This window comes from Lepidochelys kempii, chromosome 20, assembly GCF_965140265.1.
Source record: "Lepidochelys kempii isolate rLepKem1 chromosome 20, rLepKem1.hap2, whole genome shotgun sequence".
NCBI lineage: Eukaryota > Metazoa > Chordata > Testudines > Cheloniidae > Lepidochelys > Lepidochelys kempii.
The window spans coordinates 16,994,914-17,066,571 of NC_133275.1; the positions used below are offsets into that span (position 1 = coordinate 16,994,914).

The window sequence follows — 71,658 nt, forward strand, 5'->3', positions numbered from 1 at the left end:
TCCTGTCACAGACTGTCCCCTGAGAAAGCTCTATCTACTGCACGGACAAGCCTCATCCTTAGAGTAGAACACTTCATGGTGCCTGAGAAATAGGCCCTGTCAGCCACACCCCTAATCCCAGGGATTTACCTGATATTTTAGATATACTGGGCCCTGGCCACTGAGCCCCTGGAAGAGAAGGACTGCGACCTGGAACCTGACTTGATGTGTTCACGTTGCAGAAGTATGTACACAGTGTCGGAAGGCAAACAACAAACAACACTTCAATGGTCACTGAATGAGGGGCCTGTGGAAAAAAATACTACCATTGTGCAATTCAAGACTGTGTCAAAATGCACGTGCACAGTACTCAGACTCCCTGAATCCTGGCATTTCCGAACTTTCCATTGCTCAGTTTTGCAAACTTACTAATTGTTATTTTCATGCAGATTTTTATGTATTTGATGGGCGTCTAAAGATAATAATAATAATAATAAACAATAATCACAACGGGGTGGAGAAGCAGAAAAGTTTATTTGCAGCTGCAAAAAGGTACAGGGAGAATAGAATCTCCAATCCTGCACCGAGAGCAGGAAGTTACACAGGCTTTTATACATCCTTTTTCCCAGCATACCTATCCAATAGCAAGCTGCCCTTAGTATCCATATAGCCAGCCAATCCAGTTCCCAGCTAGTGCCCTTGTTCTCTGTATCATTTGTTAAACTATACATAAAGCTGCTTTAGTCAGCATTGTTCTTCCATATCTGCCCTGTTTGGCCTTGTTTAGTTTCAGGCAGTCTGACTCTGCAACATATTGTTGCAGATCCTCAGCATAACTGCTGCGAGTGCCTCCAGGCGCGGGGGCCAAGGACACTTGGGCCTAGTATGCAGAGCTGCTGCGAGTGCTTCCAGGCGGGCGGGGGGGAGGGGGGGAAGGACACCTGGACCTAGTGCGAGGGGGCCTCATCGACACTCGTGGTCTTCCATCCCCTCGAGTTACCTAGTGGCCATGCCCCAGTGTCCCCACTGAACTCCCACATCTGAACTCCCAGCCAGAGCCCGTACGTGCTCCACCACTAGAGGCCCTGATGCAGCAAGCCACCCCATACAGCAAAACAAAACCACTTCCCACATGGCATTAGGATGGCAAACGCTAATAGAGAAAGATAAGAACTTGCTATAACAGGGGTTCTCAAACTTCATTGCACCACGACCCCCTTCTGACAACAAAAATTACTTCGCGACCCCAGGAGGGAGAACCAAACCCTGAGCCCGCCCAAGCCCTAGCTCCCCCGGGCCAGAAGGGGCCAAAGTCAAAACCCAAGGGCTTCAGGCCCAGGCAGGGGGCGGGGGGAGCTGTAACCTGATCCCAGGGCTGAAGCCCAAGTCTCAGCCCTGCTGCCCAGGGCTCAGGCTTGGGCTTCAGCCCTGGGCCCAGGCAAGTCTAACTCCAGCCCTGGCGACCCTATTAAAAAGTCCACGCTACCTCTACCACTACCCGACCGCAGAAAACGTCTCATTGAAAAGCGGCTCTCTGACAAGGCCCCCTTTGTGCACCGGAAAGTGATCTCAGCAGGATTCGAATTAAATCCCATTTCCTTTACCCTTTTTAGGAACACTAGTACAGCTGCTTCAGTCTCCAGAGTGCTTTAGAAGCATTCCCAAGAGCACCGGTGTGAGACAAGTCATCCCGTCGTACTCGTGGGGGAAAAGGCGGGCACACACAGCCTGACCCATTTCAGGCAAGTCACTTAATACTGAGAAAACTCTCTGGAGTCCTGCTAGAAGCTGCCGTTACGCAATAATGCTGAATTTACTCCATTTGCTTTTCCATGACAATCGTGTGATGCCACAAACCCAGGATAATGACACCATAGCAGGCTCAAATTCAAGGAGAGGAAGAACTGGGTTACAGTCTATGCATATATTTTATTCTCATGCAGAGACCCAATAACAACAATTGTATCTAACTCACTGATCCCCACTCCTCCAGCATCTGGACATCCCCTCACAGTCAGACCCCCCTGCTGAGCTCAATCTCCCCGCAACTCAACCCCCTCCCCCCACTGAGCCCCAACTACCTTCACCTGGACCCCCAATGCAGAATCCCATTACCTTTGCAGCCAGAACCCCCAACAAGCTCCTGGGCATCCAGATCACCCACTGAGCCGCCAGCTCCCAGATTGCCCCACACAGAACTCCCTCACCCCACATTTGGATTCGTTCCAACTCGGATCCCGCCTTGTGAGCCTCCCTGTCCACACCTGGTGCACCTGGCATGGTGGGGTGTTTCTGGGGCAGACCCAATCCTTGCATTGTGTCAGGGTTGGGTACAGCCTCACCGGTGAGTCCGTGTCCCCTGGGGGCGGGGGGGGGAGGAGGCGGCGGCTGCACAATGATCTCCCACCTCTGTGCAGCCAGTGGCTTGTGCTCTCCAATGCCATGCTGGAGCCTCCACATTTAATTAACAAATAAAATTTGCAGAATTTTAAAATATTGTGCGCAGAATTTTTCATTTTTGGGTGTAGAATGCCCTTAGCAGTACTGGGCGCACACCTACAAGGCAGTACCATGGCTGAAACAGAGCACTCCAACTAAAGGTACAGCAGCCATGATGCAGGTCCACTTCTGCTATTACAGATTCACACGCTGTCAAATTGCTGTGTTCAGCTGTACAACAAAAGGATTTCACCAGAGCTGACGTGATACCCCTACTCATGGTGATTTCCACAGCCACACAGGAGAACAAAACTTGTTTTCTAACCTCCTTCTATATGACACTAAGTCCCAGTTATCACTAGGCCCCTTCTCTACAAATCCCTTTAAATGCGTCGACCTCAAAATGCATACAATTGTTTCAAGAGCTCTAGTTCTCAATTACTGATATAAATTAAGCAACCTCATTTTCCTTTCTACAGTATGCAGAAGATTGTTTCCCCCCACCCCTTCCAAAACTTAGACATTTATTTCCGAATCAGCATGAATGAGATCTAGCATAAAGCACATTCCGGTTTCTGAGAGCTTGCCTAAATACCCATTTCTGTTCCCACTCTTTTGTCATTGACTTTAATGGAAGTGGATTGGGCCCTAAACTAATAATCTACATTGAATGCTCATCACTTAATCTCATAATTTAAAACCAAATTAAGCCCTCCCAACCTGATCACCATTGATTGAGGAAACAATTTAGATGCCGACTTGAAAAATCCCTTTCTAGAATACTAAAGAAAATAAATGCAAAGCCTAACTTTCCAGCTGAACCACTAGGAACTTTTATCCCATAAGGAATATTGGTTGTGAGCCAATTTTCAGTCTATTTTGCAAACCATTTTCATGAACTCTAGCCTAACCTACAATGAACAATGTATTACATATTTAGTGAAGATTAATTGTAAAGAGGTTCCTTGATCAATTTTACACTTATTCCATACAGACATTCAGTTTTAAATAATTTTAGCAGACAACTATATGGGTAAAGGACTTTTCAAGAAAAAAACTTTTTTGAAAAAAAATCAGTCTTCATAAAAATGTCAGAACAAGATATCAAAGTGTCAAAACATTTCTAGAGACAAAAATATACCCAGGCCATCTTACAAAACCTCAGACAGCAATACGTTCGTCAGTCTCTCATAGCTTTACGTGAACAAATATTACAGTCAAATTATACGTCTCCTCCTGGCCCAGGTGAACCAAAATATGCTGATAACTGTCCAATACCTTCACTTTACGTAAGCTTAAGCTTCCAATGAGAAGGTCAATTACTTGCTGGGATAATAAATGCCAAGGTTTTGCCTGATCCAGTCTTTGCAGCTCCAAGTACATCTTTACCTTGCAATGATAAGCCTATGGTCTGCCTCTGTATCTCAGTAACCATGCGATACTGTGCTTCTTGCAAACCTAGTATTTGGGAGAGAAAAAAAAAAGATTCTTACTTTTTGCCTTGGATAATGATACATTTTCCCATAAGGAAAAATACTGCAGGTGGCAACATTATCTTGGAACTCTGATATTTAAAAACAAAAACTCCTGAAACAGCCAATGAAGAAGACTGAGGAAAATTGGTCTTTGATTCAAATACTTTCCGAAGAACTGTTGGTGTACTTACCTTTCAGTGTTTTGTTTGACAATGGGAAATCTGAAAATCTTTCAATTTCATTTGGGCTGATCTGAAACAAAAGGATTTAATCAATGCTAGAATATAAGAATACCATGGGATTGAAATGATATCCTTTTCGTTTGCTGGTAACGTTGGTAGAATTTTTAGTGGGTTAATTCTAGGAGTACCTGGCAATCAACCGCAACCAGCTCACTGGAGGTAAAAGGTCCACACATAGGCATAGTTTGACTTCTACATTTGGGGGGCCAGCTTCAGTCAGGCCAACAGGACTCTGCATGGGGGGAGGGGGATGCGCAAATTCTACAACTGTCAAGGCCTGCAGTTTGGGGAGGAGGGGCAACCCTCCCACCCCACAAACTACACCCTTGCATCTACATGAGGTTTACCTAACCCTGACAATTTTTCCTAATCTAGACACATTTTAAAATGTGGAAAGTGGAGCAAAAGATGCACTTATCATGGCTCTCTTATGTACAGTAGCAGTTCAATCTAAGGTCTTCAGAGACATCCAATTGTAAGGATAATCTAAGATACATAATCAAGGTTTAAGCATTCCATATGCTGCTTGCCAAAAAGCCCAAGCCATGCCATGCAATTAAATGTTCATACTAAATAGATGATAAAACGATATCAAACCTAGGAGCAGAATTTCTCTAGATTTTTCTGAAGCTGTCCCACCACTGGGGACTCTCTGCTTCTCTCCCTCCCCCATCCCCAGGGCCCCTGTGCTTCCCCACTCCCACCCCTCGACTGACCTCTTCCTTGCCTGCCCACCCCCAGACACCCTAGTGCAGTGGAGGAAATAGACCGCAGGAGCTGGAGGAGGGCACCTGCATGGCGCAGCAGGTAAGAGCTCCAACTATGTGCCACGAACAGACCTCTGGTATGGAACTCGAGATGGGGGTGCCCCTCCACCCTCCCTAAATGGCAGTCCTGGCCAAGGCTCCCACGGCTTCCCCACAGCTGTTTGTGTCATCCCCACACCTTTGCAGGGCGGGTGCAGCAACAGGGGCAAGAGTCGTGCACTGGCTGTATGGAGGTGGGAGATCACCCTGAAGCCCCCCGCCTCCCCTGAGACATGGACTCAGAGGTGAGGCTGCACCTGACCCTGACACAGTGCCAGGGCTGAGCCTCTCCAGAAACATGCAGGGACTCTGCCCATCTGCACTGAGCTGTAATGTATCTATAGCCTGAAAAAGAAAACTCAGAGAGAAGGGAAGAAGCAGCTGATAGGGATGGGAGAGAATGGGGATGGACGGATGGAGAGAATGGTATTGGTTCCCTCTAACTAGACAGCAGGGATGGGTTTGTGTCTTGGAGAGAAGATGGTTTCCATTTTTCTCAGCAGACTGGGAAACCATCAAATTAAAGAGGCACTTTGTAGCCAAGTCTAACAGAAAAATGTGTGAGTCTCAAATAACATTCAGGGACAACACCTGAGCAGGAAGCCCTTCTCCTCCACCAGTAGTGAAGTAAAAGGGGTGGGATTTGGCGTTCCCACCATAGCACAGCCCTTGGACTCCACTGAGTAGGAAAGGAATCATTTGAAGCAAAGTCTGGTTAGTAGGTTTAGTCCTCTGGTTATTAGATGTGTGGTTGTGACTCTTGATAACACTTTATGATCATCTGGTGCCTTTTATCCAGAAGGATTTCAGTGCTTTACACATGGTATTATTTTATCCTTTGCTGAATTGCAGCCAGGCCTTGGATGGAACATGTCTGGCAACCTTCACTACATGTGGGGTGAAGCGCAGAGTAATCTATCTATTTGAGACTGCTGTGTGGGCATGAGTGTATGCTTTCCTCGATTAGGCTTGTTTCACTCTTGTGAGCAAAACCCATAATTGGTGGTGTATTCTTGTATTGGGTTTTGTCACGTTTGCGATGGAGCACACTATGAGACTGAGTACAGCAGCGATAAACTTTCTGTTATTACTAGGGCCCTACCAAAATTCACAGTCCATTCTGGTCAATTTCATGGCCATAGGATTTGAAAATAAGACAATTTCACATTTTCGGAAGTTTCCCCTGAAATTTCAGGCTGTTGTAATAGTGGGGGCCCCAACCCAAAAGGGGATGGGGGAGTGTTGCAAGGCTGCATTGCAGGATTGACACCCTCACTTCTCTGCTGCCTTCAGCAGGGATGGAGACCCCCTGCATCCAGACCTACCCCCACAGAGTCCCCCCTGCATCTGGATCTGTGCTGAGCTCCCCCTCCCTGCATCCAGACCCATGCTCTGACTAGCCCCCTGCACCTGGACCATCCCAAATGAGCCCCCCATCCCACTGAACCCCCCAGCACCTGGACCCTCATGCTGAGTCCTCAGCACCCAGCCTCCCCTGCTGACCCCCAACCACCTTCATCTGGACCCCCTGCACAGTCCCATTCCCCCTGCACCCGGAACCCTCACTTCTGAGTCCCGGCCTGCGACCAACACGCGCAAATTAGGGCCCGCCGGACCGGCCTGTCCGGCCCGCCTGAGCTCCCGGCCAAGGAGGCGAGCCCCGGCCCCTCCCCCGACTGCCCTCCCCCCATCTCCGCCCCATCCAATGCCCCCGGCTCCCTGACTCTGTCCACAAACCCCTGCCCCTCATCCAATCCCGCCCCCGCTCGCCGGAGCCGGTCCCGCCGCTGCAACGCTCCATGGCAGGAGCAGCGGGCAGAGGGCGAGCGGCTGCGGGGGAGGGGCCGGGGTTCGCTCCCCGGCTGGGAGCTCAGGCGGCCGGACAGGACGTGGGCAAACGACGTCTGGCCCGCAGGACCGTCCTGTCGAATCCCCGGCCCCTCCCCCGCTGCCTCCCCTCCCCCGGGGTGTGGATAGGGGACAGGGAGTGGGGGGTGTTGGGGTCCCGGGGGCAGTTAGGGTGCGGGGGTCTCTGGAGGGGGCGGTCAGGGGACAGGGAGCAGGGGGTTGGATGGTTTGGGGATTCTGAGGGGGGCAGTCAGGGGGCGGGAAGTGGGAGGGGGTGGATAAGGGTGGGGGCCATGCTATTTGGGGAGGCCCAGCCTTCCCTACCCGGCCCTCCATACCATTTTACAACCCCATGTGGCCCTCGGGCCAAAAAGTTTTCCCACTCCTGCCTTAGTGACACAGTGGGCCTGGCTCATGGCTCTGAGAGTGAAGGCGCAGCCTGGCCAGTTGGAAACTGGTCCATGAGATCTCTGTGCTTCTCTGAGCCATGTGGCTCCTGATCATCGTCAGCTCTCAGACACGCCAGCATGACCTCCGGTCTGAGTCCTGTAGGCCTAGAGAGCGCTAAGCCCCTGCTGTGCCCTGTGATTCTGCTGCAGAGAACGACAACCTCCGGCCTTCTCAGTGCAGCTCTCCCCTCTCCTGCCTGGGAGCTGACCCTTAAAGCACGCTTCCCCGGATTTGTATTAGGCGTGTTTTGTAGGTTGTGAAAATGAGGCACAGAGAGGCCAAATGACTCTCCCAAAGTCACAGAGGGAGTTGGTGGCAGAGCTGAGCATGACAACCTGGAGTCCTGGTCCCCTGCCCACCAGGGGAGATGGTGCTCCACAACCCCCCGTGTCTTATCTGGTTAGACCTACATGGTTCCAGAGAAGGCCTGGCTGTTCATCTGCCTTTGTCAGGGCAATGTGCATGAAAGGCCAGGATTCCCTGAGCCTGGGAGGGAATCTGTTACCCTGAGTAATGGTGGGGCAGAAGGGGATTGAAGGCCAGAGCCTGAGAGGTGAGAGTCGAGAGGCTGCTCCCCTGTGTCCACTGCTAACTCTCCCCCTTGAGCGTGTTGCTTTGGGCCAGGTCTGGCAGAGCTGCACCCAGTAGCGGGTTTGCGGTGGCCGTGGCGTCTCCGATGAAAGGCCGAGTATTAATAACAGGTGCCCACCATACCGGCGAGCTGCCTGACTGCCAGCGTCACACCAGTGCTGCTGCCGAGCTCTGCTGTGGGTCCAGGGCCAGGAAACGTGCTCGGGAACGGGCATTCGTGCAGCCCGCGGAGCTAACCTAGGGGCGGCTGTGTGTGAGGAGCCCAGCTTGGCTGTGCCAGGCCCCCTGTGTCCTAGTGCATGGGCAGCAATGCGGACGCACTGACGGCCAGGCGAGAGCAGAGCCTGGGTATTCGGGCTGCTGCTCACAGCTGGTGTGGACACGCTGCCTCCTTTGCTATGCGAGAGACATGCCTGGCACTTCCCATGCCAGACGCCCTGCGCAGCTCTCAGCAGGAGCCCGGCCTTTACACCCTGCTGCAGCTGCATTGCCTGCTCCTGCTGCTGCTGGAAGGGCAGATGCTGGTTCCTGATGGGGAGCATCTGGCAGTGCCCGTTCTACTGGGGCCAGTCACCAGGGCAAAGTGTACTTGGCAACGAATTGAAAAGAGAAAATGGCAGAATGAATGCCAAGCCGGATACCAGTGCTTCTGGGAATGCCAGCTTGGGCCCCCAACTCCAGCTAAGGAGGGTGGCAGATCTCCTGCCTTCAGAAGCCTGTCTGTGGCCAACTCCCCCTTCTGTCTGAACAGTGGCATGCAATGCTGTCAGCCCCTCTGGGGGTGCAGTCAGCGTCCATCTCACAGTTGTCTTGTGGCTGATCTGCCCAGTGTGGGGGCTGCTTTATTGGGGCGTTGAGTTCCCTCCTTTGCCCGGCACCAGCTCTCACTAAGGCTGTTGGCTTTCTGGAGCATCCTCCTTTGCATCTAGCTTGCAGCCGAAGGCACAAACCTCGTGCACAGGAGCAAGTTAACACCTCACTGCCTCCCACCGGGCATTGCCATCCTGTGCAGGGGTGAGGTCACTCCCTGAGCAGTTCTCTTCACAGGTCGCTGCTCCCCACTTGGAGTCTCTTTTTCGCATTGCCCTTCTCAGCTAATGTGTTGTGTGTGGACACAGCCGCTAATGTGAACAAAGACCTGGACCCTGCAGCTCCAGGCCAGGCCATGATTGTAGAGATGCCATCAGCGTGGGGCTCGCACCAGCTGCTGGGCAAGAGGGACCCTGGCTTTGATTCCACCTGGCAGTTCCTGTGGTCCTAGACAGCAGCAGGTTCAGGAGAGTGGGTGTTCTGCACTTGTTAGACTCTGTACTGAGCTCTGGGAGCGGGCGGGGAGAGTGGGTGGGGGGGGGCTATGTCTACACTGCAGTGAACCCCACAGCTGGCCTGGGTCAGCTGACTTGGGCTGAGGGGCTATAAAACTGCTGGCTGGGGGACCTGTGCTCTGCTTCCGTGCAGAGAGGTGGGGGAAATCTCCTCCTCGGTTGCTAGGTGTGACTGCCCTGGCTTTTGGGCCTCCCCTTGTCTTTTCAGATCCTCCACTGACACGGGTCAGTTTCAACCAGTCCTTAATGACCCATTCATTCAACTTCAGACAGCGTGACCCAACACCTCTTAAGAACGGCCATACAGGGTCAGACCAAAGGTCCATCCAGCCCGTATCCTGTCTTCCAGCAGTGCCAAGGTGCTGGAACTAGGAGTGCTGGGGGTGTGGCAGAACCCTCTTGCTTGAAGTGGTTTCCCTCATATAGTGCATTTAGTTTTGTTCAGTGGCTTTGAGCACCTCCACTATAAAAATGGTGCCAATGCCTCTACAGCAGTGGCCAGTGCCAGACGCTTCAGAGAGAATGACCAGAAGAAGGCAATTTCGAGTGATCCGTCCCCATCATCCAGTCCCAGGTTCTGGTGTTCAGTGGTTTAGGGACACCCAGAGCACGGGGTTGCATCCCTGACCATCTTGGCTAATAGTCATGGATGGACCTGTCCTCCAGGAACTTCTCTCATTCTTTTTGAACCCAGCTGTATTTCTGGCCTTCACAACATCCCCTGCCAATGAGTTCAACAGCTTGTCTGTGCACTGTGAAGAAGTACTTCCTTATGGTAATTTTAACCCACTGCCGATAAATTTCATTGGGTGACCCCCTGGTTCTTCTGACACGTGAAGAGAGAACGAACATTTCCTTCTTCATTCTTTTCACACCACTCGTGATTTTATAGACCTCCCGTCATTGTCAATTTTTCCAAGCTTGTGAAAAGTCCCAGTCTTTTTAATTTCCCCTCCTACGGGAAGCTGTTCTACCCCTTGTGTGCTCCTTTCTCCCCAATATCACACTTGTGACAGAGTGCTCCTAAGCAGGGCACAGCTGGGCACCTGGGAACAGAGCTGAGCCTCCCCTGAGCACAGCCAAGGTCACTGACTCTCAGGAGAACTGGTGGCTTTCTTAAAGTCCCAGCTCCTGGAGTCATGTGAATTTGTGAGAATTCCAGTTTTTGCTTAGCCAATGAAGTCAGTGTCTAGCGCTCATGGCTGGGGAGCACAGTCCAGAAGCTCCATGGAGGGATGAATAAAGAATCCAAACTGATCAGTTTTGTAATCCCATGATTTTGGGGGCCTCACTTCTGAGCTCTGAAGCTGGTGACGCTGCATAGATGGTGGGCTCTGTGTGCCTATTTGCTCCAAAGTACGCTAGCAACAACCAGCACAGAGATGTCCTCTGAAGTAGCTGACAGTGTTAATGAGGGGAGCTGCAAGGCTTAGCTGAGCCACTGGGTGGGAAAGGGTGGGTTGTGGGGTGGGATGCTGGGTGGGGCAGGGCAGGCTGGAGAGAGTGAGGTGGCAAGTGGGGAAGACTGATTGGGCGACGGAGGGAAGGCTGGCTGAGGGTGTCAGGGAAGGCTTGTGGGGAAGGGGGTGGGGCGGTGGCAGCAGCAGGTGCTGGAAGGAGGGTGGCAGGCACTGGGTGGGAAGTTGACGGGGTGTTGGTTGCGGGAGGCTGGGTTGGGGGAAGCAGGTGCTGGGTGGGAAAAATTGGGGGGCTGAGACATGGGGGGCATGGGCGGTGGGCTAGGAGGCGCAAAGGCTAGGCTGGGATTGGCAGATGCCTGGCAGGGAAGGCTGGGCTGGTGGGGTGGGGAAGGCCACGGGCACTTTGCTTGGCCTTTCCACACAGCATCTGTCTGTCCAGCCCTGTTATCAGGGCGTGGCCTCGCTTGCTGATCAGTCTTCAGAGGCTGTTGCTGCAGTGCAAAGGCAATCAAGAGCTGGATTAACCTGACTGCTTCTGCTCCATGCCTCAGTGGGCATCCTGCATGAGAGCCGGCACAGGGACCCTTGCATCCTTCGCAAAGCTCCCTGCCAAGGGGTTCTCCCAGGCAGCCTTTCCTTCTGTGCCAGAGCTTTGGGGTGAGAGGAGATGGCTGCCCTGGCAGGAATCTGGAGTGAGAGGAGATGGCTGCCCTGGCACGAATCTGGGTCCCATTGATCCAACACCCTTTGTCCCTTGGGTGGCTGTTAACATCATCACGGGCTCGTCTGTGAGCCTGTGTGGGATAGAGGGCGGCTGCAGTTCATTGATCCCTCACCCTCGTTATCTGTAGCCTCTTCCTGGCCGATAAGGGGGCTCGAGGGTGAGGGCAGGGCGGGGCCTGGAGCCTGAGCTTTGGCAACCTGCCACCGACTGCCATGCCGGTGTTACGGTAACACGAGGACTCTGATTTGAACGCTGCTTCATGCTGTCACCTTGGGCCTGGAGCTTCGCCACCTGGCGTTCGCCTGAAGGTGGCGAGTGGTTTTCTTCTAATGTCTGAGCCAAATCGGTGCAGCTGTTTGAGTCCCACAAGGTGGGTCTCTACGCTGTGATGTGGAGAATGAACTCTGCGGGTGGGGCAAGGGCTCTGCTGCTGGGGCGGCGGGGGCCTGCTCGCCAGGCCAGTTCTCTAAAGTCAGCCTTTGTATCTTAAGAACATAAGTGTAACCTTTCTGCCTGTCAGAGTTGGCAGCAACAAGGGCCGGGTTCAGTATCTAGGGGTTCCATTCCAATAACACAATGGAAAACCGGCTCGAGCCCCCACCCAGTGACCTGGGACAAATATATACCACCCCCACTGGGCACCTCCATGAGGCAATATTTCCCCTCTCGCAAGCACAGAGTCTGAGTGTAGCAAAAAGCCTTTTAATAACAGAGAGAAACAATGTGGCATTATGTTGGAGAAACACCACCAACAGGATTCATAACACAACCCATGAGCAAAAAACCCACCCCAAGCAAATTGGGGCATGTCCTTTCCCTTTGGTTCTTGAGTTCAGCAACTCAAAATCACCCAAAGTCCCGAAAGTCCAACGACCCAAAAGTCTCTGTCCCTGGTCAGGGCAGCCCCAGAGTTCAAAAGTTTATCTGCAGAGTTTTACCTCCCAACCTGGGTGGAGACTGGGGTTAAGGGGCACCTTACATGGTCCAAAGCTGATGGCCCCACCTCTCCATGGGGCTCTGCTTTGCCAGCCACCCCATGAGTTGCTCTCGGCATCCAACAAACTGCTCTGCTCCCCGAGCCGCTCTGCTCCGCTCGCCATCCCGCAACTGCTCCACCATATATCTTCAGCCTCCCCCACTACTTAACACAACACTCAGTGATTTCAGCTCTTAGTAAGTTTAGCTCTTTCATGATTTCAGCTTCTAGTAGGGGAGCCTCAGTGTGGGTGCACCATTAGCCCAAAGTGAACTCAGCTCAGCAGCCTGTAACTAGACTCCTAATGGAATCAAAATTATAGTGGAAAGAGGAAGAAGTGCAATTAGCATGTAAGGCCCTCACGAAAGGCGGGGCGGGGGCATACCACCAAGTATTAATACCTGTCCCCAGCCTCTCTCCCTTCACAGAGTTTTGGAACCCATGTTCCTTGCCTAGCGAGTGAAACTTAGTTGATGGAGAGTCCCTCCATCATAACAAAAGGCCAAGTACAGTTCCATTGTCCTTGATTCCCATAATCAGGGTAATAACAATTTATTCTTCCTGCCCCAATAACAGAGACAATGGGGATCCCACAGCAGCCAAAGTGACCATTTGGGCAGCTATGGCCTCATTCTAGGCGGGCTGGGTGTGCCTATGCAAATGAGATCGGCCCCTGAAGTTCTTTTCCACAACTTGCCACACCTCACCACCAGATGTCAGGGTGGAGCTCATCCCGATTCTGCTTACGAGAGGAAAGTGATCAGGAACAGTCAGCATGGATTCACCAAGGGCAAGTCATGCCTGACTAAACTAATTGCCTTCTATGATGAGATAACTGGCTCTGTGGATGAGGGGAAAGCAGCGGATGTGTTATTCCTTGACTTTAGCAAAGCTTTTGACACGGTGTCCCACAGTATTCTTGCCAGCAACTTAAAGAAGTATGGGCTGGATGAACGGACTATAAGGTGGATAGAAAGCTGGCTAGATTGTTGGGCTCAGTGGGTAGTGATCAATGGCTCCATGTCTAGTTGGCAGCCAGTATCAAGTGGAGTGCCCCAAGGGTCGGTCCTGGGGCCGGTTTTGTTCAGTATCTTCATTAATGATCTGGAGGATGGCATGGATTCGTGTTTGCAAGTTTGCAGATGACACTAAACTGGGAGGAGAAGTAGATAGGCTGGAGGGTAGGGATAGGATACAGAGGGACCTAGACAAGTTGGAGGATTGTGCCAAAAGAAATCTGACGAGGTTCAACAAGGACAAGTGCAGAGTCCTGCACTTCGGAGGGAAGAATCCCATGCACCGCTGCAGACTAGGGACAGAAAGGCTCGGCAGCAGTTCTGCAGAAAGGACCTATGGGTTACAGTGGACGAGAAGCTGGATATGAGTCAGCAGTGTGCCCTTGTTGCCAAGAAGGCCAATGGCATTTTGGGATGTATAAGTAGGGGCATTGCCAGCAGATCGAGGGACGTGATCGTTCCCCTCTACTCGACATTGGTGAGGCCTCATCTGGAGTACTGTGTCCAGTTTTGGGCCCCACACTACAAGAAAGATGTGAAAAAATTGGAAAATGTCCAGCGGAGGGCAACAAGAATGATTAGGGAACTGGAACATGTGACTTATGAGGAGAGGCTAAGGGAACTGGGATTGTTTAGTCTGCAGAAGAGAAGAAGGAGGGGGGGATTTGATAGCTGCTTTCAACTACCTGAAAGGGGGTTCCAAAGAGGATGGCTCTAGACTGTTCTCAGTGGTAGCTGATGACAGAACAAGGAGTAATGGTCTCCAGTTGCAGTGGGCGAGGTTTAGGTTGGATATTAAGAAAAACTTTTTCACTAGGAGGGTGGTGAAGCACTGGAATGGGTTACCTAGGGAGGTGGTGGAATCTCCTTCCTTAGAGGTTTTTAAGGTCAGGCTTGACAAAGCCCTGGCTGGGATGATTTAGTTGGGGATTGGTCCTGCTTTGAGCAGGGGGTTGGACTAAATGACCTCCTGAGGTCCCTTCCAACCCCGATATTCTATGGTAAGTCTCTGCCTGCGCTAGAGCTTAAGTCTTTGCAGTTAATTTAACCCTTCTGAAACAGGAGGGAAGTTACTCAATGTTCCAGCTGAGGCCACGTCTATATTGGGAGCATTTTGCCAGTACAGGTAAACTAGTGTGGACATAGAAGAGCACTACTGTCCCCCACTGAATGAAGAGCCTTTACCCTTAGAAAAGAGCAAGAATACAAAGAGGATGAACCCACTGCTCAGGCTTGCTCTGCATGGCTTTTCTATCACTATAGCGATGTTGGCTAGGGGTGTGATTCCTAACCAATACAATCATACCAGGACATCATCTTAACACGTGGATGTGCTTATACCAGTACAACTAATATACACTAGCACTGGAGAGCTTAAAATAAGATACTAGACTGAGAGGACAAAAGAAAGGAGCAGATTCTCCTCTTAAATATACAGCATTCTCGCCCAGGATAGAAGACTGAGAAGAGGGACTTGCAGACAGATGTACACTGAATAGAGTTATTAGCAATATAAAAAAAGATGTCTTAGCAGCTCTCCTGCTCTGATTGCAAAGTAAAGAATTAACTGCAACATCAGATCACTTCTGCTTTGGCCAGCCAGAAGGCATCCATCTAACACTGGCTGCATTTGCTCCATGGCCTGTATTGGGAAGTAAATACCCTGGTCCCATGAGTGAACTGTTGGAAGAGAATAGGATCCCATCACTGAGCTAGGTATTCTGAAGAACCTGTTTCGCCTTTCTTCAGGGTAAATGCACTGATCTGAAGGGCATGACTAAATATGAACAGGATGCTTTTATGAAGTGGTAAATGGATGAGCGATATAAATATGAAATAAAGACGGCTTCTTCCAGCCTAATAGCAAGTGAATGCATCCTTCTAGCAAAAGGCAGCACAGCGTACTGAGCTCACCATGCATTAGCATTTACAAAAATATGATTTCCCAAGTGCATTAGAGACCTTAACATCCCATCCTACCTTCCTGCACTTTATAAGATGATAGGGAAACCAACAGGCCCTGATTTGATGATAGTTATCATAGGGACATTGTATTAACCTCTCCGGATCCAAAGCATCAACTGGAAGAGAAGGAATAAAAAGACAAAAGAAAACATTCTGTAAAACAAGATCTAAGTTCATCATCAACACAATTAACAAGAGTGGAAACATACTAGCTACTGGAGCTGCCCTCTAACGGGGTGAAGCCATCAATTTTTAATAGCCGAGACAAAAATGCTAAACTGCTAAGTTGGCACTCACTGTGTGTACCCAACCAAATTCACTTCGGATTTTGGGTGAGTGGAATGTTCAATTAAAAATGAGGAAAGCGCAATCAGTAGGGCAGAGTAGCCAGTACATATTAATGACTATACTTATGCAGAACAGTGAGCTGGAAATAAACATTACTATAAAAACCCTTGAAGCTACCAAATTAGCTAGTTGTTCAGCAGTGAAATGCTAAGGATTGGCAGAAGCACGGTATTCTGAAGTAAATCCTTTTGCATTTACCTTCAGACTCCAAGGCCATCTCTGCTGGATTAAGAAAAAAATCAAACTCAAACAAACATGTCTGGAGTTAAGGATGCAATTTGCACTACAGTGCACTTGGCCCTGTAAAGTGCAGAGGTTGGCAGGTGCTTAAGAGCCCAACACTCACTGAACATAGTGAGGGGCTAAGTCACAGGCACTTTTTGAAAATGTTCCCTCCTAGTCCATACTATGACCCAGAGACAGGCACGAATCACTTTAATCACTAACAGTTACACAGAAGGGACAAGGTAGGGGAGGACCAACTTCTGATAGTGAGAGACACAAACTTTCAAGCATACATAGACCGCTTCTTCAGGATTCAGTTTGTGTCCGTGCAGCAGCTTTCTTGCCATCACAAATGTGTCTCCCCTCACACCTTCCATGCTATTTATCCACGTTTGTATCAATGTACAGAGGGCATGCACAGAAGGAACATGGGCCAACGGACTGTGGGAGGTTTTCTAGATAGCTGGAAGTAAGGAGGACGGGCCAGATTGATTACATAAATCAGTGTTTTTCAACCTTTTTGATACCAGGGACCAGCTTAGAATCATAGAATATCAGGGTTGGAAGGGACCTCAGGAGGTCATCTAGTCCAACCCCCTGCTCAGTACAAGACCAACACCAACTAAATCATCCAAGCCAAGGCTTTGTCAAGCCGGGCCTTAAAAACCTCTAAGGATGGAGTTTCCACCATCTCCCTAGGTAACCCATTCCAGTGTTTCACCACCCTCCTAGTGAAATAGTGTTTCCTAATATCCAACCTAGACCTCCCCCACTGCAACTTGAGACCATTGCTTCTTGTTCTGTCATCTGCCACCACTTTGAACAGCCTAGCTCCATCCTCTTTGGAACCCCCTTTCAGGTAGTTAAAGGCTGCTATCAAATTCCCCCTCACTCTTCTCTTCTGCAGACTAAATAACCCCAGTTCCCTCAGCCTCTCCTCATAAGTCATGTGCCCCAGCTCCTTAATAATTTCCGTTGCCCTCCGCTGGACTCCCTCCAATTTGTCCACATCCTTTCTCTAGTGGGGGGACCGAAACTGGACGCAACACTCCAGGTGTGGCCTCACCAGTGCCAAATGGAGGGGAATAACCACTTCCCTCAATCTGCTGGCAATGCTCCTACTAATACAGCTCAATATACCATTGGCCTTCTTGGCAACAAGGGCACACTGCTGACTCCTATCCAGCTTCTTATCCACTGTAATCCCCAGGTCCTTTTCTGCAGAACTGCTGCTTAGCCAGTCGGTCCCCTGTCTGTAGCAGTGCATGGGATTTCCTTCCTTCCTTCCTTCCTTCCTTCCTTCCTTCCTTCCTTCCTTCCTTCCTTCCTAAGTGCAGAACTCTGCACTTGTCCTTGTTGAACCTTATCAGATTTCTCTTGGCCCAATCCTCCAATTTGTCTAGGTCACTCTGGACCTTTCCCTACCCTCCAGTGTATCTACTTCTCCTCCCAGTTTAGTGTCACAAATGGCTACTTGTGATGAAGTGGAAAGTGTCTTAGTGTTTGTATGAATACTGTGCACACCTCAGTTTTCCCTATGTGTTGCACAAGTATCTAGGTGGTGGGATAAGGGTGTGTGACCTTTGCAGATACCCCGAGAGGGAAGGTGCAAGTGCCTTCTAGCTCCCTGGGCCCAGACAATAGATGTATCTTGGCAACTGATTGCCGGGCCGCATCCTCTGCAAGAGCCAGCTGGAGGAATTGGAGAACAAAGGGAGGTGGAGGCCAGGTGACCGGTTTGCCTGGGGAACAGCATACAGGATGGAGGAGGGGCAACTGGGTGTGACTGAAGGTGGGCTGCTGGAGGCTGGTCAGACTCCTGGTTTGGGACTCAGGAGGACAGCCCATGGCTCTGGGTCTCCTCAAGATGAACTTTGCTGTAACTTCCTGCTTTCTGTGCTAACAAGATTCCGCTCTATGCTGTGTTCCAGACGACTAATAAACCCTTCTGTTTTACACCGCTGGCTGAAAGTCACTCCTGACTGCTGAAGTCGGGGGTGCATGGCCCCTTTGGAGGGCGTGTAAGGTTTCCCCAGGTATCCTATTCAGGTGGCTCACTGCAGGGAGCTTATGGCGTGAGACAGGGATGCTGAATGCTCCGAGGTCAGACCAAGGAGAAGCTGAAGCCCAGGAGGCTTGTCCTAGTGAGAGTGTGCCCCGAGGGATAGTCACACTGCAAGAGGGTCCTGGTCCGGGGGCTAGTCTTCACCAGACTCACTGCAGCTGCGCTAATGTAGGGCAGTAGTGTAAACGCACTATGAAGACCAGAGAGCGCTTTCCTGTCAGCATAATTACTCCACCTCAGCGAAAGGTGGAAGCTATGACAGAATGAGAGTGTGTCCCACTGACTTAGCGCCGGTGCGGACAGCTCGGGGGGTGGCTTTTTCATATCCGTGACCGACATAAGTTACATCAACTTAAGCGGAAGCATAGACAAGCCCTGAACTTCATTCAGTGGTTCCAGAGCACCAAGCCCGTGCATCCATGAACTACTATGGGGGGAAAAAGTCCCCAATGCCTCAAACCAACACCGTATATCTGGCTATGCCTCTGGAGAGGGCAGCACCCTTACCTGACCATGGTACTAATTAGGGCTGTCAATTAATCACAGTTAACTCACGCGATTAACTCAAAAAAAATTATTAAAAAAATGAATCGCACAGTTACATTTCAATTGGTATTCTATTGCGTATTACACATTTGTGGATGTTTTCTACATTTTCAAATATATTGATTTCAGTTACAACACAGAATACAAAAGGTACAGTGCTCACTCTATTCTATTTATTGCAAATATTTGCACTGTAAAAATGATAAACAAAAGAAATCCCATTTTTCAATTCACCTCATACAAGTACTGAAGTGCAATCTCTTTATCGTGAAAGTGCAACTTACAAATGTAGATTTTTTTGTTACATAACTGCACTCAAAAACAAAACAATGTAAAACTTTAGACCTTACAAGTCTACTCACTCCTACTTCTCGTTCAGTCAATCACAGAGAGAAACAAGTCTGTTGACATTTATGGGAGATATGCTGCCCACTTCTTATTCACAATGTCACCTGAAAGTGAGAACAGGCGTTTGTATGGCACTTTTGTAGCCGGCATTGCAAGGTATTTACATGCCAGAGATGCTGAACATTCGTATGCCCCTTCCTGCCTCGGCCACTGTTCCAGAGGACGTGCTTCCATGCGGATGGCACTTGTTAAAAAAATTATGGGTTAAATAACGTGTGACTGAACTCCTTGGGGGAGAGCGGTGCCCCCCCTGCACTGTTTCACCGCATGCTGCCACAGATTTCCTGTTATAGCAGTCGCGGATGATGACCCAGCAAATGATGTTCATTTGAAGAACACTTTCACTGCAGATCTGACCAAACACAAAGAAGGTACCAATCTGAGATTTCTAAAGATAGCTCCAGTACTCGACCCAAGGTTTAAGAATCTGAAGTGCCTTCCAAAATCTGAGAGGGTCGAGGTGTGGAGCATGCTTTCAGAAGTCTTAAAAGAGCAATACTCCAATGTGGAAATTACAGATCCAAACCACCAAAAGAGAAAATCAACCTTCTGCTGGTGGTATCCAACTCAGATGATGAAAGTGAACACGTGTTGGGCCACACTGCTTTGGATCGTTATTGAGCAGAACTCATCATCAGCATGGATACATTATCTCCTGCAAATGTAAACAAACTTGTTTGTCTTAGCAATTGGCTGAACAAGAAGTAAGACTGAGTGTACTTGTAGGCTCTAAAGTTTTACATTGTTTTGTCTGAGAATGCAATTTTTTTGTACATAATTCTACATTTGTGAGTTCTACTTTCATGATAAAGAGATTGCACTATATTGCTTGTATTAGGTCAAGTGAAAAACACTATTTCTTTTGTTTTTTTGTACTGTAAAAATATTTGTAATAAAAAATAAATATAAGTGAGCACAGTACACTTTGTATTCTGTGTTGTAATTGAAATAAATATGTTTGAAAATGTAGAAAACATCCACAAATATTTAAATGGTATTCTATTATTTTTAAGTGCGTGATTACATTTTTTAATTGCTTGACAGCCCTAGTACTAACAGGATATTAACCATGTTGCGTCTGTAGCAAAACGCATTTTGGAGCCAGCCACTGGTAATAAAGTCAATTATGAATTATGGCAAGGACAGGGCCTTAATAAGAACAGTCACTTCACTGGGATGATCCCCAGGAAACTGATTTAGGCCCTGGATGCACAAGACATGACTGTAGCTTTATAACCAGTTTGTACCCCACACAGCAAATTTGATCTGCTAGTTGGATCCTCCATTTCTCCAGACCACAGACATGCTGCAGCTGGGGGACATAGTCCACTAGGTCAATGTGGGAACCCACAAACCATGATGCACACTGTGGAGGACTGCAAAATGGCAACTTCCTGGAGGTCTTCATGCCTTGAACATGACTGATAAGAAGGCTGCGGCACCTTAGAGACTAACCAATTTATTTGAGCATAAGCAGAATTAATATCATATTTCCTCTATATAAATCCACACTACATTCCTATCTTGAATACTGTGTGCAGATGTGGTCGCCCCATCTCAAAAAGATATCTTGGAAATGGAAAAGATACAGAAAGGGGCAACAAATATTATTAGGGGTATGGAACAGCTTCCTTATAAGAAGAGAGAAGACTGGGACTTTTCAGCTTGGAAAAGAGATGACTAAGGGGGTGAAAGTAACTAAGGAAGTGTTATTTCTGCTTCTCATAACACAAGAACTAGAGGTCATCAAATGAAATTAATAGACAACAGGTTTAAAACAAACAAAAGGAAGTATTTCTTCACACAATGCACAGTCAACCTGTGGAACTCCTTGCCAGAGGAAGTTGTGAAAACCAAGACTATAACAGGGTTTAAAAAAGAACTAGATAAGTTCATGAATTAGTCAGGATGAGCAGGGATTCAAAACCAAGCTCTGAAGTGTACCTAGGCTCTATTTGCCAGAAGCTGGGAATGGGCCAACACTAGGTAAGGAGGAATTCTAGGCTACCCTGAGCTGTATGGTTATGACACTATCTGACCCCCCTGCTGGATCCCAAGGCCACAGAGCCATTCAGCCAAATGGATGGTATTGAGATGGGGGACTATGACCTGTTCAAACAGGCTTTGCTGCTGAAGTTTGAACTGACCCCCGAGGCGTACAGGAAACAATTCCGGGGTGTACGCAAGACCCCAGGTGTCACTTACAAGGAGGTCACCAATCTGCTGGGGGAATATCTCCATAGGTAGGGGAAGGGCACAGGGGCCACGACCACAGCGGAGGTGTGTAACCCGGTGGGGTTGGGGCAGCTGTATGACATCTGCCCTCCAGACCTGAAGATGTGGTTAGTGGACCGGAAGGCTAAAGATCTGCGCAGTGCAGGGGCACTAGTGGATGAGTTTGTGAACAGCAGATAGGGGGCAGGAGGGAGACTGGATGGAGCTGCAGGAGGATCCCTCCTTAGAGAAGCTGAGGGCCCTTGCTGGCCACAATGGTGCAGGATCCCAGGGGGAGGACCGCCGGGAGAGATTCCTGTGGGAGAAGGGATTCCTGTACCAGGAATGGGCTGGTTCAGGGCCAACTGAACCTTGGAAAGCCAGGAGGCAATTGGTGGTCCCCCAGAGGTACCACCACAACATTCCCCTTTCAGGGCATCTGACGCACCAGGCAGAGGCTGCTGCAGAACTTTTAGTGGCCCGGGGCCTTTGACGCCGTCCAACAGTATTGCAGGGTCTGGGACTCCTGCCAGAGGGTGGGGAAGGGCCAGGATAAGTGTAAAGCAGCCCTGAGACCTCTGCCCATCATAGAGGAGCCTTTCCAGAGGGTGGCCATGGACATAGTGGGGCCCCTCAGCAGGGCAACCCGGTCGGGGAAGAAATACATTCTGGTGGTGGTAGATTTCGCTATGCGCTACCCCGAGGCAGTGGCCATGTCGTCTATGGAGGCAGACACCATGGCAGATGCGCTGCTCACCATTTTCAGCAGAGTGGGGTTCCCCCAGGAGGTCCTTACAGACCAGAGGTCCAACTTCATGTCAGTCAACCCTGCTCCAGTGCTTGTGGGAGAAGTGTGGGGTCCGACACACCTGGGCCTCGGCGTGTCACCCTCAGTCCAACGGGCTGGGGGAGAGGTTCAACGGGACCCTAAAGATGATGCTGAAAACCTTTATGGACCAGCACCCACAGGACTGGGAGAAGTATTTAACCCACCTGCTGCTCACATACAGGGAAGTGCCCCAGGAATCCACAGGGTTTTCCCCTTTCAAGTTGTTGAGGAGGGTGAGGAGACCCTTCGACTTGATGAGGGACGAGTGCGGGGGGAAGGCCTCCCCCGATGGAGTATGTACTGAGCTTTCTGGAAAAGCTCGCGGAGCTCATGGGCTTGGCCAGGGGAAACCTAGCCAGGGCACAGAGGAAGCAGAAGGTCTGGTACGACCGCTCAGCACGTGCCTGCTTCTAGGCTACCAGGGACCAGGAGATACTTCTCATCCCCATGAGGAAGCACAAGCTGCAAGCTGCCTGGGACGGCCCCTTCAAGGTCATCAGATAGGTAAATGAAGTGAAATATGTAGTGGAACTGTCCATCCGGGCACACCGCCACTGGGTGCACCATGTCAACATGATGAAGCCATACTGGGACAGGGAGAAGTTGGGGCTGGCTGGGTGTGGGCAGTATGAGGAGAAGGGAGAGGATCCCCTGGTGGGGGCTGACCCCTCGCTGGAATCAATTCTCCTCTCAGACCAGCTAACCCCTGCCCCACAGGCAGAGATCAGAGAGGTGCTGCCTTCACACCGGCAGCTGTTCTCCAGCCGGCCTGGGCTCACTAACCTGGCTGTTCACTGGGCGGAAACAGGAGCCAATCTTCCCATCAGGTGTTCCCCATTCAGGGTCACTAGGAAAACAGCCCAGGACCTGGAGAGAGAGGTTGGAGACATGCTGGCTTTAGGGGTGATCCAGCCGTCCTCCAGCCCCTGGGCCTCTCCCATGGTGCTGGTCCCCAAGAAGGACGGATCGATCCGGTTCTGTGTGGATATGGGAAGTTCAGTGCCATCACCGTGTCCGATGCCTACCACCGATAAAATCTCTAGACAAGTTGGGGGGGCGCTGATGTGATGAGGTGGGACTGTTCTTAATGGTTCCTCTGAATAGTGTGGGGGTGCCTCAGTTTCCCTATGCAGTTCTTAAGTATCTAGGTGGTGGGATAAGGGTGTATGATCACTGCAGAGCCCTAGAGGGCAGGTGTGTGCAGGAGTCTGGACACAGAGAATGGCTGACACCCTGTTTCCTGGCCACTGATGGCCTGGGCCCTTCCCCCCTGCAGGGTGAGAGCTAAAGGGTTGGAGAACAAGGGAATCAGGTGACCTCCTGGCCCGGGAAAGGAACAAAGCCCAGAAGAGGAGGGGCTGGAGGGAGTTTTAGTTTGGGGCTGGCTGGGACATGGAGTGAAGGGCAGACGTGGTTGTCTGGCTCACTGCCCCCCAAAATGGACCCAGCTGAGGGGTCCTGTTCTCTGCACCTACAAGCTCTGTTTTAGAGCATGTTCCTGTCGTTTAATAAACCTCTGTTTTACTGGCTGGCTGAGAGTCACATCTGACTGCAAAGTTGGGGTGGAGGACCCTCTGGCTTCCCCAGGAGCCCCGCCTGAGCGAACTCACTGTGGGAAGCGCACGGAGGGGCAGAGGATGCTGAATGCTCCGAGGTCAGACCCAGGAAGCTGTGTGAGCTGTGTGTCCTGCAGACAGTCTGCTCACAGACAGGAGACTTCCCCAGAGTCCTGACTGGCTTCATGGGGAGCAGTTCCAGAGCATCGTCCGGGGACTCCATGACAGCTATCAAATCCCCCCTCACTCTTCTCTTCTGCAGACAAAATAACCACAGTTCCCTCAGCCTCTCCCCATAAGTCACATGCCCCAGCTCCCTACTCATTTTCATTTCCCTCCACTGGACTCGCTCCAATTTGTCCGCATCCTTTCTGTAGTGGGGGCCCAAAACTGGACGCAATACTCCAGATGAGGCCCTCACCAGTGCTGAATAGAGGGGAATAATCACTTCCCTCGATCTGTGGGCAATGCTCCTACTAATGCAGCCCAATATGCTGTTAGCCTTCTTGGCAACACGGGCACACTGCTGACTCATATCCAGCTTCTCATCTGCTGTAACCCCAGGTCCTTTTCTGCAGGTCCTTTTCACCAGTTCCTTATCCACCTTTCAATTCTCATAGTAGACCCCATCTTCTCCAATTGAACTAATAATTTCCCAATTGTATCAAATGCCTCACTGACATCCAGGTAGATTAGATCATTGGTTCTCAAACTGGGGGTCACAACCCGGTTAAGTGGGAGGGTCACGAGCCCCGACCCCAGCGCGCGGCTGTAAGTTGCGAGCCCCGACTCCTGCGCCAGGCTGTCAGCTCCGACCCCTGTGTGGAGCTGCGGGGCTACGAGCCCCAACCCGGGCACACGGCTGTGGGTCCCGACCCCTGTGCTAGGCTGTGAGCCCTGACCCCGGTGTGCGGCTGTGAGTCCCGACCCCGACCCCTGCGCCGGGCTGTGAGCCACGACCCAGGTGTGCAGCTGTGAGTCCTGACCCCAACCCCTGGGCCGGGTTGTGAGCCCCGACCCCGACAAGGAATCGTGGTTGTGAGCACCGACTCCAACCCCCATACAGGGCTGCAAGCCCAGACCCCAACCCTGGCCAGGAGCGGGGCTGTGATCCCTGAGTCCAACTGCCACATGGGGTTGCAAGTCCTGACCCCAACCAGGAGTGGGGCTATGAACCCTGAGCTGGGGCATCCAGGAGGCTGTGAGCCCCGATCCCTGTAATGGGGTTTCAGGCGGAGCCCGGCCATGCTGAGGGTTATCAGCCGGGAGCACACACAGGGTTGTCAGCCCCGAGCCCCGCCACCCTCTGTGTTTTAGTCTTAATTTAAAAGCAGTGAGTAAAGGTAAATTCATTTTAAGCCATAGGGTTTAAATTTAGTATTTAACATAGTGTTAAATATCAAAAATGCGTTTTTAATTTTTAAGGGGGGGGTCGCACTCAGAGGCTTGGTGTTCGAAAGGGGTCACCAACACAAAAAGTTTGAGAACCACTGGATTAGATCTACTGCATTTCCTTTGTCTAAAACCTCAGTTATCTTCGCAGAGAAACAGATCAGGTTGGCCTGGCAGGACCCACCGATTGTAAAACCAGGTGATATTTTATCCCAGTTACCGTTCACCTCTTTGTCCTTCATTACTTTCTCTCTCAAAATTTGTCCCAAGACCTGGCAGACAGTTGAGGTCAAATTAAAAGGCCTGTAGATACCTGGACCACGTTTTTTTCCATTTCTTAAAAATAGGAACTATATTAGCAATTCTCCACTCCCCCGCCCCGAGTTTACAGAGTCATCAGAAATCCTTGCTATTGGGCTTGCAATTCCATGTGCCAGTCCCCTTACTCTGCATGGATGGAGCTTATGGGGTGCTAGGGGCTGCAGTGAGTGGGGTGGGAGGACCCAGTAGGGGGCACTCGCCCCTTCTAGTCTGTGCCGGCCCCAGCATAGTGCTCAATTTGTGCTATTTTGGGGGTTGTAAATCTAAGCTCCTGAGCGCTTGTCACTAAGGAGCCCATGTGCAGTGCAGCCTGGTCATAGAATCATAGAATATCAGGGTTGGAAGGGAGCTCAGGAGGTCATCTAGTCCAACCCCCTGCTCAAAGCAGGGCCAATCCCCAATTTTTGCCCCAGATCCCTTAATGGCCCCCTCAAGGACTGAACTCACAACCCTGGGTTTAGCAGGCCAATGCTCAAACCACTGAGCTATCCCTCCCCCCTGGCTCCCTGGCCGAGATCCCCACGCTCTGTGCAGCACAGTGCAACTAGATGTGGGATTCTTCACTTGTTCTAATCTACTGTGCTGTGTGGCTGTTAAACAGCTGCTCCGTCCCACCCCAGAGGTGCCTGCATCTCAGTGCTGGGCAAAGGATCCCTGTATAAATAGCCCCTGTGCCCCACCCCAGAAGTGGCTACATCTCAACCCCAGGGATGAACTGAGTGACTGGAATACAAGTGACTCTAGTCCTGGGAGTGACCAGGGCTGCTGGGCCTCTTGCCAGGGAGGTGGGCAAGAGACTGGGGCCCTGAGGTGGTGCAAAGCCGGGGCCGAGATTCTTCTGGCCGTGGGAGCCCAGTGACTCAATCAGTGCCCTGCTCCCAGCCAGCCCTCCCCATTCACCGAGCCCTTCGTGCCAGCCATGTCACTCTGAGGCGCAGTAGGTGCCTCTCGATAGGTCACCTACAATCACACGGTTTCTTTTCGCTACCTCGACTGGGCAGCGGGTAATGAGAGGTGGATAACGGATTCTCCAGGCCAGGACTACAGACCTGCTCCCCGGCTGCGCCAGGGATGCCCCACTGGTCCCATCTCTGCCCCAAGAGCCTCCCCCTGCAGTCCCTGGCAGGGAAGGGATTGCCCCACTGCCAGCGCCCAGCAGGCCTATGTGTGACATGAGTTTGGGGGTCTCAACCCCGTCCCTAGGGGGATGGGTCCATGCTCTGACGGGGATTAGCTGACAGCCAAGGACTGGCCAAGAGTGCCCTCCCCGCCTTCTCGGGCAGGGCAAGGGGTGGAGTCCAGAGTGATCTGCTGTGGGGCCCAGGCCCTCAGTCTCTGGGGCTGGTAGCACTGCCCCAGCAATGAACTTCCCCCAGGGGCAGGGAGCAGCTGCCGGGTCCAAAGCATCCCAGCAAACACTGGCCATTCGGCACCAGCCAGGGGAAGGTCTCGCACCCAGGCCATTCTGGATCAGAAGCGTGTGTGGGGAGATGGGAGCTGAACACGGACCCCTCTCCAAACTCCCAGCAGCCCCCAGGGCCTCGTCCCTGCGATCCCTCTACCGCCATATGCACAGGGACCCTCAGCCACCCCCCCATAGGGCCCAACAGTGGGGAACCCAGCCCCTTACCTGGCTGGTCCCTCCCATGGCCTTGATGTTGGCCCCAGTTCAGCCCCGTTCCCCCACTCTGCAGGGCTCTGGAGAAGCCTCCACTGGCAGCTTTGCCGCTGGCGCTCTGTGGCAGCTCCTGCCGAGGCCCCAGGGCCCAGGCCGGGCAGCGCTGCCCTCCCAGGGGGCTCGTTAGCCAGGGCCATGCAGAAGCCTGGGGCCCAAAAGCCAACCATGGCTCCCCAGCCGGGAGCGGGTTTCCTTGACACCTGGGTACCCCAGGGGGCGAGATCCCAAAGAGCAGGAGGGAAAGATGCAGAAAGAGGAGAGCTGTGCCCGGGGCCGTGGAGCGGGGGGATGGGACAGAGCGACGTTTAAACCAGAGGGGCGGAGGGCGCACCCCCATCTTCCTCAGAGCCCTGGGCTGGTCTGTGCCCCCTGGCCCCAGGGGTGGGGGCTGGAAAGTGACTTGCCTTGCCCCAGAGTGCCAAGGCCACTGGCTGTACCGGAGAGACAGGGCAGCTGCAGGAAACCGCCCCCCTCCCCCCCCCCCCCCCCGAGCTGGGCTCCGTGGGGCCAGGATTCAGGCCTGGGGAGCTTTGGGCCTTGTGGAAGGGACTCCAGCACTGGGGAAAGGGCCAGCTCGACTGCCCCAGAGCCCAAGGCTTGCGTCACACCCCCATCCCCCACGCCAACGGCCCTGCCCTGAAGGGACCCATCTAGGGGCAGAGCAGAGCTCAGGCTCTAGTCCCAGCGTGCCAGTCCCACAGCCGGCAGGCAACGCGGGTGCTGTCCCAACAGGAACTGGACTGAGCCCCTCTCCACAGCCACCACCCACTGTCAGACACTGCTCCCCTGGGACAGATTCGAACCCGTGCCCCAGAGAGGAGAGACGCCCCCTACCCCCGCCAGCCCAGAATATTATTATTCATCTTACATAGCACTGTCCAGCAAAGCACTTCCCAAAGGAGGTCAGTGTCATCATCCCCACTGCACACGTGGGGAAACTGAGGCAGAGGGTAGGGAAGGGATTTGCTCAAGGTCACCCAGTGGCAGAGCCAGACATAGACCTCCAGTCTGCTGCATCCCAGTTCAGTGCTTTACCCACTAGGCCACACTGCCTCCCTTGAATCATAGAATCATAGAATATCAGGGTTGGAAGGGACCTCAGGAGGTCATTTAGTCCAACCCCCTGCTCAAAGCAGGACCAATCCCCACTTAAATCATCCCAGCCAGGGCTTTGTCAAGCCTGATCTTAAAAACTTCTAAGGAAGGAGATTCTACCACCTCCCTAGGTAACGCATTCCACTGTTTCACCACCCTCCTAGTGAAAAAGTTTTTCCTAATATCCAACTTAAACCTCCGCCACTGCAACTTGAGACCATTACTCCTTGTCCTGTCATCTTCTAAAAGAAGACTCTGTGGCCATAGCTCGGGAGCGGCTTTCCCTCCACGCACTGCCAGGGGAAGCCATGAGATGTTTAGTATTGTCTGTCCCAAGTGTGGGGAGGCACGAGCCACCCTGGGTCCCACACAGGTGCCTCTGTCCAGATGGCACGAAGGCCGAGTGGGCCCATCAGCTTTGGTGCCCCTCTTGCGCCCCAACATTCAGAAGTCACTAGTCAGGCCTCAAAATCATGAGATTTGCTTAAAAAATCACAAGATTTTAATATTTGTTTGCATTCTGGCGTGGCTGTGTTTGGGAGGTGCGAGGTCTGGGGCTTCTCCTCCACGCCGAGGGTGGGCACTTTATATAACGAAAACGAAGATTCTTCGTTACTGATCCCATTCCAACTCACCCACTGCTGAGCTCACCATGCAATGATGGGCGTTGGCAACGCTGGCCATTTAAGGGTTAAAGTGTGACAGGGTGTTGGTCTACCCTGGCACTAGAAGGGCAGCAGGAAGAGCAGCAGCCCCACAATTGAGCTGCCTTGGAAATTTGGGGGTGTGTGTGGAACCCTTATGTTTTCACCCCTTGCAAAAAATTTTCGAAAGCCAAAAATGTCTATGTGTGTGTGTGTGTGTGTGGTTTTTTTCATCCCGCTCCCTGGGCCCTCAGCCACCTGCCCCGCCCTGTGCCCTCCCTTCCCCTGCCTGTGAACAGCAGCAGAGACCTCGGCCAGCCTCTGGCAATGCACTTCATTGGCCCAGGCACATGCCCAGCAGGGCAGTAGCCGGGGGCAGGGCCAGCACTGACTTTGTGATAATGGGTGGGGGAGGGGCAGGGGCTCAGAGCTGCGAACAAACAAACTCTCCCCCTGCGCCCCCCACCCCCTGGAGGTCACTCCCAGTAAAGGAGGTCACTGCCTTTACCTGGGATCACTCCTGCCAGCGCTTGCCCCAGCACAGCCCGCCTGGCAGGCAAGAGGGAGAGGATCTCTAGGGCCCATGGGATTCAGGGGGTGAGGCTTGGCTCAGGGCTTGATCAGACCCAAGGGGGCTGGAGCTGGCTGCCTCAGATGGAGCTGGGGCTCCAGGTGCCCAGGGCGTGGCTCTGATACCCAGGGAAAGGCAGTGGGGAGGTGTCTGCACTGGGCAGGGGCATTTGATCCAGGCCCATCAGGTGGCGAGCCCGCTCTGCCCTGCTGCTAGGGTGACCAGACAGCAAGTGTGAAAAATAGGGACAAGGGGTGGGGGGTAATAAGAGCCTAGATAAGAAAAAGCTCCGAATATCAGGACTCTCCCTATAAAATCGGGACATCTGGTCACTCTACCTGCTCCTGACCAACCCTGGATGCGCCTCCTACGCAGTCCTGGCTCCACCCCCACTTACTTGGGCACTCTGACTGCAACTCCTGCTAGGACCCCTCCCCCCTTCGGGAGCCGAGGTCCCCACTGGGGGACAGGGCCAAGAGGCCAGGGTGCCAGGCTGTGATGAGAGGGGTGCAGGGACCAGGGCTGGGCCAGCACCCCAAGGCGGTGAATGGGGATGATATGGGGGCAGAAGGGGGGTTCTCTTTAATCCTTTGCAGACTGGACAGACACAGCTTGGGGCTCAGTGGCTGGGTCACAACCGCCCCAAAGCCAGATGGTGGTAGCAGCCTCTGCGTGCCCCGCATCACTAGCGGAGGGCTGACAGGAGTGGGAGCGGGAGGTGCTGTGCTTTGGGTCCCAGGCAGGGGAGGTAGGAATGGCTGAAGCTGGTAGATAATGGAGCCAGACTCTGCCCCTACCCCATCGGGAGCAGGGTGGCCACAGGGCACAAAGGGTGACAGCCCTAGAGGCTGTGCCAGAGGGAGGGAGCCTGGCCTGCCCTCTGCCCTAACAGCCAAGGAGTCATTCCCCCCACCCCCCCCAAGAACTGACACCGCAGCCAGGAGTAGGGGGGAAGGTGCCTTGTTGAGAAGAGGAGGTGGAGCTGGGGACAGCGAGCTGGAGCTGTGGGGGGCAGAGTCTCTGGGGGGAGGGGGCTGCCTCTAGGCCTCCTCGGGGTCCAGCTGGTTGAGGGTTTGGATGTCATCCAGGAAGCGCTTGGGGGTCAGGATGTGACTGGAACCTGGGGGAGAGAGAGGTGGTTGGCAGCGGTCGGCACAGTGGCGCGGGTATGAGGCTGGCATCACCATCACCCCCATTTTTGCAGCTGGACCCTGCTCTAGTGCAGGAGGGGAGGGACTCTCTCCTACCCCCTGTTGTTATACCAATAAAATAAAAACCAGCAGGATCTTATTAAAGGGAAAAGGCAAAATGCCACATTTATTGTAAATATAATAAAGAAATATAAAACTCACACTGTCCTATCGTTACTTATTCCTTACTTAATTATATATATATCTATATATTCATTCATTCATTCATTCATACCAGTTCTGCATAGGGGTTTATAGTTACCAGCCTAGAGGTTGCTCGTGACAGGGTACTGGCCAGGTAACCTGTACACGAGAGTGGAGCCGAGTCCATGTCAGATGCGCATCCGATGCTCCTGAAGGGTAGTGGCAGAACTGGAGACTCAAAGTTCTCAGTCCTTAGTGTCCATTTTTATAGGAATTTCTTCCTATGCCAGTCCGTGGAATTTGCTTTGTCATATTGTTAGTCATGACTGCTCCAGGACGGCTGTCAGGTGCTCATCAGCTTTCTTCATCCTTTGAATTGGTCGGGTGGATCCCAGTTTGCCCTCCGGTGGGGTTCTCTGGTTGTCTCCACCTGGCGTCTTCTTCGGCCAATCGATGTTAAATTCCTAGGCTGGCACTTCCCTGTTTATTCAAAACCCACCATTCATTCACATACATTCCTTACTTTAATAAAAAAAACACATTTCTCATTTCACCGAGTATTGTTATTTTATTTGAGACTCCCTGTCTCTTGACATTCCTTCGGTATTGCCTTTCTTTTATTATACAAAGGTGTTATTTATTTGAGACTCCCCGTTTTTTTAACATTCCTGATCCAAACTATAGAAGGTGGGAGTCTCTATGTGACATTTCTATGAGCGCCGCTCCAATTCGCGGTTCTTCATGGGTGTTACAAACAAGCATGTCAATCTCCATTACAAAGTATCCGTTTGCAAAGTAGAGCCAATTGAACATAAAGTGAAGGTAGTTAAAAAGCATGTCAATCTCCATTACAATCAATGGAAAGCGCCAATACAGAGAAAGCAGAGTCAATTAAGCCGTTTAGTTTTACAAGCGTCCATCTTAATAACAAGTGAGAAAGTATCAATTCAGAGTCAATATGAGCGGTTGGGTTTTCCAAGCGTCCATCTTAATAACAAGTGAGAGAAAGTATCAATTTAGAGAAAGCAAAGCCAATTGAGCGGTTTGCAAGGTACGGTTTGCAAGCTTTAATACAGAATTGTAAATCAATATTGCAGATTTACAATTATGTCAAAAAGAAGAATTATAAATGCAGATTTAATAAATATTATAAATCAATATTGCAGGTTTACAATTTCTTATGAACAGAATCACAAATATTGGAATATGCCTACACTGTGGCCTGGCACCGCACCCCTCGTGCCGCTGTACCCTGCACAGCCAGGCAAGAATCCACGTGCTGACAGTGTTCCTCACCCTTGGGTCTTCGAGGGGTGTGTGCAGGGGGTGAGCCATATCCCTATGGGAGTTACTGGGGGTGTCTGACTGGGCCCCCACACATGGTCCCTGGGCAATGAGAGGCCTGGGGAGCCAGCGGCCAGGAGATCAGGTGGCTAGATACAGGCCTTGTGGGACAAGCACATCTGTTCCCAGACCCCTGGGTGCGGGAGGACAGAGGGTAGCATGGGCCCCCTGTGGGTGCTGGGCAGGCAGTTTTAGGGTCTCCCCCACCCTGGGGGTCCCAACTGTCCCTGACCTGGGCATTCCAGCCACCCTTCCCCCCAGGACTCGCCCTACTCACCGATCACCACCTCCCACTTGCCCCTGGTGGCCGGGGTCAATTCGTAGGCGCAGCGCATCTCAGACATGGACACCCCACCCAGCACGTAGATGATGAGGCGCGGGCCCATCTGGTACTCAGTCGCTGGCTTGTTCTTGTGCCAATGCCTGAAGCGGGAGCTGGGGGAGAGAGGGGCAGTGTGGATACCAGGGGCTCGCTGAGGGAATGCCAGGTGTAGGGGTGGGCACTGCCCAAAGCGGGGGCTGGGGGGAGAGAGGGGCAGTGTGGATACTAGGGGCTCGCTGAGGGAATGCCGCATGGAAGGGCAGGGCCTGGAGGAGGATGGGAGGCAGAAGGGAGTAGGGGAGGGTGGCACCTGCCCTGGGCTGGGGGTGCTGTCTAAAGCTCGTCCAGTCCCTTTCCTCTATCCTGGACCCTGGTGTGTTGAGGGACTGCTGGGGCGTGGGGGACACGGTAAGAGGGGTCCAGGGCTCCAGGCTCTTGGGCACCCCCTCCCCTGCAGAGGACAGGGCCCTGGCCATGCACTCCCAGGCACAGAGGCTCCCACACCCTGGGGTGTGTGTGTCAGGGCTCTGCTGTCCACAGCCCAGCCAGGCTCAGCCTTACCTGACAGCAGCCTGGGAGCTGGTGGTAGGGACCGGGTCTGACACGAAGGGCCACAGACTCTTGTCCAGTTTGTCCTCAAGGATGTCCTGGCAGGGGAGGACAGATCAGCAGGGGCCAAGCAGCAGGAACCTCTGACCTGGTGGCCAAGCCAGGCCCCATTGGGGCGGAGGGGCTGAGATGGCTCCTCACTCAATGATTGACAGTCCCTGGGGGGGAGCAGCCTGGGGCCCACTTTCCAGGGTGGGGCATGGGGAGCCAGCAAAGAGCACGCTGACTCCTCCAGTGATGCCCCCAACTCTCCACATCCCCCTCAGCTGCTCAGTGCCCTGCTGTGACCTGCCTACCCATCCACCGTTATGGGGAGGGCAGAGACCTCCTGCAGCCGGATCCAGGGCCCCTCACTTGGGGTGGGGGAGGCAGGGGGCTGCCCTCAGTGCCCCTTCCCTGCTGCGGGCAGATCCAGGCCCTGCCTCTTGCTCCATGAGGTGTGTCCCAGCCACGCAGGGGGCCCAGGCTATGATACATCCTAATGCCACATAATAGGGGCTTTTACATTAGTCCGCTGCTTTGACTTGTACAGGGAAGCTTAAGGCCTGCCAAGCTGTGGCTGGCGCAGAAGGGGGCGCCCCTGATTGGATTATGCATGGGACTGAGGTTACTGCAACTACCTGCCCCAAAATCCCACAGGAGGAACCATCACAATGCTGGAACAGGGGCCTGGGAGCCTCCCACCTCTGATCTGCCAGGGACAGGAGCTCTGGTCGGGGGGTTAATTCTTGGCCTGGAGGAGCCCCAAGCCAGTAGGTTGAAGGCAACTAAGTGTGCCCCCCACCCCCTTGAGGAGTGCCCCACAGGACTGGGTGATGAGGGGCTCAGCCCCCAGTAAGGGTGGGGGGAAGGAGTGACCATGTCACCTTTCACAAGCTAAGCAGGTTTGGGCCCAGGCAGTGCTTGGATAGGAGACCTCTAAGGAAAAGCCACTGGGTGCTGGGAGGTGCGAGTGAGTCAGCAGAGGGTGCTCTATGACCCCAGGGAGTGGGCGGGGGGCTCTGCAGGGGGTGCTCTCCCCGGTCAGTCAGTGACCAGTACTGTGCTGCAGGAGTTCATCCTTTAGATGAACGTCACACAGCTGCTCCTCACTGGAGGTTAGACCAAGGACCCTGCCAGCCATTCAGATTCCAGTGCCAGTCACGACAGTGTGTTGCCTGGATCCTCTGCACTTCCAGCCCCACACACTGATCACCTCCTGCCCTAGACTCTTGGGCAGCGCTGCTGGGCGGCTGTTAACAGCTGCCTGCCACTCCTTAGGAAGAATTCAGCCCTGGTGAGGAACCCCTGTATATACTGCCCATACCCCACCCCAGAGCTGGCAGCATCTCAGCACCGGGTAAGACAACTCCCCTGCACTCGTGTCTATGATTTAAGACCCCTAAGGATGGCAGCAGGAGAGGACTCGCTGATGAGCCCCTCACATGGCTAGAGCCCTGCGCAGATACAAAAATGTGGATGTGCATCAGCCTGCGATCCACAAGCCGCCTTTTACCTGTATCCGCATCCACACCGGCAGCAGCTAGCGAGGGTGGGGAAGGGGTCTTGCAGGGAAGAGGCAGTGTGGAGGGGGCAGGGTCTCTAGGAGAAGGGGCAGCTTGGAGGGGGCGGGGTCTCGAGAAGGGGCAGTGTGGGGGCGGGGTCTTGAGGAGAAGGGGCAGTGTGGAGGGGGTGGGGGCTGGGGGGGGAAGGGGTTTCTCATCACGTGCCGCTCCTGGGGGGTCACGAGTGTACACGGCAGCAGCAGAGCATGTTGCATCACAGTGGGGTGGAGGGGTGGGGTGCCGGGGCCTCACCCTCTCCAATCCCAAATCCTGCTGCTCAGGAGCTGGTGGGGACACTGGTGCTGCTCGAGCTGCTGGACAGGAAGCCGCGCGGTGGGGCGAGTGGGTGCCGGACAGCCCCAACTCCGACGTGTTGCCTAGCCACTGGCTGTGGGCCGGCGGCCCCGAGTGCCCTGCGTCCCCCGGGCTGCCTGAGCCAGATGCCGCGGGCCAGGCGCTGCTGGGGAGTACAGCCCTGCACGGTTGTATCTGCAGCCAATCCACTATCCGCAGAAATGGGGCGCGGATATGCAGGGCTCTACACATGGCTGCCCCCAAACCACCCCCTTGGGCCCAGCCTGCCAGTTGTGACCCCAGTTCCCAAGGCCAGGAAGCAGATGGCCCGGTACCTCCATGATGTCCTTGAGCATGGGGATCCAGTGGGAGAGCTGGTAGCTGGACTCCAGCCGCGCTTTCCTCTTCGGTCGCAGCTGCCCGCTCTGGGGGAGGAAGGGAGAGGGGGTGAGAGGCAGCAGGGAGGAGGTGCGGGCTGGGAACGGGGGCAGACAGGGAGAGCGTGGCCTACCTGAGTCGCGCCAGCCAGGCTGGCAGGGGAGAGGCAGAGAAAACAGAATGGATCACTGAGTGAGAGAGAGAGAGAGAGAGAGAGACTGATGGGAGAACAGAGCTGCTTCCCCTCATTCGCCGCATGGCCACCCCAAGCAGTGGTCACCAGCTCCAGCTCGCTGGCGATCTGAGGTCCTGACTCCCAGTATCCTCTGCCAGGGCAGAAGAAGTCACCCCAGATGGGGAGTAACTCGGGGTCACCCTCCTATGGGGAGGGCGTCACCCCACTGTACAGGGACAGAGGCCACCTCTGTGCTGGGAGTAGGTCACTGCCATAGGGCGGCACCTCCAGGATGGCCTGGGCTCCCCTGTGCAGCACAGATCTGCCCCCTGGCATGAGTACAGCTGCTGGCCCCTGGCTCCAGTCCCTTACCCCAGGCGTGAGAGAGATGCCCAGGAACAGCATGTTGTGGATGATGTCTCTCTGCTGCTGGATGTTGGCATGCTGGATCAGCTTGGTGAGGTTCTCCTTGTCCACACCTGCACGGGGACAGACAGGTCAGCCCTAGCACCCCTGGGACGCACCCACAGCCCAGGCACACGAGTCCGTGGCCCCAGGAGTCCTAGTTCCCCGATCAAATCCTGAGATCCTGCTCTTCCCACCCCTCTCAGAGCTGGGGGTAAACCCAGGAGTCCTGGCTCCCAGGCCCCCTCTATCCCACTAGACCCCACTGCCCTCCCAGAGCTGAGCATAAAACCCAGGAGTCCTGGCTCCCAGAACCATCCGCTCTAACCCACTGAACCCCACACAGTTAATGATCGAATTTAGGTTCTTGCTGCTCCTCCCTCAACAGGTTCTCTCGGGCGCTGGGGTCAGGGGTCTCTCTAGTTCCCCCTGGCAGTGCAATGGGAGCCCCCGTCCCCCTGATCTGGGCTATTCCTATTCCTGCCTCTGCCACCTACTCCTGGCATGCTGCTCCATGCCTCAGTTTCCCCCGTGTAACATGGGGATAGTGCTTTCACCTGTGACAGGGAGGCTTGGCAAGAGCCTCAGGAATATCCCTGGGGGGACTCAACGGGAGTCACAGCAGCAGGGTGTGCACAGAGCAGGATTTTCCCTCCCCAGCGCCGCTATCAGCTCCTGAGAATAGCCCAGATCAGACTGGGGCTGCAGGCTGGAGCCAGCTCTGCTGCAGCAAGTAGCTCCGGTGGTTAACAAGCATGCTGTCAGTCTCTTCCCTGGGTAGATGGTTTGGGCAGCCAGGTGTGTGCCAGGCTCCCCTCTGGAGGCAGGCCTGTACTGCCAGCTGTGAGTTACAGAGCATCTGTGCCATGGGAGCCAGCTATCCCAGAGGGGGCCCCCCTGCCCGAGATTGGTAGCATTATCTCCCTTTTACAGATGTGGAAACTGAGGGGTAAATAGGGGAGGTGACTTGCCCAGAAGGGCTGTGGCCATTAATCCAGCCACACAGGGAATGCTATTGTTCTGCCAACCCCTCAGGATCTCCAAGGGGGTCTAGACCCCACCCCTCCCCCCGCCAGGATCTCCGAGCAGGTTCTAAATCACTCCTCCCTCCTTCTACTTCTCATGTGCTCCCCCGCGGCTCTGTCCCATGGCAAGGGCGTGGCCAGCACAGCTCGCTCACCTCTCCCATGCTGGGCTCGTATGCCTTGAACGCCTTGAGTTTGGCCAGCACAGCGTGCACCAAGTGGAAGTTATCTTCATGGTCCCTGCAGCAAAGACAAACCCTGTGGGTCAGAAACAGCTCCTCCCCCAGGGGCACATGCACTTCCTGTAGGAGGTAACCAGGTACCCTCGCCCTTTGGGCACACTCACTTCCTGTAGAGGATGGCTGGGTACTTCTCCATGGCACACTCACTTCCTATAGGGGATACCTGGGTACCCTTTCCCCTGGGCACACTCACTTCCTGTAGTGGATGGCTGGATACTCCTCCAGGGTTTCACACAATGTGGCAATCTGCTCTGCCAGATTCTCCATCTGCTTGTTCTTTTCGAAAAAGCGGTAGGGGCTGAACCAGTTGTGGAAGCTCTATGGCCTGTCCAGGGAGTACACCTTGGGGACAGGGGAGAGCAGAGATCAGACCCCAGTGCCAACTGCTTGCAGCCAGGCCAGCTGTGCCCCATAGACGCGCTGTTGGATCAGGCCAGCCTGGTGGAGCTGTAGCGAGCCCCTAGTGAGGAAGAGATCCCTTTGCCAGTGCCACTCCTGTTGTGGTAGAGGGATAGCGAGCCAGAGATTCATGTACCAGCCTGGGATGAAGATGCCCCAGGTTCAGGTCCTTACTTGGCTGCAGACTCCCAGGTGTCCTCAATGTTGGGGGAAGGGGCTTGGCGACGCTTCTCGTCTGGCGAAAGCCCCAGCATAGCCACGGGCAAACCCGGCATCAAGGCGCGTCTGCCGCTGTCGCTTATTTCACTGGCCGAACAGAACGAGCCATGGGGACAAACGTGCTTGGACACCAATAAATAGTATCGGCCCATGAAGGGTTTGCTGGCGCAACGGGACGGGTGAGCCAGCATAGCCTCCTGACGGACACTCAGCTTCTACCAGCCAAAGCTTCTCTTGGCACAGCTGGCACCGGTACCCCAGATGAAATCAGCTAGAGTGGCGAAAGGACTGCTTTGCCAGCGTAACGGCACCTACCCAGGGGCTCTGCCACCACAGCTGCATCAGTTACAGGGGGATTTTTTCTCTCATGTCCCCGTAACAAACCCATACCAACAAAGCTTTTGTATGTAGACCAGGCTCATGTCTCTCTGTGCCTCAGTTTCCCCATCAATGCAATGGGGCTGACACCCCAGTCCTGCCCCTCAGGGGCAGGAGGGGGGAAATCCACTGATGACACAAGGAGGGGATGGGGTGGTTGGGTAAAGGGCAGGCGTGTAGAGTATCGGGCTGTCTTGCAGGCCTAGTATAAACCACCAGTAAGAGCTGGTAAAGCCAGGGAGGCAGGGCCCTCCTCCCCCATACATCTACCATCCCCACCAGGTGCAAGCCAGCGATTCCAGGTCTCACAGGGTGTGAGCAGCCAGCTAGTCCCTGCTGCCCTGTGCTGGCGTCAAACCCGGGGCCCTAGAAGGGAAAGGTTCCCCCGCCAAGCCACATGAACCACTAAGGGTGGGGTGTCGTACGTCACCATCCGCCGCGCGGACCTGCTCCTCCAAAGCCCGGCCACCCCTCACCCGGCTCTCGTAAGGCAGGAAGGCCATGTTGATCTCCTTGAGGGTTTTGATGACCTTGGTGATCCGTGACTTCCTCAGCTCCTTGAACAGAGGCTCAGGACAGGCTGCAAGGCAGAGGCAGTGGGTGGGAGTGACAGGCACAGGGCTCAGGACCCCCAGCACAGCACCAGCCCCCACGGACGGGGCCAGACCGGGCACAGCAGGGGCAGTAGTGCTGCACGCCTGTGGGGAACCTGGGCGAGCCAGCAGGGCCACACAGGAGTCAACGATGAGTCCAGCCCCCCCCCCGAACCGGAGTCATGCCGGGTTCTTGCCTTCTGCAGCATCAGCAGCGAGGGGGAGCCACAATCTCTCCTACGCAGCCCCTGTCTCACACCCTGCCCTCAGCCCCCCGGCAGGGCTGAGTGACCAGAGTGTACAACATAGGATGATGCACAAGGAGGAACAGGGACTTGGGCTCCCCCTGCCGCTGTAATGGGGAGAAGCAGATCTGACCCTGACACACTGGGTATTCTGGTGCTGTCCCATCCCCCCACCGAGTTGGGACTGATGGAGCAATGCATGCTGGGAATGGTAGCCAGAGGCCGCCTTTCTGGGCACATGCTGCAGGTGTCTGTGAGCCGTGCTGGCTGGAGGCAGGCCCGTGGGGGAGAAGGGGGGGAAGGGATAGGTGGCGTCATAGAATCATAGAATATCAGGGTTGGAAGGGACCCCAGAAGGTCATCTAGTCCAACCCCCTGCTCGAAGCAGGACCAATTCCCAGTTAAATCATCTCAGCCAGGGCTTTGTCAAGCCTGACCTCATTCGGTCTGGCCTGCTGGGGCTGCATCCCCCTGCAGGAGGGCAGAGCATAATCAGGGTGCTGCGCACTGGCCTGCCGGCAGAGAGAGTCTCCCCCACCCCCAGGCTCCAGTGTGCCGCTGTCCAGGCTCCCAGCTGGGGGATCCCCCGACCCCCGATACTCACGGCTGAGGAAGAAGACGTGAACTGCCTTGTAGTTGAAGGTGGGGGTGCCCTGGGAGTCATTGATCAAAGCCTGCACCGACTGCAAAGGGGGAAGAAAGGGTGTGTCAGCACCTGCCGAGGCCCCTCCCTGCTGCTCAAATGGCCCAGCCCATGCCCAGCCCCTGGGGACTCAGGGCCTAGCATGATGCCATCAGGAGATGGGCTGGTTTTTACCCCCCTGGCTCTGGGCTCCCTCCCCACCTGGAGCAGGGCTTGTCCCCATGTGCCCGGGACATCCTTAGGGCCCAGTCATATCTCTCGCTGCCACAGAAGTGTCCATGCCCGGCCACAGATGGGGCCTGGCATTGCCTTGCTGCTGAACTAAGTGGGCTCTGAGCAGTGCCCAGGGAACAGCTGGCCGAGCAGCAATCCCAGGCAACTACCATCAGGGCCCCCTCCCTCCCCGGGCGCCATGCTGGGCACCTGCAGCTTCGCCACGCCAGCTAGCCTGGCAGGGTGTTTGGAACCTGTTCAGACCCCTCGACCAGCCATTGTGACAGGTGAGAACCTGGCTGCCCTGTCCCAAGCCCCAGGCCCCAGCTCGCAGTCCTCTCCTACAGCGCTCCCTCCGCGGGCAGCCCCTGCGGGTTCTGGGCTTCACCCTGCTCTGCCAGCGCCCCCTGCCCCTGGTCTCCCTCCACTCACCTTGCTGCTGCAGATGCAGGAGCCTCCTCCCCAACAGCCCCTGCTCCCTGAGCCTCTGCCTCATCGAGTCTCCTTCGCTTTGAGTCTCAGCTGAGGTCGCCTCTCTCCGCCTGCTGCACCTGCCCATCCAATCCCCACAGGATTGCACTGCGGAGAGGTCTGGGGGACAGTCTGTGCCTCACGTGGCAAAGAACATGAAGCCCAGCTCCGGGGAAGCAGCCTCCTAGGGAGCCCCTACTGGCCCCATTCCCATCCTGACGTTGTGCTGCGCACAGAGAAATGGAACGAGGGGAGTCTCCGTGTTCCCCTAGGAAAGCCCTGTAGGCCATTGGCCCAACATCTCCACCACCTTCCTGCCGTGCCGAATGCTCCCTCTGCCGCACCGGCCTAACCCGCTGCTCCACATCCCCCAGCCCAGTCCATGCCGGGGGCTCAATAACCTGCCTGGCCAATGGTGCATACTGCCCCATGCTTGACACTCTCCTGCTCCTCCTCCCACCCAGGCTGATTCACTGGTCCCAGTGGTCTGATCCGGTGTGTGTGTGGGGGGGAGATATGGGGCTAGCTGGACAAGCTGGGTCTGATCCAGCGCGGTGGGAAGGCAGACATACCCAAGCCTAGCTGGGGACGGATGATGGGCTAGACAGAGCAGGGATCTGATCCAGCCTGGAAAAGCTCAGGTTCCTAATGAATCTCAAGAGGCTGGAGGGGGAGGAGCATGATATATGGATACAGCATATCCCCAGGGGGACACCAGGGCAACAGGTTCGGCCTGCTTACCTTCCATTCTCTTTCCTTCTTCACGAGGACAACGCTGAGGATCTCTGCGAGGGAAAGAGACGGGGATTAGTGGTGGGGCTCAGACGGGACGGCTGTGCCCTGAGCCAAGACCCACTGGCTGGTGGAAGGACGCCTCGGGGAAGTGGCTCAGAGGCTGCTTTCAGGCCAGATAGTGTTGTGCTCCTAGCAGAGCCCCCAGTCAGCGATCGTGGTGGGGTGACAGGCTAGATGGGCCATGGGTCTGATCCCCCTTCCTTTCTGCCAGGCTGGATACGAGCACAGCTGAACTAAGGATCTGGCCCCGTGCAGGAAGAAAACAGATCCTGTCCAGCACCTCTTGACTGGAGGGGATCCAGGGACCCTCACTGTGTATGGGGGACAGCAACACAACAAAGACTTCAAATTCTGAGTCCTGCACATAGAACCCCTCCAAGGCATGCCCCACTCAGGGAACTGCTGGCCTGTCTCTTGGGCACCTTCCACAGCCCAGCTAAGCAATTAGATAGTCAGCTCTTCGGGCCAAGCACCATCTTTTTGTTGGTGATGACTGGCGCTCCTGGGAACCCTGTAATACACCTAATGAATAATGTACAACGCCTTGCAAAATGGGGCCTTGGTCCATGACTGGGACTCCTGGGTGCTACCATAATACATCTGTTTGTTTTACCCCTACGAAGCACCTGATTCTGGCTGGCCCCGTAGGGCAATAGCCCCGAGACCCTGACCTGTGCTCTCACTCTCACTCCCACTCCCGGTAGCTGGTGTGCGTGAGTGCACTGCCCAACACACTATGTTTCCCCCATAACTCAAGCAATGCCTCTCCCTACCCCACCTCTAGCCCATCAGGACTTGGCTGCTTGGTCCTAATGAGGCTCCAGGGGCTATTCTGCACCAGGACGCGCTGGCCTCCCTGCTGCTTTCCTGCAGTCCTTTACACCTGCGGCATGCGGACGCCCCGTTCACTGGGGCACGTGGGGCTCGAGTGCACGGTAAGGGGCTGGCAGCACAGACTGGATCTAGACATGGCGAAGGCAGACACAAACCTGCTTTCTCCACGCATTTCGACCCTGAACTGCAGCTACACCCCCCCCTCCCCACGCCAGCCCTGGACTGCCCCCACCAGCTGTGCCAGTGCCCCTCACTACTGACTGGAGCCCTTGCTATCCCAGCCCTGGCTCCCACCCACTCCCAGCTCCGCCAGTGCCCCTCACTCCTGTCCACAGCCCCCTGCTATGCCAGCCCTGGTCTGTCCCCCACCAGCTCTGCCTCACTCCTGACCTGCAGCTATTCCAGTCCTGGGATCCCTGCCTCACGGCTCTGCAGATGCCCCTCACTCCTGACTGCAGCCCCCTGCTATCCCAGCCCTTTGCTTACCCCCCCCCATTCCCAGCTCCACCAGTGCCCCTCACTCCTGACCCGCAGCTATTCCAGTCCTGGGTTCCCCCCCTCACAGCTCTCAGATGCCCTTCACTCCTGACCCGCAGCCCCCTGCTATTCCTGTTCAGAGACCCCTCTTGAACCAGGGCAGTATGGCCCACCCCAAGTATTCAGAAGTCACATGTCAGGCCCTCCTAATTGTGCGATTTAGTGAGGAAAAGCTAAGAGAAGAGCTAAGGGTTATTAGCACCACCGGCCGTCCTGAGCTGTGGGCCACTTTTGCTCTGTCCCAGTTCTGGGGGCAACCATGGAACATCAGAACTGAATCCACTTTGCAAGGGTCTTTTAAACCCCAGGTCTGTGGTCTGGATTTAGCCACAGGCCCCGTCCACTGCAGCCTGGGCTGGAGATTCAGCAGTGGGTTGGGCTTCTGAAGTAACAGAAGTGGGTTGGGCTTCTGAAGTGTAAGGCTTTACCTTGATCTCTCCTACATTACAGCTATAGCCTACGCCAGCTCTGTGTTGGGGCCGGGCAGAAGTGTACTGCTTTACTATGTTACGAAGTGGCTATGACGTCATTTTTCTCCTTGCGCACAGCCGTTACCCGTTCTGACAGGCTGTTTATAATGCTAACTTTACTAGTTTTCAGAGGTTGTCGGGGGGGGTGGGGAGTGTGCAAGGTGGAAGTTTCGCCTAGTGCACAAAATATCCTTGCACTGGCCCTGGTGGGAGTCATCCTGATGGAAAGAGATGACGACGATGACGCCCCCACAAAATGCAGCTCCTATGGGAGGGGGCAGCCCTTGGGGGTGGGGCAGACAGCCTCCTCCCCTTCCTGGTGTGTGACAGGCAGGCGGGGGGGAGCTCTCTGCTCCGACTGACTCCTAATCCTCCCCGAGGGTGAGACACACCCAGGAGCACCCCTCCCAGGGCTCCCCAACTGGGCCCTGCCCCCCCAGACCCACACCCAACCAGACCCTGCCCCCGACCGGCTCCACACTCAGACCCCCCGGCTCCGCACTCACTCTTGCGCACCACCGCCTTCAGTCCGGACGGGGCCATCTCCGCCTCTTGCCACGTCCCCTCGAGCCCTGTGGGTAGAAGTAGGACTCAGCTGTGTGCGGGGTGGGGCTGGAGTCAGGACTCCTGGGTCCTGCCCCGGCTCTGCTCCTGTCCTTGGGCACGCCCTGGCCTCTCCCTGCCATGCTCTGGGGAGTGTCTGTGACGCTGGACGACGGCCCCTAGTGACGCTGAAATCAGTCACTGGTGGATGGGCCCGGCCCCCCCTTGTGTCACTGATGGACGGGCCCAGCCCCCCCAGTGACTGATTTCAGTATAAAGCAACTGGGGTGCTGGCGGGTCGATGTCTGCAAGGCTGAAGACGGCCGAACGCCGCAGCCCCCCACTTCTGGCGCTGCGAGGGCTGGGCCTGGGCACCAAGGGGCGGGCGCCCAGTGACAGGGCCACGCAGGTCCCCACTGAACCCCCACCTGGTCATGTGGGGCGCAGAGGGAGGCGGGGGCCTCGGGCAGGGTTAAAGCGAGGACTGGGTTGGGGTAGTGGGGCCTCAGCCCACTCCAGTCAGGGCCCCCCAGTGAGCTGCAAGTCCCCCCTCCAACCAGTGTCCCCCCCTCAGCAGTGCCCCTCGCCCCCCCCTCCACGCACCTCCCCCCTCGGTCAGGCCCCTCGCCCACCTGCACCCAGCCCCCCTCAGCCAGGCCCCGTGTTGTACCCAGGAACAGGAGCAGGTCGAATGGACCTGGCTTTGCTAAAACTTTTTGTGTAGCCTGTTGGTGTACCCCCGGAAGACCTCTGCGTACCCCCAGGGGCACCCGTAACCCTGGTTGAGAACCACTGGGTTAGAGAAACGTGTGTGTGTGTGTGTGTGTCTAGGAATCAGGACTCCTGGGGTCTATCCTGACTGCGAGCGGAGTGGGGTCTAATGGTTAGAGCAGAGAGCTGGCAGGTAGGATTCCTGGGTTCTAGTCCAGGCGATGCAACTGATTCATTCTGTGACATGGTTTGTTCTGCCTTGTCCTCCTGTGACATGTGGAGCGCAAAGACCTGCCCCAGCCCTTCCCTTCCGGCTGGGTGGTGCAGGAATTAATGTCCATAGAGCCTGGGCTCTAAGATCCTGGAGCAAAGCATCCTGGAGAAGGAATTAGTTCCCCAAGCTTGACTGGCTCCCTGCCCCATCCCTCCCTCCATTAATCAGAACGAATCCCTCATGGCAGAGCTGTTGTCTGGTTACCCGCAGTGCAGACCCAATTTATTGTGTCCTGGCTGCTGTTCAGCTCAGGTTAACAGCATGGTCTGTTTCTGTGAACTCCCCCAGAGCTTTCGAATGGAAGTGAGAGTCTTCTTCACATCCTGCTCTAAACTGTGAGTAGTGTCGCTCTGTGGCTGTTGAACAGCTGCTGCATTCCTACCCCAGAGGTGGCATCATTTCAGTGCTGGGTGGGTGATCCCTGTGTAGTGTTGTTGAGTGCTGTTGCACATCAGCTATGCTCCATCCAGAGCTGTCTGCATTTCAATGCCAGGTGAGTGATCCCTGTATTGTGATGTGGGGGGGGGAGGGATAGCTCAGTGGTTTGAGCATTGACCTGCTAAACCTAGGGTTGTGAGTTCAATCCTTGAGGGGGAGCCATTTAGGGATCTGGGGCAAAAACTGGGGATTGTCCCTGCTTTGAGCAGGGGGTTGGACTAGATGATCTCCTGAGGTCCCTTCCAACCCTCATGTTCTATGATACGCTGCTGCGCTCCACCCCAGAGGTATTTGTATTTCAGTGCTGGGCGAGCAATCCATGTGTTGTTATGCAGCTACTACGCTCCACTCCAGAAGTGGATGCAATTCAGTGCAGGGTGAATGAAAGTCCATGTCTCATTTTGCAAAGCATGGGTTCTCCAAGCAAGGGTGCTGTCTGTCCCATGTTCCTGCTCAATAGACTCTGGATTCTTAGCATCAGCGGAGCTACATTTTGAGCCGTGGTGGAACCAGGAGGCGGCTGGGTCATTGGTGGTTCCACCTTCAGTTATACCTATTGGCTTGAAAAGGCGCCACACGTATACCTAATGGCTGGTGAGGGGGGCAGTTGCCCCCCAGCCCACTATTAGCTCTGCCACTGATTCTTTTTAAATGTTCATTGCGCTGCTTCCACCAGCCACTTTGATTTCATTTCGTTTTACAGACCCAAGCAAAATGCAAGCGGCAACCTGGCCAGAAGCAGATCCGTGTAATTGAACAGACTCATCCAATTACTGAGCCTTCCCAGAGCCAGGTGCTGCCCTCACGATACATCAAACCTAGAGGACCTGCTAGGCTCCCAGTAGATGTAGCCTAGAGCCAAACGCAGGCCAGGCAATGTGGCTTCGCCCATGGAGTTCAGGTCCAGGGATTCAGTAGGGAGTAAATGGCCAGCACTGGATGCTTCAGGTTTTGGTGCCCACCCAGAGACGGCTGGGGCTGATTTTCAATTACACACCTGTGGCTGGCCCAGGCCAGCTGACTCCAGCTCCCGGGGCTCGGGCTAAGGGGCTGTTTAGCTGCGGTGTAGCCTTTGGGGCTCAGGCTGGAGCTTCGACTCTAGGACGATGCGAGGTGGGAGGTTCCCAGAGCTCGGGCTCCAGCCCAAGCCAGAACGTCTGCACCACAAATAAACAGCTGCTCAGCTCGAGCCCTGTGAGCCGGAGTCAGGTGGCCCGGGCCAGCCGTGGGCATGTAACTGCAGTGTAGACACACCCTAAGTGCCCACAAGCCCCCTGGGAGCTGCGGGTATTTAGCACCTCTGAAATCTAGGCCCCCGGTGTCTCAAAGTTAGGGGCCATTCAAAATCTTCTTGCCAGTGTCTTCCTCCACCCCCCACTGCTCCTCGAACGTTCCTGTTAACTGCTGGAAATGGCCCACCTTGATTATCACTACAAAAGGTTTTCTCCCCGCCCCGCTCTCCTGCTGGTAATAGCTCATCTTAAGTGATCCCTCTCCTTACAGTGTATATGATATCACCCATTTTTTCATGTTCTGGGTGTATATAAATCTCCTCACTGTATTTTCCACTGAATGCATCCGATAAAGTGAGCTGTAGCTCACGAAAGCTTATGCTCAGATAAATTGGTTAGTCTCTAAGGGTATGTCTACACTACGAAATTAGGTCGAATTTATAGAAGTCGGTTTTGTGGAAAGCGTTTTTATATAGTTGATTGTGTGTGTCCCCACACAAATGCTCTAAGTGCATGTAGTCGGTGGAATGTGTCCACAGTACCGAGGCAACCGTCGACTTCCGGAGCATTGCACTGTGGGTGGCTATCCCACAGTTCCCGCAGTCTCTGCCGCCCATTTGAATTCTGGGTAGAAATCCCAGTGCCTGATGGGGCTAAAACATTGTCGCGGGTGGTTCTGGGTACATATCGTCAGGCCCCCGTTCCCTCCCTCCCTCCAGGAAAGCAAGGGCAGACAATCGTTTTGCGCCTTTTTTCTTGAGTTACCTGTGCAGACGCCATACCACGGCAAGCATGGAGCCCGCTCAGATCACTTTGGCAATTAGGAGCACATTAAACACCACACGCCTTATCCAGCAGTATATGCAGCACCAGAACCTGGCAAAGCGATACTGGACAAGTAGGCAACGTCAGCGTGGTGACATGAGTGATGAGGACATGGACACAGACTTCTCTCAAAGCACGGGCCCCGGCAATGTGGGCATCATGGTGCTAATGGGGCAGGTTCATGCGGTAGAATGCTGATTCTGGGCCTGAGAAACAAGCACAGACTGGTGGGACTGCATAGTGTTGCAGGTCTGGGATGATTCCCAGGGGTTGCGAAACTTTCGCATGCGTAAGGGCACTTTCATGGAACTTTGTGACTTGCTTTCCCCTGCTCTGAGGCACAAGAATACCAAGATGAGAGCAGCCCACACAGTTGAGAAGCAAGTGGCAATAGCCCTGTGGAAGCTTGCAACGCCAGACAGCTACCGGTCAGTCGGGAATCAATTTGGAGTGGGCAAATCTACCGTGGGGGCTGCTGGGATGCAAGTAGCCAACACAATCAAAGATCTGCTGATATCAAGGGTAGTGACCCTGGGAAATGTGCAGGTCATAGTGGATGGTTTTGCTGCAATGGGATTCCCTAACTGTGGTGGGGCCGTAGACGGAACCCATATCCCTATCTTGGCACCAGAGCACGAAGCCGGCGAGTACATAAACCACAAGGGGTACTTTTCAATAGTGCTGCAAGCACTGGTGGATCACAAGGGACGTTTCACCAACACCAACGTGGGATGGCCGGGAAAGGTACACGACACTCGCATCTTCAGGAACTCTGGTCTGTTTCAAAAGCTGCAGGAAGGGACTTTATTCCCAGACCAGAAAATAACTGTTGGGGCTTCATCGTGTGGACGGGTGCAGGGTTAAATCGATTTAACGCTGCTAAATTTGACCTCAACTCCTAGTGTGGACCAGGGCCTAGTGTGGTTGCAGTTCTACATCTTTATACCCGTGGAGCTTATTCCGCTTCTCCTATAGGAATAGCGATCCCAGGACTAGCACTCCTATACCAGCATAACTGCCTCAACACGAGGGTGCCTCACTTTAACTGTACTGGTCTAGCCAGTGGCTCAACCCTTCTATTTGATGCCTGGGCTTCTGACTCTGAAAACATGGTCGTCATCTTCTGTAACCTTGACATAACGCAAGCATAGCATGTGACATTACAGCAGGAGCTGCTGTTTATAAATGTAGTACCTTCCCCGCCAGTACTGTTGTCATTCCTGACTCACTCTCTCTCTCTCTCTCTCTTTTCAGGCTCTCTGTGAGGCTCTTGCTATGGGAAGGAGCAGCCTGGAGAAGAGCTGAAGCTTTCAAACTTCGTCAATATTTTTAAACTTGTAGATTCCCTACCATTGGGGTGTTGGGGTGTCCAGGTGGAAGGGGTGTCAGGGTGGAAGGACTGTCTAGCCTGTGTTATACAAGAAGTCAGACTTGATGGTCCAATGTCCCATTAAATTCTGCGAAATTATGTAACTGGAAAATGGCCCTTCCTGAGACCCTGCACTGGCCTCACCCGGCATCTCGCCAAGCCCAGACCGGCTGTATGTTCGCAGGCACGTTTCTTCCAAACCAGAAGTGGGAAACGTGATAGGCTGTGAGGCCAAGGCCAAGGGAACCATCGAGAGCTCAGCAGGGCTGGACGACCCTCAGGGCTTCGGGAAGAGAGGAAGGAGCAAACCCCTCCCTTATTAGGGAAAATGAGGGCCAGTGAAACATGCCCAGGGCTAGGGAATATAAACGCCAACTCAGGAAAGGTAAGGACACCATGAGGCAGGGTCTGATCCTGTGCAAGGAAGAGCTCTGCTCCAGGAACACAGCCTGTCTCGGTGAGTAGAGCAGTGCCATCAGCCTGTCTCGCAGTCAGGCAGTGCCCAGCCTCCAGATATGAGCTACAGACAACTCAGAGTCCTGGCAGCAAAGCTGAGAGAGAGCATCTCTCTCAACCCCTGTCCTGCGCTGCTCTCCAGATCCCCTCAGACACTGACGTTCCTCCTCTCCCATCTCAGCCAAATCCCAGGGGAATCTGTGCTCGGGGCCAGGCTGGGACAGAATCTGTCCTGCAGCTTTTGAGTCATGGGCACAAATCCACTTTCTGCTTAAAAAAGAATTCCAACTTTTCAGTGGCTGGGGCTGAGTCCCAAAGAGCTGAGCAGAAGGGCTGTGAGTTGCAGGCAGGTGGAGATGCTGAAGTGCTGCGAGCCCCAGACCCGGCGCAGACGCTGAAGGGCTGCGAGCCCTGGGCCCAGCCTAGAGGCTGAAGTGTTGCGAGCCCTAGGCCCAGCCTAGAGGGTGAAGGGCTGCGTGTCCCGGGCCCAGCCTAGAGGCTGAAGGGCTGCGAGCCCCGGGCCTGGTGCAGCTGTTGAAGGGCTGTGATCCTTGGGCCTGTTGCAGCCAGACATCCTGGGCCCTTTCCAGTGTATCAGCTGGGGGAGAGAAGAGGGGGTGCCACCTCAGTTTGGAAGGGAATTTGTTATTCAAAAGTATCTGCTCAAGATGAAGCAGTCATTGGATTAGGGTTGTTGGCTTGAGCTGCACAGCCTCAATTCTCCCTTCCTTTCTCCATCATCCCCAGGGCTACTGGCTCCGGCGTTGTCTCAAAATTAGGCAAATCATAGATTCATAGATTCCAGTGACAGAAGGGATCATCTAGTCTGGTCTTCTGGATAGCACAGGCCAGAGAGCTTCCCAAAAATAATCCCTAGAGCAGATCTTGTCGGAAAACACCCAATCTGGATTTTAAAATGGTCAGTGATGGAGAATCCATCACAATCCTTGGTAAATTATTCCAATGGTTAATTACCCTCACTGTCAATCATTTACACCTTTTTTCCAGTCTGAATTTGTTTAGCTTCAACTTCCATGTTATACCAATCGCCGGTAGATTGAAGAGCCCATTATTAAATATTTGTTCCCCATGTAGGTACTTGGAGACTGTAATCAAATCAACCCTTAACCTTCTCTTTGTTAAGATAAATAGATTGAGCTTCTTGCCTGCATCGCTATAAGTCATGTTTTCCAGTCCTTTAATCATGCTTGTGGCTCTTTTCTGAACCCTCCAATTTATAAACATCCTTTTTGAATTGTGGATACCACAACTGGACACAGTAGGGATCACACTGGTGCCACTATTGAGGTACAGTAACCTCTTTACTCCTACTCGAGATTCCCCTATTTAGGCATCCCAGGATCACTCTAGCTATTTTGGTCACTGTATCACACTGGGAGCTCATGTTCAACTACTTATTCACTTCTACCCCCAAATCTTTTTCAGAGTCACTGCTTCCCAGGATAGAGTCCCCCATCCTCTAACTAAGGCCTACAGGTTTTGTTCCTGGATGTATATGTTTACATTAGCCATATTAAAATTAGGGCTGTCAAGCAATTAAAAAAAATAATTGCGATTAACTGCGCGATTCAAAAAATAAACCGTGCGATTCAAAAAAGAATTACGCGATTAATTGTGCTGTTAAACAACAATAGAATACCATTTCTTTTAAATATTTTTGGATGTTTACTACATTTTCAAATCTATTAATTTCAATTACAACACAGAATAAAGAGTGTACAGTGCTCACTGTATATTTATTTTTGATTATAAATAATTGAACTGTAAAAAACAAAAAAAAACTATTTTTCAATTCACCTCATACAAGTACTGTAGTGCAGTCTCTTTACCATGAAAGTTGAGCTTACAAATGTAGAATTATATATATATATATATAAAAATTGCGTTCAAAAATAAAACAGTGTAAAACTTTAGAGCTTATAAATCCACTCAGTCCTACTTCTTGGTCAGCCAATCGCTCAGACAAACAAGGTTGGTTACAATTTGCAGAAAATAATGCTGCCTGCTTCTTGTTTACAATGACACCTGAAAGTGAGAACAGGTGTTCCCATGGCACTGTTGTCGCTGGCGTTGAAAGATATTTTTGTGCCAGATATGCTAAAGATTCATATGTCCCTTCATGTTGCAATCACCATTCCAGAGGACATGCTTCCATGCTGATGAGGGGCTCTGCTTTTGATAACAATCCAAAGCAGCGTGGACTGACACATGTTCATTTTCATCATCTGAGTCAGATGCCACCAGGAGGTTGATTTTCTTTTTTGGTGGTTTGGGTTCTGTAGTTTCTGTATCAGAGTGTTGCTCTTTTAAGGCTTCTAAAAGCATGCTCCATACCTTGTCCCTCTCAGATTTTGGAAGGCACTTCAGAATTTTAAACCTTGGGTCGAGTGCTGTAGCTATTTTTAGAAATCTCACATCGGTACCTTCTTTGCGTTTTGTCAAATCTGCAGTGAAATCTTAAAAAGAACATGTGCTGGGTCATCATCCGAGACTGCTATAACATGAAATATGTGCAGAATGTGGGTAAAACAGAGTAGGAAACATACAATTCTCCCCCCAAGGAGTCCAGTCACAAATGTAATTGATGCATTATTTTTTTAATGAGCATCATCAGCATGGAAGCATGTCCTCTGGAATGGTGGCTGAAGCATGAAGGGGAATATGAATGTTTAGCATATTTAGCATGTAAATACCTTGCAACGCTGGCTACAAAAGTTCCATGCCTTCTCACTTTCAGGTGACATTGTAAATAAGAAGCAGGCAGCAGTATCTCCCCTCAATGTAAACAAACTTGTTTGTCTGAGCGATTGGCAGAATAAGAAGTAGGTTAGGTAACCAAAAAAAATTTGCATTTGTAAGTTACACTTCGAGGTCTAGTGGGTATGAGTGGGGGCGCTGGGGGTGGGAGTCAGCACTCCTGGGTTCTATTCCTGGATCTGTGAGGGAGGGTTGTCTACTGTTTAGATCAGGAGATGGAGAGTCAGGACTCCTCCTGGCTTTGCAGCTGACTCCCTGTGTGAGTGAGGGCAATTCCCCGCACCCCCCCGTGCCTCAGTCATACGGGAATAATGACACCGACCCAGCTCCTGGCGGTTGGGGCTGGATTCATTCCAGGGTTTCTTCAGGTATGTTGGCAACAAGAAGAAAGCCAAGGAATGTGTGGGCCCCTTACTGAATGAGGGAGGCAACCTAGTGACAGAGGATGTGGAAAAAGCTAATGTACTCAATGCTTTTTTTGCCTCTGTTTTCACTAACAAGGTCAGCTCCCAGACTGCTGCGCTGGGCATCACAAAATGCGGAAGAGATGGCCAGCCCTCTGTGGAGATAGAGGCGGTTAGGGACTATTTAGAAAAGCTGGACGTGCACAAGTCCATGGGGCCGGACGAGTTGCATCCGAGAGTGCTGAAGGAATTGGCGGCTGTGATTGCAGAGCCACTGGCCATTATCTTTGAAAACTCGTGGCGAACCGGGGAAGTGCCGGATGACTGGAAAAAGGCTAATGTAGTGCCAATCTTTAAAAAAGGGAAGAAGGAAGATCCTGGGAACTACAGGCCAGTCAGCCTCACCTCAGTCCCTGGAAAAATCATGGAGCAGGTCCTCAAAGAATCAATCCTGAAGCACTTGCATGAGAGGAAAGTGATCAGGAACAGCCAGCATGGATTCACCAAGGGAAGGTCATGCCTGACTAATCTAATCGCCTTTTATGATGAGATTACTGGTTCTGTGGATGAAGGGAAAGCAGTGGATGTATTGTTTCTTGACTTTAGCAAAGCTTTTGACACGGTCTCCCATAGTATTCTTGTCAGCAAGTTAAGGAAGTATGGGCTGGATGAATGCACTATAAGGTGGGTAGAAAGCTGGCTAAATTGTCGGGCTCAACGGGTAGTGATCAATGGCTCCATGTCTAGTTGGCAGCCGGTATCAAGTGGAGTGCCCCAAGGGTCGGTCCTGGGGCCGGTTTTATTCAATATCTTCATAAATGATCTGGAGGATGGTGTGGATTGCACTCTCAGCAAATTTGCGGATGATACTAAACTGGGAGGAGTGGTAGATACGCTGGAGGGGAGGGATAGGATACAGAAGGACCTAGACCAATTGGAAGATTGGGCCAAAAGGAATCTGATGAGGTTCAATAAGGATAAGTGCAGGGTCCTGCACTTAGGACGGAAGAACCCAATGCACAGCTACAGACTAGGGACCGAATGGCTAGGCAACAGTTCTGCGGAAAAGGACCTAGGGGTGACAGTGGACGAGAAGCTGGATATGAGTCAGCAGTGTGCCCTTGTTGCCAAGAAGGCCAATGGCATTTTGGGATGTATAAGTAGGGGCATAGCGAGCAGATCGAGGGACGTGATCCTTCCCCTCTATTCGACATTGGTGAGGCCTCATCTGGAGTACTGTGTCCAGTTTTGGGCCCCACACTTCAAGAAGGATGTAGATAAATTGGAGAGAGTCCAGCGAAGGGCAACAAAAATGATTAGGGGACTGGAACACATGAGTTATGAGGAGAGGCTGAGGGAGCTGGGATTGTTTAGCCTGCAGAAGAGAAGAATGAGGGGGGATTTGATAGCTGCTTTCAACTACCTGAAAGGGGGTTCTAAAGAGGATGGCTCTAGACTGTTCTCAATGGTAGCAGATGACAGAACGAGGAGTAATGGTCTCAAGTTGCAGTGGGGGAGGTTTAGATTGGATATTAGGAAAAACTTTTTCACTAAGAGGGTGGTGAAACACTGGAATGCGTTACCTAGGGAGGTGGTAGAATCTTCTTCCTTAAAGGTTTTTAAGGTCAGGCTTGACAAAGCCCTGGCTGGGATGATTTAACTGGGAATTGGTCCTGCTTTGAGCAGGGGGTTGGACTAGATGACCTTCTGGGGTCCCTTCCAACCCTGATATTCTATGATTCTATGATTCTATACAGCACCTCTGAGGGAGGTGCTAGGAAAGGGCAGGACATAAGTAACCAACAGACACTAATGGGATGCACCATGTGATTCTCTTTCTGTCCCTAGCGCATGTGACTGGACCCCAACACAGCCAATGCCTACCTGCTCTTGTCCCGGGATCAGCGGAGCGTGAGGGTGGGCAACAAGAGGCGGGACGTCCCCAGTAACCCCAAGCGGTTTGACACGTGCACCTGCATCCTGGGCCGGCAGCGGTTCACAGACGGGATGCACTACTGGGAGGTGGAAGTGGGGGACAAACCATGTTGGACACTGGGGGTCTGTGAGGAGTGTGTGAGCAGGCAGGGAATATTCACGCCCTCACCAGCGACTGGTTTCGGGACGGTGTGGCTGCACAATGGGGATGAGTATGCAGCGCTCACTTCCCCCCTGCCTGAGCTTATGCTGAGAGCGAAGCCTCGGCAGATTGGCATCCTCCTGGACTTTGAGGCCGGAGAGGTGTCCTTCTACAACGTGACTGGCAGCTGTCACATCTACACCTTCAGTGGCATCTTCTTGGAGCCCCTGTGGCCATACTTCTACCCGAGGGTGCGGGCAGGCAGCCTGAATGATGCCCCTCTGACCCTCCCACAGGGAACACAGCAGCCATGAGCCAGTCACAGCCGCCTTGGCACCTTGGGCTTTCAGGACTTACCAATGAAAGGCTTTCTTAACAACACATAATTCACCAGCGGAACTAACTGCCACAGGATATTGAGGGGGCCAAATGTCTAGTGGGATTCAAAAAAGGATGAGACATATATATGGATGATCCAAATATCACCAGCTAGAGAGGGCAGGAGACACCAGGACTATAAAACCATCTCCACAGGGCAGGAGCCAGCCACTGACTACAGGGGGGCACATTCCCCAAAGAGAAGGTTATTCCATAATTACACACTGCAGGGTCTCTGGTACCTTCCTCGAAGCCTCTGACTATGGAGACAGGATACCTGGCTTTCGGGCGCTGCAGTGAGCTAGCACAGCAAATCCTGTGCTCTCTGGGTGCTGTTAGAGCAAGAAATTGGTCACTGAAGCTGATAATCAGCCACAGAGCAGGAGCACTGATCCACGATAAATGCTCCCACACTGCTAGACCTTCCTGCACAGCCCCAGTAGGGGAGTCTCCATCCAGCATTGCCATTCCCCAGCACTGGAATGCAGAGTCAGCAGCATCTGCAGGGAGGCCCAGGGAGCAGGAGAGGGTGGGTGAGAGGACCTGAGGGCCTTGCTCAGTTTGCAAAGAATCCAGCTGCATCATCTTTCGTAGGTGGTGTGGCTGGTGGAGACCTTGGGTCTCTGGCATGTCATGCTCCTGGCTTAGCCGCTTGGTTCAAGGTAGAGCATTGCTGCCTGTGTCCTGTAACCTCCAGCAGCCAAGCTCCTTGGGGCAGCCATGGAAACATTGCCTTTGGCTACCCTTGTTTTAAAGGGCTCGGGGAGCATGGACACGAGGATGGAGTCGCGTGTCTGTAAAGGGCGGGGCCTGCCAACACGAGCGAGCCAGCTCCAATCGGCAATTCGCCTCTGACCTATTTCCCCTTCTAGTGAAATACCGAAGCCTTCCTTCCGCTGGATGCTTCTGAGCCCAGCCCAGCCCATGGGCCAGAGCTGTCCACAGCCCTGTGCGTGTTCTGTCCCTGGTCTCACCGACGGTGTGCGTCAGCACGCAAACCCAGTGCAGACTGCAAAGCCTGTTGGCCCATAAACTTCAGCTCTCTAGGTCATTTTCTCCCACCAATAAACCATGCATTCCAATAGCCTTGTATAAGCTGGCAAAGCATCCCTTGTGATCTGAGAGCTGCTCACCCCCACCTTCTGGGGGAAGGGGGAGAGCTAGGAGATCCAGTCCAGCTGGAGCCGTGGTGCTCTCAGGACTCAGCACTCTCATGGGCCCTTCGTGGTGCATGTGTGATTCAGGGACTACTATGACTGTCTGAGGGAGCTGCCCATTCCCTAGCCCTGTGTGCACCTCTCTGTGATGGGACTTCACCCCAAGAAGCCAATGTGCTGCATGCAGCTAAATAGTCCAGCCCCCCTCCAGCCCCGGTAATGAAGGCAGAGTGAGAGGAATTTCACACACAGAGAACCCCCTAGACTGTTCCGAAGCTAGGCAGAGAGGGTGGGACAAGGGTGTCTCTGAGGCCCTCAGGCTGGGCCTAGCTCACTGCCATGCCCCTCTCAAGGAGTGGTTTTGTCTTCTTGACATATATTCACCCTAACCCAAATCATGACAGGTTTCAGAGTAGCAGCCATGTTAGTCTGTATTCGTAAAAAGAAAAGGCGTACTTATGGCACCTTAGAGACTAACCAATTTATTTGAGCATAAGCATCCGATGAAGTGAGCTTTAGCTTATGCGCAAATAAATTGGTTAGTCTCTAAGGTGCCACAAGTACTCCTTTTCTTTTTCCTAACCCAAATGTATCCCATTGGCTACAGGGAGTTCCAAGCTAGGACAAGTTCACCTTGATGTCTTTCTCCAGCAGGCGGATGGTTGCAGAATCTCTCCTGGGTTGCAGAATTGCTCCTAGCCAGGGCTGGCTTTGATGCAGCAGCCTGGGGATGGTGCCCCATCCTAGCTGGGCAGGGCTCATGCCCTCCTTGCCTGGCCAATCCCATCGGGCTCCCCTTGAATATGTCCAGGACGCGATGGCTGCAGCCCTGCAGCCGCTGTACAGCCATGGGCACAGTAGGCCTGTGTGTGGGTGTTCGTCTGGCTCCAGGGCTGGGGAGGGAGGAGGAGACCCGGGAAAGAGCAGCAGCAAGCCGTTCGCTGAGTAGACAGGACTGGGCTGGCAGCTCCAGGTGTATTCCCAGCTCCGCGGAGAGGGACGTCAAGGCTGGCTGGACTGATCCCTAGATCTAGATCCCTAGAGGGCAGGTGCGTGCAGGGGTCTGGACACAGAGAATGGCCGACACCCTGTTTCCTGGCAACTGATGGCCTGGGCCCTTCCCCCCTGCAAGGTGAGACCTAAGGGTTGGAGAACAAGGGAATCAGGTGCCCTCCTGGCCGGGGAAAGGGACAAAGCCCAGAGGAGGAGGGGCTGGAGGGAGTTTCAGTTTGGGGCTGGCTGGGACATGGAGTGAAGGGCAGACGTGGTTGTCTGGCTCACTGCCCCCCAAAATGGACCCAGCTGAAGGGTCCGGTTCTCGACACCTACAAGCTCTGTATTAGACCATGTTCCTGTCATCTAATAAACCTTCTGTTTTACTGCGGGAAGCAGCGCGGGGTGAGGGATGTGCTGGCCACGGCTTCCTGCAGCCCCCGTTGGCCTGCAGTGGGGAACTGCGGCCAGTGGGATCCGCGATTGGCCAAAGCTGTGGACGCGACAGGTAAACAAACTGGCCTGGCCCGCCAGGGGGCTTACCCTCGGGGGTTGCATGCCAAACGTTGCCGACCCCGGTGCTACAGCAATCTCCCGTACAGCAATGGCTGTTACAAGACAGCATAATTTAGAACAACCCAGAGTCTAAAGCTCAGGTGTATTTGAGGATCTGGGCCAGTACTTGGCTGTTTCTATAGTAATGACCCCTGAGCAAGCAGTGTAATGTACATGCTTATCTCTGAGCTTGTCCAGAGGCTGCATGTCCATCAGAGTGACTAGATGTCCTGATGTGTAATAAAAACACTTGGAGTCATAAAAAATCAACCCAGCCTACTTTACAGGGCCTGAGCCTTCTCTCCCTTACAGCATCTGAGCAGTAGGAGAATGGCTAATACGGGCCACTGTTCTGGTTGTTGTATTCTATTTATAAAAGCATAATACTGGCCAGTATTATAGTTGCTGTATTCTGTTATAAAACAACAACAAAACATAGAAAAATAAAAAATACAATTTAACGTTTTGAATTAATTTGGGGAAAAGAATTTACAGGACAATACAAGAATTCAAAACATTTAAAACATTCCTTTCTTTCTCTCCAGTATTTTCGTCTCTTTTGTTCCAATTTTGGGTAGCGGGAGCGAGTAGTATAAGAGCCCTACCATCAATCAAACGTTAACCCCACCCCTTGACCCCGTAAGCCCTGCACACAGGTCACTGGAAGTCCCACCTCATGGGAGTATTACTTCCAGAGTCAAGGTGGACACATGTCCGGAAGCAAGGTGTGTCATGTGACCCCTGTAAGAACTCCTCCCACTCTCCTCTGCTGATCAGGATGGATTCTGCCCCCACAGGAACGCTTCGAGAGAAGATTTGACCAATCAGGGGGAGTTCCGGGGTTTGTGTGACCCCTCTAAGAACTCCTCCCACTGCCCTCTACCAATCAGCAGGGGTTTCAGCCGCTGGGGACCACCCCGAGAGGAGATTTGCCCAATTGGGGGGAATTCTGGGGCAGGGTGACCCGTCAGGAGGTGGCTCGTGTGACCCCTCTAAGAACTCCTCCCACCACCCTCTACCAATCGCGATGGGTTTTGGCCACAGAGGACAGCCCCAAAAGGAGATTCGACCAAAATAGGGTGGGTTCTGGGACGGGCTCAACCACCCAGAAGAGGGTCATGTGACCCCTCGAAGGACTCCTTCCAATATCCTCTGCCAATCAGAGTGCAGAACCATCACCTCATAAGTCCCAGCGCTGGGAAGAGGAGGCCATCTCTTACCAAGAAGACGTGTTTTAGAAATTGTGGAAAGGCTGAGAGGAAACGTGGACTCCTTTACCACCCCTGTGAGAACTTCAGACTTTGTTTTAGCCCCGAGGACCTTTGGAGTTGTGTGGAGAAAGCGCTACAGCAGCGACAGTTCTGAAGAGGATGAGAGAGAAGCCAAGGGGATTCCTTTGGCCCAGCCATTGATGGATATGCCAGAATCCGAACCTGAAGCCCAACTGCTCATGAGACACCCCGATGAGCATGGTGGCCTCTCGTCATCCGCCACCCTGGAGGAGGAAGGCGATCATGGCTTGGGGGAGGCACTGGCAGACAAGGTGAATGGAAAAGACATAGCTCAGGTACATGAATGATTAAGAAGCGACGGTCGATGATTGGGTGTAATGAGGTTAGGAACCAGGGGTTGTGTAAATCTAAAAACAAGGAGTGGGAACTTACTCTTGTTTCTTGTCTGAAAATCTCTCGACAGCTTGACGATGCCTTTCCAGAGGACCCGGAGGCCCTGGACGGCGTTGCATCAAGCAGCGAAGGTGAACCAGGCCCGCCTTGTTTTTGCTCAACGCCGCTAGAAATTGTTGAAGATGACTCCGAGGAGGACGGCTACGAGGAGTTTAGGAGGAGGCTTGGCATGGAACTCGCTGAGCCAGTGCCACGTCACGAGCGTAAAAATGTTATGCGGACTATTGTACGCGTTGCTGTTTATGCTGTTCTTCATCACTGTCTTAGGGAAAAGCTTTTTGAAAATGGTGAGGGCTGTGTCATAGATGCCCCAGCCCAATGGCACCATGACTGTGTGACTTGGACTTCAATGGATAGAAACTGCAAGCTCTGGGGCCTGTGTGCTGAGCTGTGTTTGGAAAGCTTATTGAACACTATTATTGCCATAGGTTATGTTATGCAACATCTGTGCCTAACCCAAGAACATTTAGCGCAAGGGGTGACCTTGAGAAATGCTGTGCAATTCAGTGGAGACCCTGACCTTGTTTTAAAGACAATGACCAAACTGGAAGATGCCTGCTTACAGCGTTACATTGACCGTCTGGTCCACACAAAAAGTGACAGAACCCTGCTTAAGAAACAGTCTATTTGTAAGAAATCTAAAAGGATTAATTGAGAGAATGATGAAGGGACAAACTTGCAATATAAAACTTGGCTGCTGTAGATTTTAAAAAATCGAATGAAAAGGGCTTTGTGATTATCTGTGTTTCTGTTAGAAGGTCTCTGGCCCTTAAGTGAGCTAAAAGTTTTAATGGAGCCTCTGGGTTTGTTTTCAAGAAGCTGTATGACTTTTAAATGAAAAAAAAATGGTTTGTGAGAACCTAGGTCTTGTGTCTTTGTGTAAAAGAGACCCATTTACAGCAAAAAGCTGTGAAGTGGGAGGGGAACAAATCCTAAAAATGTGTTTACAGTGTAACCCTTCTGCCCATCAGAGTTGGCCACAACAGGGGCTGGATTCAGTATCTAGGAGTTCCCTCCCAGTAACACAATGCAAAACCGGGTCAAGCCCCCCACCAGCGGGGCACTGAAGCTCCCCTACGACAAGTTGAAATCACTGAATACTGTGTTAAGTAGTAGCGGGGCCTCAGAGCTGGGGCACCGTGAACCCAAAGTGACGTCAGCTCTGCAGTCTGTAACCAAACTCCTAATAGAATCAAAATTACCTCTGACATTACACAATGGAGAAAAAGTGCAATTGGTGTTTGGGGCCCTCAGAAGGGGGCTCACATCACTAGGCACAAACCTCCAAACTCTCTCAATTCACTGGGTTTTGGAATCCTTGTCCCTTGCCTAGCGAGTGCTACTTAGTTGATGGCGAGTCCCTCCGTCATAAAAGGCCAAGGACAGTTCTACTGTCCTTGATTCACATAATCAGGATAATGACACTTTATTCTTCCTGCCCCAATAACAGAGAAACTGGGGATCCCACAGCCGCCAAAGTGACCATTTGGGCTCCTGTGGGCTCATGCTAGGTGGGGTGAGTGTCCTGTGCAAACGAGATCAGCTCCTGAAGTCCTTTCCCACAACTCACCACCAGATGTCAGGGTAGAGCTCATCCTGCCTCTGCTTACAACACGAAAACAAAACAGGGATGGTTCAGACATGTGTTTGAGTACAATAGAGTTGACTCATCCTGTTCACACCCCCACTGAATAGCGAAGGTAACTGTGATTACTTACCCTTGTTGCTAGAGGGATAAATGTGATGGGTGTGCACCCATAGTAAGGGAGGCGGGTGGGTGAGTTCGGATTAATATGAAATGAAATAAAACCTCAGGAATTCGCAGATGCTATTGGACAGTTTAAATATAATCCCTGGAGTTGGTAGAGCACTACTGGACAGTGAAAATGACCCAGGAACTGGCAGAACTCTACTGGACAGTTTAAATATGACCCAGGAGTTGTTTGAATGCTATGGGTCACTCTTTCTAGCAATTCAAAGCCATTAAAAGTTTAAAATACTCTATTTACCCAAAAAACCCAAAACAACCAACCAAAAAGTCCCACCACACACACACACACACACACACACACACACACACACACACACGTCTAACCCAAAACTGAAATGTTTGAAGGGTTCACAAATCTTCACCATGCTTTAGAACAATCATTTGCTCGAAAGACAAATTTTTAAAAGCTGTAGGTGCTTATTATGGTTGTGATACAACCATTTTATTTCAACCCCCAACCCCAAAGTTTACGCATGAAAGAAACATGTTTAAAAAACAAGCCCCAAAGACATTTACTGAGATCTGCAAAGGGTCCCCACTTGGAAATGGGTACAGTTACATTACAGATTGGTGATTTACTGTTTAATACTGTAAGAAGGCCCTACAGAAAAATGTATTTTAACTAAAAGGAAAAAAATGTGGCCAAAAGCAGCTCGGTTGTGCAGACAGCTTAATTTGTTGGATCATACTAAAGAAGTTCTGTATTAAAATCACAAATGAGTGTGATTCCCCATAGTTTAAATTCCAGGGTATTACTAATTAAGAGGTCTCTTGGGTTTTGGTACTGTTTCTCTCCCTCTCCGTGTGAAAGTTGCAAGCTGCTAATTGTGTTAGTACATCCTTGACAGAGTCTGTTCTCAAAGCAACACTTTGTAACAACAGAAAGAGCACACAGAGACTCCCCGCCCTTTTGTTGTATTTATCTGGCTTTGTTAACAATTGTGCTTTAAAATAGAGATAGAGGATGTATGTGGATGGATGCTTGGTGTGGATAATAACTGAATGATCAGGGAGGTGCCAGCCTAAGAATCCAGTGTCCGTCGGCCAAAGAAGGCGTCAACCAGAGGACCCCCGGAGGGCAGACTGGAATCCACCCAACAGCCTCAAGGATGGGAGAACCGAAGAACAAGACGGAGCCGTCAGGAATGTGCCATCTGCTGATTGATTCAGCAACAGCATGATGAAGCAATTCCCATAGGCTGGCATAGCAATAAATTCCTATAAAAATGGACTCTAGAAATGGAAAACTTTGGGGTCTGATTCTGCAAACCAACTTCCAGGCGCGTCAGATGTGCATCTGACAAGGCCCTGCTCCCTCCTCGTGTCCAGGCCACCTGGCCAGTGGCTTGGCATGAGCAACTCTAAGGCTGGTAACTATGATAACAACCTTGCAGAACCTCTCTCTGTGTGCGTGTGTGTATGAATGAATGTGTGAATAAATATGAAATTGAATGGAATGTTATAGCTATAACTAACTGCTTACTATGATTCTTTCTGTATGCACAATAAATGTGGCATTTTGCCTTTTCCCTTTTAATAAGATCCTGCTGGTTTTTATTTTATTGGTATAACAAATTCCCCCACCCCAGATCACAAAAGGGAATGTTAGGGAGGGGTTCCTAATGTCCTTAAGTAGCTATTATTTGAGAGTTGTAGCAATCAAATCAACCTGCTAGCTCCTATTTTGAAGTCTGTTTAAAACAAAGGCTTAGGATGGTGTAAAAACCTCATGTATTTTGGAGACTCTTTCAACAGAAACTCTCTTGAATGGCTGCTGGACTGCAAAAGGAGCCATGCTCCCTGTTTTTAACTCTGAAAATATATATTCTATTATATCACTCGTTGGCCATGCTGTCTTAGTAAATAATGGTGCCTATGTTTCTTGCAGTGTGATCTGTTTAGCATGGAACCAATCACTTTAAACTGCATTTCATCACCGGGCCAAGGTAAAAACCAGTTTAACTGTAGTTTTGCTTAATAACTTCAGGTATTACACAGGTTGGATAGGGATTTGGGGGTAATACTAACTAACATTTTTGCTTGTTCTTTAATCCAAAGGCCCAAACACATATGGGGGTGGGGTGGGGGGGGGGCGTAACTTTCTGCAATTGGCTTTTAAATGCATGTGGGTTTATTGAAAAGTATTTTGTTGCAAACTGTGTTTTAAACTCTCACTCTCTCTCTCTCTCTGTGTAAAAAAATATAGGTGTTTTTTTTTTAAGTATATGGCTGCAAACTGATGGTAATGGTGTGTTTCTAATTAACAGGGTGCTTTTTTAATGTGCAAAATGTGTTTTAAACTGGATTTTAAAAGTTGATTTTAAAAGCAGTTTGGTTTTTATTTTGCAAACTGAGGTGCATTTAAAAAAAATGTTTGTGGGTTTGTTGTTTTTTGTTTTAAAGTGGTAGAAATAAACTCAAAACTCCTGTTTGTTGTACAGCCTGAAATGGATTATTTTATTTTAAAGCTCTGACTTTTTAAATAGAAAAACACCCTAATGAATATTTTATTTTTAAGTTTACAAGACAGTTTCGTGTGATTTATAATAATCATAATCATATTGTCTGCTCCACAGTACGGTCAAAACATGAGAGACCCTTAGACCAGAGGGTAAACAAGCTTAAAAGAAAAAGAAAAGCGACAGCTGAAAAGAAAAATTCACCAGATGGATGGATGAAGTCCAGTAAATATACTGTGTTTGGGAGGTTATGAGGTTTTGTATTTTAAGTAAATACATCGGTGTGGGTGAGAAAGATGGTAAAGTTAAGTTTTGTAATATGTCCCTTCCCCCCTAATCGGGAATGTGCAGTTCTCCTGACAATGCTGTAGTCAGAGCTACAGGGACACCTCCACCAGACCAGCCAAAGAACCAGAAATCTGCTTTGAGACCTTTAACAACTCAAAACAGCACAAGAGTGCAGATGAAGCATCAGGGCAGTCCAAACCTCAATTACGTCAAAGCCAAGGACAAAACAAAAGACTCTGGTGAAAACCAACCACGCAAACACAACACCAGTTCCTCAGCAGCCACCTCCACACCAAGCCCTGAGAAAACCGTGAGTGAAAACGCCCACCTACGATGCTTCGTTCAGAAGACTGAGGGACGCTGTATCCTCGGGGGTTCTAAAAGAACGGCATTCTAAAAAGGTTTGAGGAAAATATGATGCTTCGTTCAGAATACCAGTGAACGGTGTATCTTCAGGGGGTCTAAAAGACAGGAGGGCTGGAAAGCACATCAACAAAGCAAAAGCTTTGGTGGGTGACTTTTTGAAAAATACTTCAATTTTTGGCTCTGCGCAGGCGTGACTAGTCGTGGAAAGGGACCTGGGTAAAAGGGGTACCCTCAAGGATACACATCAGCTCAGGTGTAAACAAAAGGGGGGACAGCGCTTGGTGGACAAACAAATGGCTGCCAAAAAGTTCCAGGCCAGCATCGCTGTAAAAATTTTAAAAAGGGCTAAAGAGGTAATGGGGAGGGGGGACAAAAAGAGATGCCCTCGACTGGAGGCTCTCAAACTGGAATGTCTGAAAATGGGGAGGTGGAATCAGACTCTCACACAGAGTCTGGTTTAGAAAATTCCCCAGAGGGCTCTCTAGAATGATGGGTCCCCATTTCCTCCCGATGACCCTCACGGAGGCGCCTCGGAGTCTGACTCTCAAATAGCATCTGATGTAGATGGTCCCGTAGAGGAACCCCCAAGTAACCCTGAAAATGCAGAGGTGTGTATGGAGAGAGTGAGAAGTTGGCAACGTGAATTACCTAGATTTGGGGGGTCGGTGTAATGTGAGGAATTTCATTTTGTCAATCTTGAGCGAATAAATTCAGCTCAGCAGGTTGTTGAAGCCATACACAGGGGGATACAGTTAGTTCTCGATGACGTTAATGGTAGGGTAGGCCCTGATGATTATGTTCAGTTACATTTAGAGAGCCGTAATTGAACTAACCCGTTGTTTTCAGTCTGAAGAACTAGGGATGAGCTGTCTGCTGAGGATTTCTTCAATCAGACCTCAAAGCTGCCACAGAGCAATAGAGTTGCATGTCAATGGGACATTGCACCTCGTTGGGACAGTTTTAAAAAAACAGGGGTGGGGGCCGCTCATAGAGTTTTAAATTCTATCCTCAGTAGTCAAATCATCCATAAAAAAGAGACAATGTTTAGTAGACCTGACTTACACGGCTACCAATCTGTGTTTTGCGCATGGGCTCTTGACCGTCATGTCCGACCATAAACCTACGGACGCAGAATCATTAGCGGGGGCGAGAAAGTTGTATGAGAAACTGGGCTGGTCAGATCAAAAAAAGATTATGCTCAGTGACGTAGCAATGTCTGAACAGCATTTAGGAGTCAACACACAGGTGGTGCTGTATGCGGCGAAAGGGGCTTTTTTTAAATGGGCGGGGGGGCAGTTTACCCCAAGATTTATTTCATCCTGTTGCACGATGAGCATTACTATGGGGTTCTGGTTGTGAAAAAGTTGTTCGGAGCAAAAAAATATGGTGAGTTTTGCCCCATGGTGCACAGTCACGGCCACTCTCACAGGTACAGCTGCTGCCTCTGCTTGAGCGTAACCTGCTCAGACAGCGTGGACGTGCAGCTGAGGTGTCCTCGCTGTAGACTGTATTGTCAGTCCAGAGAGCGTTTAGACAGACACATCGACTGGGCATCGACAGAACAAGCTGAATGCCTGTCTAAAACGTTGTGCGATAAGGGTCAGTCTTACGTGGACAAGCGGCACAGACGTAAAGGGAGGCGCTGTAAGCAGGGTCAGGGTTTGATCGCTGGTGATGTAGACGGTCACCTCGGTTTTATGGACAGCCTTAGAAAGCCCGAATCCTCAGAAAAGTGTATTTGTTATGATTCCGAAATCACACAGGAGACTGGGTTGCACACTCCCAATTACATTTTTGCTATGTCCCTCAAGCCGGAAAAGTCCTGGGAATTTAAGGGTGATGAGTGTCTTTCTATGTTTGTTCAGACCTTTATTGGCAAAGAGTTCCGGGTCTACACGTTCCAGGCGCACAATTCCAAAGGTTACGATGCATACTTCATCATCATTAGACAGTTACTGAAGGAAAAGATGTGCCTAGAACTGATCACTCAGGGTAGTAAACTAATGTGTGTGGAAGTTAAGGCCCTGGGCATTCGTTTTATAGACTCTTTAAACTTCTTGCCCATGAAGCTTGGTTAGCTCCCGCAGGTGATGGGGTTTGAAGGGTGCAAAGGGTATTTTCCACATTTTTTGAACACTTTAGAAAATCAAAATGACGTGGGGCCTATGCCCGGTGTGGAGCACTATGGTGTAGAAAGCATGATGCCCAGGGAAAAAGCACAGTTTCTCGACTGGTAGCAGGCCCACAGGTAGGAGACGTTTGACTTGCAGAAAGAGCTCGTGTATTACTGTCAGCAGGATGTCAAAATTTTGAGACAGCTTTGTATCCTATACAGAAAAGAGATTATGAAAAAGATGGAGAAGGGAGATCTAGTTGAGAGAGAACCTGGTAAATTCACTGAGATAAAACTGTGTATAGATCCATTCTGGTACATAACACTAGCATCTGCCTGCATGGCTATGTACAGGTTTATGTTTTTGGAGCCTAACACGGTACCTCTCCTCCCTCCAGACAATGATCACAGGCAGAAAAAGATATTCGACCCGTCTATTCAGTGGCTGTTGTATACCTCTCACCAAGAAACTATACAAATAGGGCATGCTTTACAGGGTGGGGAACTACAGGTAGGCTCCTACTCTTTAGACGGTTATGCCAGTGTTGACAGGGTACACACAGCCTTAGAGTTTAACGGGTGTTCTTTTCCACGGTTGTGCCACCTGTCATTGTGAGAAAGCACAAAACCCTATGACGGGGACAACTTTTGGGTTTCCTTATTACAAGACGCAGCTCAAGACCGACTATCTGAAATAACTTGGTTTTGTAGTGAGGACTCTTTGGGAGCAAGAGTGGGAAGTGATGAAAGAAACAGACAGGGAGCTTGCAGGTATTTAAACTGAGCCCAGTTGCCCTAGCCTCTCGTGCCTAGGGATGCTCTTTTTGGGGGGAGGACAAACACTATCTGTCTATATTACAAACTTAACTCCAGGGAAGAAATCCACTATTATGATTTTACCAGCTTCTACCCTTTTGTAAAGAAAACCAAAGAATACCCTATCGGACACACCGATATAGTTTATGACAAATTTGGACCCCTTGCAAATTATTTTGGAATTGCAAAACTTAAAGTGTACCCCACACAAGGCTTCTTTTTCCCACTGTTACCTGTCAGAGTGGGTGGCAAGCTTATGTTCCCGCTATGCTGAACCTGTGCGGAAACCGAGCAGCGGGAGATGTGCATCCATACTGACAAGGAGAGGGCCATCCTGGGGACTTGGTGCACGGTGGAATTGAACGCGGCCATAACGAAGGGGTACGCGGTGGCAAAAATATATGAAATCTGGCTTTTTAATGAAAAATCTGATGAACTCTTTTCAGAGTACATCAAATGACACCTCCGCCAGAAACAAGAGGCTTCAGGGTATCCCAGCTGGTGCACAGACGAAGAAAAACAAAATAAGTACATGAACGATTTCTACCAGAAAGAAGGCGTGCGTTTGTGCCAACACGAGATCAGGTTTAACCCCGCTGAACGCCAAATCGCTAAACTCTTTCTAAATTCCCTAACGAGCGAGATCCCGCCAGATCAGCACATCACCGAGTTTGTGTCGGCAGACCCGAAAACATACGGGTATAAGCTGTCAGGAGGAAAGGCCTGTATGAAAGTCAAAGGTATTACCCTGAACTTGGCAAACTGTCAAAAGATCAACTTTGAGAGTTTGAAAGATCTAGTCCTGGACTATTGCACGGGCCTGCGAGAAAACACCTCAAAAAAGAGAGAGGTTCAGCAGCCCTCTATCGTAAGGAGCAAAAATCAGTGGTAAATAGAGACCAAAACCCTTAAGAAAACACAGAAAGTCATTTACAACAAGAGGGTCCTAGGAGAAGGCTTTAAAACCCTGCCCTACGGATTTTAGAATGGATATGAGGTGGAAACACCCCTTTTCTGCAATTCTCGCGGGCCCTAGCAACTGTGGGAAAAGTTACTTTATAAAAAAATGTGTTGGATAATGCCAAACAAAACATTGTCTGTTATGCCTGAGAATATTGGATAACATGGCTATAAAAAGCATGGCAAGATACACATGTCAGGGCTTGTTGAAACACATTTTGAGCAAGGCTAGGCATGCCCAAGAATTTAAATGTATTTTTTACAAAATTCATCTCCATCCGGTCGTTTTGCACTGAGTCGTTAGATTACAATTTTAAAATCCAGTCAAAAGATAAACCCTTGCTCTGATGATGTAAGAAAAACACTGAGTGATAGCCGCAGGCGACAGAGCGGGGGTCTTGTAATTGTCTATTGTGAAACACAATGCCTGTGGCATTTTTGTTTAAACATTTCATAATGCTTTTAGGAAACAACATGCTCTTCGGGGGGTGCCCGTATGAGTCTAAAAACTCTCCACGGTTACGCTCCGCCAGACACAAGGCAAGCCAGTGTTCACCAGGTTGGTTGTGTGGATGCGCGATACAAACCTAGGGGTCTCTGAGACAGCTTGTCGCCAGGGAGCCAAATCACAAGGGAACACATCTAAGAAATTCTTTTTTGTGTAAGGCACCTTGATAAGACACATGAGAGCTGCACGGTGTCCATGTTCACATATGGTCAAGCAGAACGTCTCTCCTCTGATTTCTCTCTATGATGTTGTCAGAAACCCCATGCACGATCAGATTGATGGTGATGGTTAAAGCCTTCCCAAAACATATTTCTGCTCTCAGGTTCCCGGTTTTAATCAGGGAATAGTCATCGGTGCATTTCTGGTCGGGAGACAGGTCAAAGGCAAACAAGGTGTAACCCTGTGGAAACGCCTCACGGTCGATTAACAGAGAACGATCTGTCATGTGTTTACCAGTGTCTGTACCAGATTAATGTATTCTCTCACGCAGCATCCTGCCTCCAAGTCTGGTTGCAGAGGCTTGGTTGGTATCTGTTCACCATCCACATACAAGGCCACAAAATTAATATCATAATGTTTAAAATGAAAGGGATTTTTAGTGTAACTTCCACTCAAGGCATAAGACAAACCCTAGGACAAGCATTTTGGGTAACTGTCCCAAAAAACAGGTTCTCCTGGTTATTGACCCTGCTGCCCACGGGGATGCTAAACACTTTCATTCCCACACGGTCTACGGGATATTTAGCATTTGTGGTAAGCAGGGACTCCACGTGCCCCAGACGAACGCTCAGGGCCACCCGCACTTTCTTCACAAAAAGCGATGCTGATACAATGCCAATTTAAAGCCTTCGGCTGCATTGCCCATTAAACAGAAAGCGTCTTATCTGCGCGTCAGTTTAAATTTTCACATCCACTCCGTTCAACAAATGAGACGTATCTGTTCTGATCTGTCTTTATTTCAATGCTAATGGTATTGATGTGGTGTTTTCTGACAGGAACGTGATGAGGTTTATCGTAGGGGATGGTGACAAACTCATTGTTCCTTCCTCAGACAGGGACACAGTGTAACAGGGGAACAGAAAAGTCTCTCACAAACTGGTGTTCTACAATATCTGTTTACAGATACAGGGAATTAACTCCCCCTGTGATGTCTGCCCAGAAGGGGAATTTTTGGACGCTGCGCTTGGGGCCCAAACCTAGAATGTTGGCTAGCTCCCTGCTGGTAGAAAACATAAAAGTAAAATCAGCGGATTTAAAGCTAACTTTTCTACCCACAGGGTCATCGTTCATGACCACCTCAGGCGGTGGGGGATGACGAGCCACGGTACTGTTCATATGATCCAATCATTCGGGTATGGACGAGTAATAACCTCGTCGTAGGATAAAACTCTATGCCATATCTTCAAAGGTGATTTCAAAAGGGGTGTTCTCGCGGATAGTGTTCCAGCTGTGCGGGTGTTGTATTTCCACTAACCCCACCTTCCAGGCACCCGGGAGATCCAAGGGCTTAATTAGCTGTATTGTAAAGTTCGAGCTGGTGTTTTGAGGAAAAACTGCAGAGCTGGCATTGCTGGGCAAAGTCATTTAAAACCCGCTGTCGCTCATTTTTTGCTCCCTCAGTCTTTGCAGGAGGAATCTTTTTGTTTGTTTGTGTCTAAACGTCAGAATTGAGAAGCTTCCACCCAGCTGATAAACTTATCCCCCGCCCCCCACAAACCATTTCACCAGTAGCTGCTTTTTTCTCCCTTTTCCTTTCTCCGCTAGAACTTTTTCGATCCTGCAAATCTTGTCTTGTTTGGGGTTTACTTTTTGTAAATCTTCAGGGTAAAAATATCCAGTAACTGTCTCACTCTCGTAATCTTTTAATCGGTATACAGGTCTCGGGCTCCTGGTTCAGGCTTCATCCACTATAAATATCTCATTGGTAAACGTCTGTTCACAACCTTTTTCAAAAGCTCCTTTGGTTTTAGATAGTCTCACGTGGTCGCCTTTTCTAAAAGGGGCAACAACCGGTTTTATTTTAAAACCGTTTCTATCAACCGGTTTCCATATCTTCAGAGAATTGGAAGGGTTAACATCGGCGGGTCTGGTACGTAGAGTTCTGTAAAAGCTCTGGTTGTAACTCTTCATAAAGTCAGGTAACAGGTCAATGTGGCGAAAGGCGTTATGGGCTGTAAAATATCGCCACATCCTCCACATCTTTTTCAAGTTCTGTTAAAATGGCTCCACAACCCCTGCTTTGACTTCATTATCAGTGACAAAAAGCGTTAACGCTGTGCCGTTTCAACGATCTGCTAAAAGGTTTGTTTCAAAATTCTTTCCACCGATTAGTTTGTCATTTTTGAGGCACGCGACCTTGGCTAAAAATAGCTTCCAAGGCCTTGGATTCCTCACCGCTCATCTTGTCTTTTAGGCCTAAGGCCCAGGCATATTTGGATAGAACGTCTGTCACTGTGAAGATGTATTTAAAACCGCTGTTGTGTTTGGAGAAGCGGTGCATACGGACCAAATCTGCCTGCCATTGCACGTCCACATCTGAAACAACGGTCCTGGTTCTTTTAAAACGTATTCGAGCTGGTTTGTGTAAAGCGTAAGCATCCTGGTGTGAAAGCCAAGCTCTGACCTGTCTTCTATTTAAAGTTTTAGGATGCTTTTTGGCCACTTGAAAAAGAAGATTGACCCCGTCAAAGCCCCCAGCTTTCCTGGGGGTTTAACAGATTTTCTTTAACAGAGCCGTCTGTGGAGACATGGCTGTTCCTGGGACCGTCTTTTACGAACACAAGTATGGAGGGGGACACGTTCATTCTGGCACATTTAAATAAGTTTTATTAATCGCCTGGTTTAACACAATCTTTTACAGCCACCTGAAACAAAGGACGCCATGATCCCTACCATGAGGGAGTCTGAGATGGTTCATTCTTCCATTTTTGTCCTTTTCTGGATTTTCCTCTTGAGATCTGGGTCTCAGACAGGAGCAAAAACAGCTGATGCGCGATGGATTTACTCCCACAGGGCTACCGATGTGTAACTTCTCAAAGGCCTCTAGAAAGGCATCGTCGAGCTGTTGAGAGATTTTCAGACAAAAAACAGTGTAAGCACCCCACTGCCTGTTTTTAGATTATGTAATGCCAGGTCGATTCCTAACCCCATCACACCCCCATGATCGACTGTCGCTTCTTAATCATTCATTTACCTGAGCGCCATCTTTCCCGTTCACCTTGTGACTCCCCCAAGCCACAATCGCCTTCCAACTTTAGGGCCTGGACAATGAGAGGCTGTCACACTCATCGGGGTGCCTCACAAAGGTTTGGATTTTGGGGTCGGGTTCCGACGTATCCATCAACGGTTGAGTCAAAGGGCCCTCCTCGGAACTGTCACTGCCGTAGCGCTTTCTCCACACAACTCCAAAGGTCCTCGGAGCTAAAACAAAATCTGAAGGTCTCACGGGGGTGGTAAAGGAGTCCATGTTTCCTCTCAGCCTTTCCACAATTTCTAAAACATGTCTTCTTGGTGAGAGATGGCTTCCTCTGCCCAGCGCTGGGACTTATGGGGTGATGGTGCTGCACTCTGATTGGCAGAGGGCGTTGGGAGGAGTTCTTAGAGGGCTCACATGACCCTCTTCTGGACGGTTCACCCAATCCGAGAACCTGCCCCATTTTGGTCAAATCTCTTCTCGGGGCGGTCCTCTGCAGCCGAAACCCATCGCAATTGGTAGAAGGTGGTGGGAGGAGTTCTTAGAGGGGTCACACGAAGCACTTCCGGACGGGTCACCCCACCCTGGAACTCCCCCCAGTTGGTCAAATCTCCTCTCGGGGTGGTCCCCAGTGGCTGAAACCCCTCCTGATTGGTAGAGGGCGGTGGGAGGAATTCTTAGAGGGGTCACA

At 51.7% G+C, this 71,658-nt stretch overlaps 1 pseudogene; it reads right to left on the reverse strand.

Annotated features, from left to right (window-relative positions):
- Positions 1-30,189: 30,189 nt before the first annotated feature.
- LOC140901060 (syntaxin-binding protein 2-like) lies at positions 30,190-43,161 on the reverse strand (annotated as a pseudogene).
- Positions 43,162-71,658: the final 28,497 nt, after the last annotated feature.